The following is a 72,089-nucleotide window of genomic DNA, read 5'->3' as shown; positions in this document are numbered from 1 at the left end:
AATGCACAGATTTATATGAGCCCAACAGCTGTAGGGACCCAACAACAAAAGTCGCCTTGCCACTGGCTGTTGGGCTCACATAAAACTGGCCATTTTTGTGAGCTAGTATCTCAATTTTTACATGTTTTTCATAGCAGTAATGCAGGTCTATGTTCCCATATTCATTGTTACACATATCTTAGCACTACAGAGTGCAGCTGTCTCCTTTTTGTTGCAATGTTTCATGTTCAGTTTGCACCTGTTCACATTAGAAAGTTAAGATGTGCCATCAGTCTTTTTCTTAGGTTATCTGCTGTACACGAGCCTGCACAACTGCAGACCACAAAGCAAGAAAATGCGTGACCGCTGCAGCCACTGAGTGTTCTCATTGCTGTCTCTTCATCCCTGGTGAGGCCAGGGATTGGAGGCAGCGGTCACTTTATCCTGCTTGGACAAGTTCATGTCACCCCTGGGAACAATGGACGAGCCATAAGAATCTATAGTTGGGGAACTCAGATATAACATTCACCATGGAGTTTTGCAGGAACCGAAAAATGTGGATGTTTCCTTCCATAGACAGCGCCACACCTGGCCACAGGCTGTGTGCAGTATTGCAGGATCGGCCTCATTCACAGCAACTGAGCCGGACAATCCCCGGGCAGGGGGTGGGGAAGTTTTTCGGAGTTTATGTACATTGTGTTACCTTAGTCCGCGCTTCCTCCAGGCTGGTGTCTGGACAGATGAGGACGTCTCGGCTGCACTGGACCGGATCCTTGCCCGTCAGACCGGCCACTGTCACAATGATCTGCTCATTAGAAAATAGAAGAAAATGAATACAGGGATAAATAGACCCCAGGAATGATTTATACAACCCCCCAGCAATGCAGGCAGCCCCTCCCCACAGACCCGTCCACTGCGCGCACGCACGCACGCACACACACACCTCTCCCCCTTCATGCCCACGCACAACAAAGTGCACACCCTCCCTCGGACCATCGCACAGCATACCTCTCCCCCCTAGGTTCCCATACAATGCACCCCCCCCCCCCCCTCCCACACACACACACACACACACACACACACACACACACACAGCACCTTGCACACCCCCTTGAACTATGTGCCCCCCACATAGCATTACGCACACACTCTCTCCCCCTCTCAGTACCATGCACCGTACAGGCCTCCCTTGTGCACCCGCACAACCTCCCCCTCCTCCAGGCCCTGTACAGCACTGTGCACACACCCCCACGCATGCCCCCTCGGACCCCCACACCATACATGCCACCCCCGTGCGATAGCACAGTACGCCCGTCTCCTCCTCCACCCACCCCCCTCTGCACAGCATTGGGCACACTTCCGCCCCCTGTACAATGCACACACCACCCACACCCCCTCGGATCCCGACACCATACATGCAATAGCACAATACGCCTGTCCCCCCCCCTCCCTGTAAAGTGCACACACACCACTCCATGCACGCCCCCTCGGACCACCCTTCCAGACCCCCCGCACAGCACTGTGCCCACTCCAGTGCACCCCCTACCAACCCCGCACAGTGCACGCACACCACCACAAAACACCATGTACCCCCCTCGTACCCCTGCTCTGTACAGGCCACATAGTGCACGCTCCCGGACACATGTACTCACCCCGGCTCTCCTCATCACATCAGTGGGGATGACCGTCTCCATCTCCTCCGCCCCCTTGGCCAGGATCACCAGGGCTCTCTTACCGGCCATAGCTCTACAGATCACGGAGCAGGTGTGAACAGTGACAGCAGCAGAGCTCCGGCCGCACACACCTATAACCAATCTACAGGGAGAGACCAGGGCCAAACTTCCAAAACGCGAATTTTTTGCACGTCTGCCGCCATCTAGCGGTTATGTGTGATTATGGCACCTGAGCATGTTACACACCTAGTACCTTGTGAGGCGCACACGTTACACCTCAGGCAGGCTTTGTGTCTGCTTTTTTTGGGGTGTTGCTATGTGCACACAACATTTTTAGGCAGATTCCACCCTAAAAAACTTACAATAAACGAACATTTGTCAGATGATACTGGGACTTGCATTGTAAGGCTGTGTCCGCACTTTGCGTCGAGGTAGTTGCAGTTCAAAAAGCACCCTCTGGCAGAAAGGACAATGCTTTTGGCTTTAAAAATGCTTGTAAAACGCAAAGAAAGTAGCCTATGCGCACCTTGCGGTTTTCATGAGATTTTAGTGCTGTTCTGGTGCTTTTAGAAACGCTGCAGTTTTGTATTAAATTGAATGGATGGGAAACGCAGCCAAAATGGCAAAAACAATTGACATGCTGCTTCTTTGAAAGCTGAGTTTTTGCCCAAATTTCTGCAACAAAAACGCAGCATTTTGAACAGCATTGTGCGCACAAGAAATCCCAAATTCCCATAGACTTTGCTTGAAAAGCAGAACGCAAGCATTTTGTCATTAAAACACTGCAGTTGAAAAAGCAGGTAAAAAAGCAAAGTGCGCACATAGCCTAAAGGCTACTTTACACACTGCGATATCGGTCCCGATATCGCTAGTGTGGGTACCCGCCCCCATCTGTTGCGCGACACGGGCATATCGCTGCCCGTGCCGCACAACATCGCCCACAGCCGTCACACATACTTACCTGTCCGGCGACGTCGCTGTGACCGGCGAACCGCCTCCTTTCTAAGGGGGCGGACCGTGCGGCGTCACAGTGACGTCACTGAAACGTCACTGAACCGCCGCCCAATAGCAGCGGAGGGGCGGAGATGAGCGGGACGTAACATCCCGCCCACCTCCTTCCTTCCGCATAGCGGCCGGGAGGCAGGTAAGGAGAGCTTCCTCGTTCCTGCGGTGTCACACGGAGCGATGTGTGCTGCCGCAGGAACGAGGAACAACCTCGTTACTGCTGCAGTAACGAGATTTGAGAATGGACCCCCGTGTCGCCGATTAGCGATTTTGCACGTTTTTGCAACGATGCAAAATCGCTTATCGGTGTCACACGCAACGGCATCGCTAATGCGGCTGGATGTGCGTCACGAATTCCGTGACCCCAACGAGTTCGCATTAGCGATGTCGTAGCGTGTAAAGCCCGCTTTAGGCCACGTGCACACATTGAGTATTTGGTGAGGTTTTTACTTCAGTATTTGTAGCCAAAATCAGGAGAAGAACAATCAGAGGAAAAGTATAATAGAAACACGGGCACCACTTCTGTATTTATCACCCACTCCTGGTTTTGGCTACAAATAATGAGGTAAAAAAAACCTCACCAAATACTGAAGGTGTGCACGTGGCCTAAATACTGTAAATACTCATCGTGTGCACGTGGCCTTGATACTGAGGTAAAAAACTCACCAAATACTGCAGGTGTGCACGTGACCTAAATACTGAGGTAAAAAAAAACACCAAATACTGAAGGTGTGTGCACGTGGCCCAAATAATGTAAATACTCATCGTGTGCACGTGGTCTAAGTACTGAGGTAAAAACCACACCAAATACTGCAGGTGTGCACATGACCTAAATACTGAGGTAAAAAAAAACCTCACCAAATACTGAAGGTGTGCACGTGACCTAAATACTAAAGGTACAAAACTCACCAAATACTCAATGTGTGCATGTGGCCTTAATACTGAGGTAAAAAACTCACCAAATACGGAAGGTGTGCACGTGGCCTAAGAATATAAAGCAGCAGCAAAGCCGCCTCAGGAATACGACCGCCCATTTTCTCCTGAAGCAGCTTTGTTTAAGAAAACCTCAGTGAAAATTGGCATTTGGTATCAGTATGTTCTCATGCCGCGAGATCGCAGCAGATTTTTCATTGAGAATGAGACTGTTTAGGGCTGCTTCTCACTTGCGAGTTTCTCGCAGTAGAGCAATGCGAGAAAATCTCGCATTGGAATCGGACACGTTAATGAATGATTCAGCTCTCATCTGCGATTTTTTTCTCAGTCCAAATCGGACTGAGGAAAAAAAAAATCGCAGCATGCTGCTTTTTTTGCGAGTTTCTACTGCGAGTCTCTCCAATGCAAGTCTATGGGAGCGTGTAAATAATGGGATGTCACGGGACGGCACTCACACCATCCTAGTGACATCCAATTTTCTAAATACATTTCTCGCATGTTTCCTAAAACACTGGAAACGAGCGATGTCTCATAATGTCTGTCAATCACTATTCTCTGTCAGTCGGTCTCTCCCTCTCGGTCTCTATTCTCTCTCTGTCGGTCCGTCACTATCTCTGTCCCTCTCTCACAGTCTGTCGGTCATTTTCCCCTCCTCTCTCATACTCACCGTTCCCCGATCCCCGGCGCGGCGCTGCACGGCTTTCTCACTGCTGCGGCGGCTTTTACTATTGTGAAAAATGCTGTGATAGGAGAGAAAAAGGCGCAATAGGGTCTTACCCGGTTTACAGGGTGAAAAAAGAAAAACGCAATGCACTCACCTGGCAGCGTTGTGCCAGTCACAACCCCTTTGCAGACGTGGATGAGCGCTTAAGTGGTTCAGCAGCGGCCCCGTTACAGAGCAAATTTTCAGCGTAAAAAAACTGGGGAAAACGGGTTTTATGCCGCGCTAAGAGACCACAAGCATAAATATAATAATTTGTTCTTTACTTTAGGTCATTCCAACGCGTTTCGGAGACTCATCTGCCTCCTTCCTCAGGGAAAAGAATCCCTTCTTTTCCCTGAGGAAGGAGGCAGATGAGTCTCCGAAACGCGTTGGAATGACCTAAATTAAAGAACAAATTATTATATTTATGCTTGTGGTCTCTTAGCGTGGCATAAAACCAGTTTTCCCCAGTTTTTTTACGCTGAACTATTGTGAAAAAGCCGGCCGCTCATTAAACAATCCATTGTTATGGTATATCTGCAGAGTTGTTGCGGTAAACCTGTGGAAACAGTGCGGATTTCGTACGGAATTCCCGCCCTGTATTTCCATAGTGGAGGAGCGGGAATTCCACAGATAATTCCGCATGAATAATTGACATGCAGATACGTGCGGCTGCGGGAAATCCGCAGCATTGATACAGCGCTCCCCAAATCCCATAGGGTAACATGGGGAGGGTCTGTACTTGCGTAAACCCGCGGATTTATCTGGAAAGTCTAGAAAATCCGCGGTTACTTTCTCCCGTGGGCACATGGCCTAAGATTGCATTCACACATCTATGTGTCTTGGATCTTCCACCCAGAACCCACCAGTCTTAGGCTATGTGCCCACGGGAGCTTGTATCTGCAAAAGTATCGCAGGTACGGCCGCAGGTTTACCGCAGCTGTTTTTAGCTGTGGTAATACAGCGGAATAGCTGCGGTAAACCTGCGGACTTTCATGCGATTTACCTGCGGACGTCCCGGCCTCTTATCTCCATAGCGGAGGGCTGGGATATCCGCAGGTAATTCCGCAGGAATAATTGACATGCAGTTTCGTGCGGCTGCGGGATATCCACAGCCGCACATTCCGCAGCGTGGACACAGACACTCTCCATGTCCCATAGGATAACATGGGGAGTGTCTGTACATGCTGAAACCTGCGGATTTATCTGGAAAATCCAGAAAAATCCGCAGGTTTTCCGCGGCAAAATCCGCAGAAGCAAGCTCCCGTGGGCACATAGCCTTATTGTGAGACTTGCGGCCCAGGAAGCCCATGCATCCTGGGAATCTGGTCAAAGGTGTTTTAATTATTTTTTTTATGTTACGTGGTCCCATGTGAACTGGTAGGCAGTTGCATTTGCCAGTAATATTAAGGCCATGCGCCCACGGGACACTCGTACCTGCGGATGTATCCGCAGGTACGGCCGCATGTTTCCCGCATGTTTTTAGCTGCGAGTTTCCAGCGGAATAGCTGCGGGAAACATGCGGAGTTTCACGCGATTTACTTGCGGACGTCCCGGCCTCTATCTCCATAGCAGAGGGCCGGGATCTCCGCAAGTAAATCCGCATGAACAATTGACATGCAGTTAGGTGCGGCTGAGGGATCTCCGCAGGAAATTCCGCAGCCGCACTTTCCGCAGCGTGGACACAGACACTCCCCATGTCCCATAGGGTAACATGGGGAGTGGCTGTACATGCTAGAACCTGCGGATTTATCTGGAAAATCCAGAAAAATCCGCAGGTTTTCCGCGTCAAACTCCGCAGCAAAAAGCTCCCGTGGGCACATGGCCTAACTCTTTAGAGAAAATTACTTGCTTATTATTGAAAAGGTTTTCCAGGCTCTAGACAATGAGCATGGCGTTTGTTTCCCCTGTATTCTCAGTGCAAATGGGCGATCAGGTAGTCGAAGGATGGATTCTCGTGGTCACATGCCGAATTGAGTCCCCTACTGTTCAAATGAGAGAAGCAGCTGAGACTGTAGTTGGCTCGTGACTGCTTTACTCGTACTGGGCATAGAGCGGAATCATTACAGTATGCACATTACACACTACCACAGCTCAGTAATCTGCAGTTAAATACAAAGACTACAGAAAATTGTCTAGAACCTGGAAAATCCTTTAACAGCTTGTCATGATATACTGAACAAAAATATAAACGCAACACTTTGTTTTTGCTCCCATTTTTCATGAGCTGAACTCAAAGATCTAAGGCTTCGTGCCCACAATCAGGGTTCACAGCGTTTTAGAAGCAGTGTTTTCGCTGCGTGTACAGTACAAATACAGTGGATGATTTATAGATATCCCGTGCACACTGTGCTTGTTTTCCTGGAGCGTAAAGTCCAGCAGGACAATGACCCAAAACACACTTCAAAAAGCACTAGAAAATGGTTTGAGAGAAAGCACTGGAGACTAATAAAGTGGCCAGCAATGAGTCCAGACCTGAACCCCATAGAACACCTGTGGAGAGATCTCAAAATGGCAGTTTGGAGAAGGCACCCTTCAAATCTCAGGGACCTGGAGCAGTTTGCCAAAGAAGAATGGTCTAAAATTCCAGCAGAGCATTGTAAGAAACTCATTGATGGTTACCGGAAGCGGTTGTTCACAGTTATTTTGGCTAAAGGTTGTGCAACCAAGTATTAAGGGGGCTTTACACGGTAGCGATATCGCTAGCAATTTCTAGCGATAGCGACCGTGTAAGTACCTTCCCCCGTCGCGCATGCGATTGTTTGTGATTGCTGCCGTAGCGAACATTATTGCTACGCAGCGTCACACATACTTACCTGGTCGGCGGCGTCACTGTGACTGCCGAACAATCCCTCCTTCAAGGGGGAGGGACGCTCGGCATCACAGCGACGTCACCGCAACGTCACTAAGCGGCCGGCCAATCAAAGCAGAGGGGCGGAGATGAGCAGGACGTAACATCCCGCCCACCTCCTTCCTTCCTCATTGGGGCCGGCGGCAGGTAAGGAGACGTTCCTCGCTCATGCGGTGTCACACATAGCGATGTGTGCTGCCGCATGAGCGATGAACCACAACGCTAAACAACCCTTACCGATTTTTTACTTTGGGACGACCTCTCCATGGTGAACGATTTTCAACATTTTTGAGGTCACCTAAGGTCGCTGGTAAGTATTGCACGCTGCGATATCGTTAATGACGCCGGATGTGCGTCACTAACAACTTGACCCCGACGACCAAACATTAACGATATCGTAGCGTGTAAAGCCCCCTTTAGGCTAAGGGTGCCAATACTTTTGTCTGACCCATTTTTGGAGTTTTGTGTGAAATGATCAATGATTTGATTTTTGTTTCATTCTCTTTTGTGTTTTTTCATTGCAAGCAAAATAAATGAAGATAATAATACCAAAGAATTTGTGATTGCAATCATTTTCAAGAAGAAACTGAGTATTATCTGACGGAATTGCAGGGGTGCCAATACTTTTGGCCAGCACTGTATATGTATTTATTGTCTTTAGTACAGGCTTACAGATATAAAAGATAAAAATCACCCCAATACCCCCGTCCCCAGGTCCAGCTTTCCGCCGCTCCGCCGACAGACTGTTTTGGTGATGACATGATTACAACACGAAATATTAATTAAAAAAAAAAAAAGTGGAGATCACAATGAATGAGGCCGAACGCATACAAAATCCTTGACAAAGGGTAACATTTTTGTTGGAGAAATTTATTGTGCTAAATTGTAGTAAAGCCGGGTCCACACACAATCACAGTTCATGACAATATATTTGCTCATGATTGTAGCCGCACGGCTAGTGTACAGCGCAGGACACGAGTGCAATACAAGCACACCCCACTAGATGTCACTATAGAGGTAGATTGCAACATTGTTCCCCATAAAGAAAAGAAAAAAAGAAGGGAATTTTGTTACTTACCGTAAATTCCTTTTCTTCTAGCTCCTATTGGGAGACCCAGACGATTGGGTGTATAGCTACTGCCTCCGGAGGCCACACAAAGCATTACACTAAAAAGTGTAAGGCCCCTCCCCTTCTGGCTATACACCCCCAGTGGGATCACTGGCTCACCAGTTTTAGTGCAAAAGCAAGAAGGAGGAAAGCCAATAACTGGTTAAACAAATTCACTCCGAGTAACATCGGAGAACTGAAAAACCGTTCAACATGAACAACATGTGTACCCGAAAAAACCCAAAAATCCCGAAGGACAACAGGGCGGGTGCTGGGTCTCCCAATAGGAGCTAGAAGAAAAGGAATTTACGGTAAGTAACAAAATTCCCTTCTTCTTCGTCGCTCCATTGGGAGACCCAGACGATTGGGACGTCCAAAAGCTGTCCCTGGGTGGGTAAATTAATACCTCAAGTTAGAGCTGCAAAACAGCTCTCCCCTACGAGGAGGCAACCGCCGCCTGCAGGACTCCTCTACCTAGGCTGGCGTCTGCCGAAGCATAGGTATGCACCTGATAATGTTTGGTGAAAGTGTGCAGACTCGACCAGGTAGCTGCCTGGCACACCTGTTGAGCCGTAGCCTGGTGTCGTAATGCCCAGGACGCACCCACGGCTCTGGTAGAATGGGCCTTCAGCCCTGATGGAACCGGAAGCCCAGCAGAACGGTAGGCTTCAAGAATTGGTTCTTTGATCCATCGAGCCAGGGTGGCTTTGGAAGCCTGCGACCCTTTGCGCTTACCAGCGACAAGGACAAAGAGTGCATCGGAACGGCGCAGGGGCGCCGTGCGGGAAATGTAGATTCTGAGTGCTCTCACCAGATCTAACAAATGTAAATTCATCTCATACCGATGAACTGCATGAGGACAAAAAGAAGGCAAAGAGATATCCTGATTAAGATGAAAAGAGGATACCACCTTCGGGAGAAACTCCTGAATGGGGCGCAGCACTACCTTGTCCTGGTGGAAGACCAGGAAAGGAGCCTTGGATGACAGCGCTGCTAGCTCAGACACTCTCCGAAGAGATGTGATCGCTACCAGTAAAGCCACTTTCTGTGATAGTCTAGAAAGTGAAACCTCCCTCAGAGGCTCGAAGGGCGGCTTCTGGAGGGCAACTAGTACCCTGTTCAGATCCCATGGATCTAACGGCCGCTTGTACGGGGGTACAATATGACAAACCCCCTGCAGGAACGTGCGCACCTTAGGAAGCCGTGCTAGACGCTTTTGAAAAAAGACGGATAGCGCCGAGACTTGCCCTTTAAGGGAGCCGAGCGACAAACCTTTTTCTAACCCAGATTGCAGGAAAGAAAGAAAGGTAGGCAATGCCAAAGGCCAGGGAGACACTCCCTGAGCAGAGCACCAGGATAAGAATATCTTCCACGTTCTGTGGTAGATCTTAGCGGACGTGGGCTTCCTAGCCTGTCTCATGGTGGCAACGACCCCTTGGGATAATCCTGAAGACCCTAGGATCCAGCACTCAATGGCCACACAGTCAGGTTCAGGGCCGCAGAATTCCGATGGAAAAACGGCCCTTGGGACAGTAAGTCCGGTCGGTCTGGTAGTGCCGACGGTTGGCCGACCGTGAGATGCCACAGATCCGGATACCACGCCCTCCTTGGCCAGTCTGGGGCGACGAGTATGACGCGGCTGTAGTCGGATCTGATCTTGCGTAGCACTCTGGGCAAGAGTGCCAGAGGTGGAAACACATATGTGAGCCGGAACTGCGACCAATCTTGCACTAAGGCGTCTGCCGCCAGAGTTCTGTGATCGCGAGACCGTGCTATGAAGGTTGGGACCTTGTTGTTGTGCCTGGACGCCATTAGGACGACGTCCGGCCTTCCCCAGCGGCTACAGATTTCCTGAAACACGTCCGGGTGAAGGGACCATTCCCCTGCGTCCATGCCCTGGCGGCTGAGGAAGTCTGCTTCCCAGTTTTCTACGCCGGGGATGTGAACTGCGGATATGGTGGAGGCCGTGGCTTCCACCCACGTCAGAATCCGCCGGACTTCCTGGAAGGCTTGCCGACTGCGTGTCCCTCCTTGGTGATTGATGTATGTCACCGCTGTGGAGTTGTCCGACTGAATTCGGATCTGCTTTCCTTCCAGCCACTGCTGGAAGGCTAGTAGGGCAAGATACACTGCTCTGATTTCCAGAACATGGATCTGAAGGGTGGACTCCTGCTGAGTCCACGTACCCTGAGCCCTGTGGTGGAGAAAAACTGCTCCCCACCCTGACAGACTCGCGTCTGTCGTGACTACCGCCCAAGACGGTGGTAGGAAGGATCTTCCCTGTGATAATGAGGTGGGAAGAAGCCACCATTGCAGAGAGTCCTTCCGAAAAGGATACTTTCCTGTTCAGGGATGTTGACTTCCCGTCCCATTGGCGGAGAATGTCCCAATAAGAGGACGCAGATGAAACTGCGCAAACGGAACCGCCTCCATTGCCGCCACCATCTTCCCGAGGAAGTGCATGAGGCGTCTTAAGGAGTGCGACTGACCTAGACGGAAAGTCTGCACCCCAGTCTGTAGTGACCGCTGCTTGTCCAGCGGAAGCTTCACTAGCGCTGACAGGGTATGAAAACTCCATGCCAAGCTACGTTAGTGATTGGGTCGGTGACAGGTTTGACTTTGAAAAGTCGATGATCCACCCGAACGTCTGGAGAGTCTCCAGCGCAACATTCAGGCTGAGTTGGCATGCCTCTTGAGAGGGTGCCTTGACAAGTAGATCGTCCAAGTAAGGGATCACAGAGTGTCCCTGTGAGTGCAAGACTGCTACCACTGCCGTCATGACCTTGGCGAACACCCGTGGGGCTGTCGCCAGCCCGAATGGCAGAGCTACGAACTGAAGATGGTCGTTTCCTATCACGAAATGTAGAAAAACATTGGTGCTCTGTAGCAATCGGCACGTGGAGATAAGCATCTTTGATGTCTATTGATGCTAGGAAATTTCCTTGAGACATTGGGGCAATGACGGAGCGGAGGGTATCATCCGGAACCGCCTGGCCTCCACGTGCTTGTTGAGCAGTTCTAGGTCCAGAACGGAACAGAAAGAGCCATCCTTGTTTGGCACCACAACCAGATTGGAGGAAAACCGTGTCTTGTTCCTGAAGAGGAACCGGGATAACCACTCCTTATGCCTGCAGAAGAGCATCGGCTCGGTGGGGAGGTGGGGACGTTCTGAAGAATCGAGTCGGAGGACGAGAACAGAACTCTGTCCTGTGCACGTGGGCACACTGTCCCTCACCCACCGGTCTGTGACCTGTGGCAGCTAAACGTCGCCAAAGGCGAGCGAGTCTGCCATCAACCGCGGATGCGGAAAGATGAGAGAGCTGAGAGTCATGAGGAGACCGCCTTGGTAGCGGTTCCTCCGGCTGCCTTCCTTGGGCGTGATTGAGCCCGGCCGGCAGCTGAGCCCCTCTGAGGCTTTTCAGCCCTTTTGGACGAGGACAATTGGGACCTGCCCGAGCCTGGGAAGGACCGAAACCTCGATTGTCCTTCCAGGACAGCATTAATAGGGTAAGTCGCAATGCAGACATTGCGAGGTTACGGACGCCCCTGCGGCACAGATGTACCTGTGCTCAAGACCAGCTGCGCAAGAACAGCTGAAAAGCTTAGGGTGCCCATACGGCTGTGAATGCCGGAGCAACCGACACGCCGATAGCCTCATAGACAGATTTCAACCAGAGTCCATCTGTCTGTCAATGGCATCTGTAAGTGAAGTCCCATCTCCACTGCAACTATGGCTCTAGCCGCAAGCCTGGAGATTGGAGAATCCACCTTTGGACCCTGGGTCCAACGCCTGACCACGTCAGGGGGAAAGTGATAACGTGTATCCGTAATACGTTTGGAGAAAACGCTTATCTGGGAAGCGTGGTGTTCCTGGACTGCTTCTCTAAAGTCAGCGTGGCCAGAACAATACTCAATATACGTTTGAGCTACTGAAATGGGACTTCTCCTGCTGTGAAGCTGACTCCTCCGCTGGGGGAGCTGAGGGAGAAAGATCCAACATTCCATTGATGGACGCTATAGGATCATGCCTTATGGCGTCACCATCCGGTGTATCCGGAGTGAGAGCGGTGTCAGGATCAAAGTCCTGATGAGCTACGTCTGCCTCATCATACAGAGAGCCTCCTGGGACCCCCCCGGGAGCACCGATTTTATTCCAAGTGAGGGTGGCCAGGGAGCAATGATCCAGATTGCCCATGGCCTGTCCGGACTGCAAGTCTCTATCCCCTTGCAACTCCGTCCCTGTCCTTGGACAGGGTTGAGAGGTGGTTCTTTTGGCCACGTCAAGTAGAGACCCCGGCTGACCAAGTGCTACAGGGGAGCATTGCACCCAATGGGGAGCAGTGCCGTGGAACAGTATCACATGCAGCAAAAACAGCATCGAAAGCCTGTGTTGCTTATATGCTGCTGCCGACTTATAGAGCCAAGAATGGCGACCGTACAGTGCAATGTATAGCATACAAGCATAAAGTACAAATGAACACTGCAGCACATGCAATACAAGCAGCATAGAAAGCCTGCCTTTCTGCTGCTGTAGACTAGCCATCTAGGGGAATATAGCCCAGAATAGCGACCATACAGTGCAATGTATAGCATACAGGCATAAGTACAAATGAACACTGCAACACCTGCAATACAAGCAGCATAGAAAAAAACCTGTGCCTCAGCACCCTTGCTTTTCTGCTGCTGTAGTCTAGCCATTCTGTGGCGAATATAGCCAAGACTAGCGACCGTACAGTGCAGTGTATAGCATACAAGCATAAATACACATGAACACTTCAGTACGTGCAATACAAGCAGCATAGAAAGCCTGTGCCTTAGCACCCATGCTTTCCTGCTGCTGATGTGTCGCCATCTAAGAGGGCATATAGCCCAAAATAGCGACCTATGCAGTGAACTTAAAATACAAATAGACAAACTGCGGTATTTAGTGTCAGCACCCCAGGTGCCGCTTACCGCCCGCCTATAAGCGGGTGTGTGGTCGCCCTAGTCCTGTTGTTTGCCCAGAGTCCATTCTCTCAGCTCGGGCCGCAGGAATGGCTGCCGGCGTCCTTCTCCAGCTCGTATGAGTAGGGGCGGGCCGTGGGCGTGCCCCAAGTCAGAGCGGGAAACCGGCGTCCCACAGTGTCTAGTGAGAGGGCTGGAGCATGTAAATAAGGCTCCAGCCCTCGGCGCTGCTGATTGTACAGCGTCTCTCCCCTACCCTGATTGACAGGGTGGGGGCGGGAACGAAGCTGAGCTAGGCCGCAAAAGCCGGGGACTGGATTTATAAGCGCCGCCGCCGTAAAAGCGCGGTCGGCGCTACGTCCCCGGCGCACTACAAGTCCCAGCCGCGCCGCCGCTCCCGGAGCGTCCGGCGCGGTAGTTCCCAATAAATAAAGTCACTCAGCTAGGCTGCAGTGACTGTAACCCTTTACTGTCCCCGGCGCACTAGCACACCCAGCAAGTCTGGAGTGTGCTGTGCCTGTGTGTACGGGGACACAGAGTACCTGAATGGTGCAGGGCCATGTCCCTGAACGGCACTCCCGCTCCACATCCAGCAGGTTCAATGGGTCTGTGGATGGAGCCCGGCCTCAGGGCTTTGGGGCCGGTAAGATCCCACTTCCTCAGAGCCCCTCAGGGGGATGGGGAAGGAAAACAGCATGTGGGCTCCAGCCGCCGTACCAGCAATAGGTACCTCAACCTTACAAACCACCAGTGGGGTGAGAAGGGAGCATGCTGGGGGCCCTATATGGGCCCTCTTTTCTTCCATCCGATATAGTCAGCAGCTACTGCTGACTAAACAGTGGAGCTATGCGTGGATGTCTGACCTCCTTCGCACAAAGCCGAAAACTGGTGAGCCAGTGATCCCACTGGGGGTGTATAGCCAGAAGGGGAGGGGCCTTACACTTTTTAGTGTAATGCTTTGTGTGGCCTCCGGAGGCAGTAGCTATACACCCAATCGTCTGGGTCTCCCAATGGAGCGACGAAGAAAGTCCGTGTTATAAATCCTGTGCCTGCTCTCCGGACCTGTCCATATTGGTAAATGATAAAGGCCAGATTCATTATCGCATTTGTGTCTTTTTGTTGCGTTTTTGGAACTTTTTATTTGTGCATATATTTTCTTTTAATTTTAAGTTTTGACTTTTCTTTAATTTTACATTCATAGAAAGAATCCTTTTAGAAAGGTTTAGGTTTTCCTGTTTTGGACTGATAGATGACTTGCAACATTTTTAAAAGCTGCACATTTTTTGCGTAAATTCACATCAGCCCACCCTCTCCCCCAGGAGTGATTTTATATGTATGCCCCCCTAGCTAGTTACGCCCAATCAATTTATTCATTATATTCTAGGAGGAACGGCACAACACACATCTTTAATATAAAGTTGCTCCAGGATAGTTATTTCCAGCTTTTTTTTTATTTTTTTTTTTATTAAAAACAGACGTCAGAAGTTATGTGTTCCAGCTTTCCCAAACTCCTGAATGGCACCAAAGATTTGATATGTATAATTGGGAAGTGTAATTTCCAATCCAAGCGGATTCCAATCCCCAGCTGCCTAGTTGTACCTGACTGGACTCAAACATTAGGCGAAGCCCACGTCATTTTTTTTTTTTTTTTAATTATTTCATGAAATTCATGAAATAATTTAAAAAAAAAAAGGACTTCTATATATTTTTGGTTCCCAGCCGGGTGCAAATAGGCAGCTGGGGGTTGGGGGCAGTCCGTACCTGCCTGCTGTACCTGGCTAGCATACAAAAATATGGCGAAGCCCACGTCATTTTTTTTTGGGGGGGGGGGGGGCAAAAAAATCCTGCATACAGTCCTGGATGGAGGATGCTAAGCCTTGTAGTTCGGCAGCTGCTGTCTGCTCTCCTGCATCCACTAGTGGATGGAGGATGCTGAGCCTTGTAGGTCTGCTCCCCCTGCCTCTCCCTCCAGCATACAGTCCTGGATGTAGCATGCTGAGCCTTGTAGTTCTGCAGCTGTCTGCTCTACTGCATACACAAGTGGAGAATGAAGAACATATTGAAGAAGGAAATGACATCAGACCTTTTTTCTTTTTTCAACAATCTTTAACGGCATTGTTCACTGATAAAAACCGCATAAGAACGCAGTGAGCAAAAACGCAGCAAAAAACGCACTAAAACGCGGTAAAAACGCATGCGTTTTTTGCCGCGGGTGCGTTTTTGTGCGTTTTTGCCACAATGTGTGGCAGTGTGTGAACTGAGCCTAAGGATTAGATTGATATCGTTCTACTAGGGGCCTCATTCATCATGTGTTTTATTGAAGTTGCTTTTTTTTTTTATCTTGTGATATTTGAAGACATTTCTTGAATCAAATTATTCATACCGGGAACATGAGGTTCACAAATTTAGTGAAAAATTAAAAATCTTATATTTTTTTTAAAACTTTTCAGCATTAAAAGACCTTTGGAAGGTCGCATAAATGCACTAAATTGAAAAGTTTTGGGAGAAGTGACATTTGGTAAAGAAGGGAATTTTGTTTACTTACCGTAAATTCCTTTTCTTCTAGCTCCAATTGGGAGACCCAGACAATTGGGTGTATAGCTATGCCTCCGGAGGCCACACAAAGTATTACACTTAAAAGTGTAAAGCCCCTCCCCTTCTGCCTATACACCCCCCGTGCATCACGGGCTCCTCAGTTTTGGTGCAAAAGCAAGAAGGAGGAAAAGTTATAAATTGGTTTAAAGTAAATTCAATCCGAAGGAATTTTCGGAGAACTGAAACCATTCAACATGAACAACATGTGTACACAAAAAACAACAGCCCGAAGGGAACAGGGGCGGGTGCTGGGTCTCCCAATTGGAGCTAGAAGAAAAGGAATTTACGCTAAGTAAACAAAATTCCCTTCTTCTTTGTCGCTCCATTGGGAGACCCAGACAATTGGGACGTCCAAAAGCAGTCCCTGGGTGGGTAAAATAATACCTCGTAATACAGCCGTAAAACGGCCCGTTCCTACAGGTGGGCAACCGCCGCCTGAAGAACTTGCCTACCTAGGCTGGCATCCGCCGAAGCATAGGTATGCACCTGATAGTGTTTCGTGAAAGTGTGCAGGCTCGACCAGGTAGCCGCCTGACACACCTGCTGAGCCGTAGCCTGGTGCCGCAAAGCCCAGGACGCACCCACGGCTCTGGTAGAATGGGCTTTCAGCCCTGAGGGAACCGGAAGCCCAGAAGATCGGTAAGCTTCAAGAATAGGTTCCTTGATCCACCGAGCCAGGGTTGATTTGGAAGCCTGAGACCCTTTACGCTGGCCAGCGACAAGGACAAAGAGTGCATCCGAGCGGCGCAGGGGTGCCGTACGAGAAATGTAGACTCTGAGTGCTCTCACCAGATCTAACGAGTGCAAATCCTTTTCACACTGATGAACTGGATGAGGACAAAAAGAGGGTAAGGAGATATCCTGATTGAGATGAAAGGGGGATACCACCTTAGGGAGAAATTCCGGTACCGGACGCAGAACCACCTTGTCCTGGTGAAACACCAGGAAAGGGGCTTTGCATGACAGCGCTGCTAGCTCAGACACTCTCCGAAGTGAAGTGACTGCCACTAGGAAGGTCACTTTCTGCGAAAGGCGTGAGAGAGAAATATCCCTCATTGGCTCGAAAGGTGGCTTCTGAAGAGCCATCAGCACCCTGTTCAGATCCCAGGGTTCTAACGGCCGCTTGTAAGGAGGGACTATGTGACAAACCCCCTGCAGGAACGTGCGTACCTGTGGAAGTCTGGCTAGGCGCTTCTGAAAAAACACAGAGAGCGCTGAGACTTGTCCCTTAAGAGAGCCGAGCGACAACCCTTTTTCCAATCCGGATTGAAGGAAGGAAAGAAAAGTGGGCAGGGCAAATGGCCAGGGAGAAACACCCTGATCAGAGCACCAAGATAGGAATATCCTCCACGTCCTGTGGTAGATCTTGGCGGACGTTGGTTTCCTAGCCTGTCTCATAGTGGCAATGACCTCTTGAGATAATCCTGAAGACGCTAGGATCCAGGACTCAATGGAAACACAGTCAGGTTGAGGGCCGCAGAATTCAGATGGAAAAACGGCCCTTGAGACAGCAAGTCTGGTCGGTCTGGTAGTGCCCACGGTTGGCCCACCGTGAGATGCCACAGATCCGGGTACCACGACCTCCTCGGCCAGTCTGGCGCGACGAGGATGGCGCGGCGGCAGTCGGACCTGATCTTGCGTAACACTCTGGGCAACAGTGCCAGAGGAGGAAACACATAAGGAAGTTGAAACTGCGACCAATCCTGAACTAAGGCGTTGTGCCGCCAAAGCTCTGTGATCTAGAGACCGTGCCATGAATGTTGGGACCTTGTTGTTGTGCCGGGACGCCATTAGGTCGACGTCCGGCATCCCCCAGCGGCAACAGATCTCCTGAAACACGTCCGGGTGAAGGAACCATTCCCCTGCGTCCATGCCCTGGCGACTGAGAAAGCCTGCTTCCCAGTTTTCTACGCCCGGGATGTGAACTGCGGATATGGTGGAGGCCGTGGCTTCCACCCACATCAGAATCCGCCGGACTTCCTGGAAGGCTTGCCGACTGCGTGTTCCCCCTTGGTGGTTGATGTATGCCACCGCTGTGGAGTTGTCCGACTGAATTCGGATCTGCTTGCCTTCCAGCCACGGCTGGAACGCCTTTAGGGCCAGATACACTGCCCTTATCTCCAGGACATTGATCTGAAGAGAGGACTCTGTCGGAGTCCAGGTCCCCTGAGCCCTGTGGTGGAGAAAGACCGCTCCCCACCCTGACAGGCTCGCGTCCGTCGTGACCACAGCCCATGATGGGGGAAGGAAGGATTTCCCCTTCGACAGAGAAGTGGGGAGAAGCCACCACTGAAGGGAAGCCTTGGCTGCCCGTGAAAGGGAGACGTTCCTGTCGAGGGACGTCGATTTCCTGTCCCATTTGCGGAGAATGTCCCATTGAAGTGGACGCAGGTGAAACTGCGCAAAAGGAACTGCCTCCATTGCTGCTACCATCTTCCCTAGGAAGTGCATGAGGCACCTCAGGGGGTGTGACTGGCCTTGAAGGAGAGATTGCACCCCTGTTTGTAGTGAACGCTGCTTGTCTAGTGGAAGCTTCACTATCGCTGAGAGAGTATGAAACTCCATGCCAAGATATGTCAGGGATTGGGCCGGTGTCAGATTTGACTTTGAAAAATTGATGATCCACCCGAAACTCTGGAGAGTCTCCAGAGCGACGTCCAGGCTGCGTTGGCATGCCACTTGAGAGGGTGCCTTGACCAGCAGATCGTCTAAGTAAGGGATCACCGAATGTCCCTGAGAGTGAAGAACTGCTACCACTGCTGCCATGACCTTGGTGAAGACCCGTGGTGCTGTCTCCAGGCCAAAAGGCAGTGCCACGAACTGAAGGTGTTCGTCCCCTATGGCGAAACGCAGGAAGCGCTGATGCTCTGGTGCAATCGGTACGTGGAGATAAGCATCTTTGATGTCGATTGATGCCAGAAAGTCTCCTTGGGACATTGAGGCGATGACGGAGCGGAGGGATTCCATCCGGAACCTCCTGGTTTTTACGTGTTTGTTGAGCAGTTTTAGGTCCAGAACAGGCCGGAAGGATCCGTCCTTTTTCGGTACCACAAACAGGTTGGAGTAAAAACCGTGACCCTGTTGCTGAAGAGGAACAGGGATCACCACTCCTTCCGCCTTCAGAGTGCACACCGCCTGAAGAAGAGCATCGGCTCTCTCGGGGGGCGGAGATGTTCTGAAAAATCGAGTCGGAGGACGAGAGCTGAACTCTATCCTGTAACCGTGAGACAAAATGTCTCTCACCCAACGGTCTTTGACCTGTGGCAGCCAGGTGTCGCAAAAGCGGGAAAGCCTGCCACCGACCGAGGATGCGGTGTGAGGAGGCCGAAAGTCATGAGGAGGCCGCCTTGGGAGCGGTTCCTCCGGCGGTCTTTTTAGGACGTGACTTAGACCGCCATGAATCGGAATTCCTCTGATCCTTTTGAGGCCTTTTGGACGAGGAGAACTGAGACCTTCCCGTGGGCCGAAAGGACCGAAACCTCGATTGTGCCTTCCGTGGTTGAGGTCTGTTTGGTTTGGACTGGGGTAAGGATGAGTCCTTTCCCTTGGATTGTTTAATGATTTCGTCCAATCGTTCACCAAACAGGCGGTCGCCAGAAAATGGCAAACCGGTTAAGAACTTTTTGGAAGCGGAGTCTGCCTTCCATTCACGTAACCACATGGCCCTGCGGACTGCCACCGAATTGGCGGATGCCACCGCCGTACGGCTCGTAGAGTCCAGGACAGCATTAATGGCGTAGGACGCAAACGCCGACGACTGAGAGGTTAAGGACACCACTTGCGGAGCAGATGTACGTGTGACTGCATTAATCTGCGCATGACAAGCTGAGATAGCTTGGAGTGCCCATACGGCTGCGAATGCTGGAGCAAAGGACGCGCCGATAGCTTCATAGATGGATTTCAACCAGAGCTCCATCTGTCTGTCAGTGGCATCCTTGAGTGAAGCACCATCTTCCACTGCAACTATGGATCTAGCCGCCAGTCTGGAGACAGGAGGATCCACCTTAGGACACTGCGCCCAGCCCTTGACAACGTCAGGGGGGAAGGGATAACGTGTATCCTTAAGGCGCTTGGAAAAACGCTTATCTGGACAAGCTCGGTGTTTCTGGACTGCCTCTCTGAAGTCAGAGTGATCCAGAAACATACTCAATGTACGCTTGGGAGACCTGAAACGGAATTTCTCCTGCTGAGAAGCTGACTCCTCAATTGTAGGAGCTGGTGGAGAAATATCCAACACCTGATTGATGGTCGCTATAAGGTCATTCACTATGGCGTCACCATCAGGTGTATCCAGGTTGAGTGCGGTCTCAGGGTCAGAATCCTGATCTGCTACCTCCGCATCATCATCCAGAGAGTCCTCCTGCTGAGACCCTGAACAATGTGAAGAAGTCGAGGGAAATTCCCAGCGCCCCCGCTTAGGTGGCCTGGGACTGCGGTCCACGTCAGAGACCTCACCCTGGGACCCATGGTTCACCCCAGGAGCACTTTGCAGGTCCAAATGCGGGGGGCCTGGGGTCAATGATTGAACAGTGCCCTGGGCCTGAGTTACCGGTCTGGACTGTAAGGCTTCTAGTATCCTAGCAGACCATTTATCCATAGTCTCAGACAGTTTGTCAGCAAATACTGCAAACTCCGTCCCTGTCACCTGGACAGTGGAAGCAGGTGGTTCCACCTGGGCCACCAGTAGCAGAGGCTCCGGCTGAGTAAGTGCCACAGGGGCCGAGCATTGCACACAATGAGGGTCAGTGGAACCTGCCGGTAGTATAGCCGCACATGAGGTACAGGTTGCAAAGTAAGCCTGTGCCTTGGCACCCTTGCTATTTGCGAACGACATGCTGTTGTCTCTGAGTACAATCCAGGAGGGTATATAGCCAGAAATCAACAGTGCGACCGTACAGTGTAGATGTATAGCATATAAGTATATATATATATCTATATGAACACTCCGGCACTCAGTGGGGCCTCAGGTGCTGCTTACCGACCGCTCAAAGCGGTTGTGTGATCACCAGCTTCCCTGCCTGGGTCTCCCAGAGCTTTCTCTCCTCTCCAGCGTCAGAAGAGCTGACAGGAATGGCTGCCGGCGTTCTGTGGGGAGGAGGGGGCCGTGGGCGTGCCCTAGAAAGTGCGGGAAGCTGGAGTCCCACTGAGCTGAATGAGGGGGGAGGAGGATACAGAGTATGCTCCAGCCCTCAGCGCTGACGTTCTGTGGAGCGTCCCGCCCTTCCCCTGACTGACAGGCCTGGGGGCGGGAATCTGCGCTACTAGGCCGCAAAAGCCGGGGACTAAAGTTATAAGCGCGGCCGGCGTATAAGCGCGGCCGGCGCGGTAGTCCCCGGCGCACTAACACACCCAGCCGTGCTGAAGTGTATATGGTACCAGCGCTTCATGTGCGGTCCCCACGGGGACACAGAGTACCTCACAGCGCGGCCTTGCGCGGTCGTCCCCGTCGCACTAATACACCCAGCAGTGCTGCAGTGTAAATGGCACAAGCGCTCCATGCGCGGTCCCCCAGGGGGACACAGAGTACCTTACAGTAGCAGGGCCTTGTCCCTGACGATACTCGGCTCCTGTCCAGCAGATTCCCCAGGGGCTGCGGAGGGAGCACGGCCTCAGTGCCTGGAGACCGAATAGCATCCCACTTCGCCCAGAGCCCATTAAGGGATGGGGAAGGAAAACAGCATGTGGCTCCTGCCTGTGTACCCGCAATGGGTACCTCAACCTTAACAGCACCGCCGACCAGAGTGGGGTGAGAAGGGAGCATGCTGGGGGCCCTATATGGGCCCTCTTTTCTTCCATCCGACCTAGTCAGCAGCTGCTGCTGACTAAATTGTGGAGCTATGCGTGCATGTGTGACTCCTTCGCACAAAGCATAAAAACTGAGGAGCCCGTGATGCACGGGGGGTGTATAGGCAGAAGGGGAGGGGCATTACACTTTTAAGTGTAATACTTTGTGTGGCCTCCGGAGGCAGAAGCTATACACCCAATTGTCTGGGTCTCCCAATGGAGCGACAAAGAAAGTTGCATTTCATGAAATCGGTCTGGATGAGCAAAGCTGTCACGTAAGAAAAAAAAAAAAAGGCAACATAAAAAGTGGTGCAAAAATTAGTATAAGGTGACAATACAGAGGTCAGTAAAAAGAATGAAAATTACTCCAGAGAAGTAGAGAAACAATCAATTGGGGCACGAGTCCAGAACCTGCTAACTTCACCTTAGCACACGACTTTTTCGGGCAAATTATGTTCTAAAAATCAGCTGAAAATGCGCTAAGGCTATGTGCGCACGTTGCGTAAATTCATGCAGTTACGCTGCGCTTTGCAGCGCAGCGTAACTGCATGCGTCCTGCGTCCCCTGCACAGTCTATGGAGATTGTGCAGGGGCCGTGCGCACGTGGCGTCTCAGAGCGCAGCGCTTCGGCTACTGCCGAAGCGCTGCGCAAAAAGAAGTGACATGTCACTTCTTTCCTGCGCTTTGCCGGCAGCTCCTGCTCTGTCTATGGCAGGAGCTGCAGGCAGAGCGCATGGAATCGGCGCTCACTACGGACATTTCTGCAGCGATCTAAAGCGCACATGTGCTCTTCAGATCGCTGCAGAAATATCTGCAGGGCTAGTACGCAACGTGCGCACATAGCCTAACTCTGCAAATATAAGCATTTCTTTGCAAAAAACAACCACTTCCTGTTTTATATGTTTAGGTTTTCATGCTTCGTTTAACAGATTTAGCTTTGAAAAGACACCAAACAGTTAAAAGAAGTGACCGGTACAACCCGCTAAGAAGGCGCTTTGTACCTTACAAGTCAATGGGAAGCCTCAAAACGCACCAGTTTCCTTTGGATCATTTTGACAGTGCTGTTGCTTCAACAGCCGCTAGCGGTTTCTTCATTGTTGAGTGGAGTTGGAAAAAAAAGTCCATGAATTGACAGTTAAAAGAAAGCAAAATACAAAAATGATGTAACAATGCCAAAAAACAAACAACCAAAACGCCTGCAGTCAAAAACAGGCTCAGGAAATTACCATAATTAACACTGAAAAAGACACTTTGGGGGGAAAAAAGCAAAGTGTGCATCTTGAAAAGACTGCCCAATTTGCCCACCACACAGCGTGTGTGTCCCCCATATCCTGTCCACCGCCATTAACTTGAGAACGGCGGCAGCTATAGGCGTAGAAGTGGTGTCTAGGTATAGTAAAGTAGCCATGCGCTACGCAATGAAAGCACCTATATCGCCACCTGGTGGAAAACAACGGAGTTAGCATTTCTGTCTCGAAAACGGAACGAGATAGAGAAAAGTGCATTACAAAGTTGCAGGACATCATCAATTCAATACGAATCGACACCTTGGATACAGAAATGCTATGATATGAAACCCATGACCCCCCCCCCTCCCCCCAAAACATTGAATGCTGGTCACGCATATGGCGCTCATTTAACTTTGATGCTCAAAGTGGCCCCCGTCAGCTGCAATGCACAGCTGGACTCTGCAAAGCATACTGTATCTTGCTGCACGTTGTGCAATATGGTAGGTGACACGTTTGCACAAGCATCTGTGATACGTCGTTGTAGGTTGGTGGAGGGGTCACATACACCTGCTGTTTGATGTGACCTCACAGAAAGAAGTCCAATGTGGTCAGGTCAGGTGAGCGTGGAGGCCACTCCACACAGCCACCATACCCAATGACTTGTAGGAAGGTCTCCATGAGGTATCGCTTCACGTCTGCAGCCTTGTGAGTTTTACACGTTCTAATCATAGCATTTCTGTATGCAAGGTGTTGATTCGTATTGAATTGATGATGCCCTACAACTTTGTAATTCACTTTTTTTCTCTTTCTCGTTCCATTTTCAAGATAAAAATGCTAACTCCGTTGTTTTCCACCAGGTGGCGCTATAGGTGGTTTCATTGTGTATCGCATGGCTACTTTACTATACCTAGACACCACTTCTATGCCTATAGCTGCCGCCGTTCTCAAGTTAATGGCGGTGGACAGAATATGGGTGGACACACTGTATATGTGAAGTGTCTGGGATTTCAGCTCAGTCCTATTCACTTCACTGGACATAAGCTGCAATACCAGGCACAACCCAAGAGCAGGTGTGGCACTGTTTCAGGAAAAAGCAACCAGTTTATTTAGTTAGAATGGATTTAGATGGGATAGAATAAAGCCGTGTAGGGTGATGACTCACGCTGCATCTTGCTGCATGCGTCCGAAATTGCAACTGCTGTGATGCCCAATGGCTGCGTGATTTGGATCCAGGTTGGATTTTCAGATGCAGAGCGTGTGATCACCCCTGAGGTTAGTAGCAATGCTCGCTTTTATCAGACCCCAATGTCCTTACCTCAATGTTGTCCTTTTTCATATGAAACTTGAGAAAAGAATTGATAATATCTATTCGGTCTTTAAACTTTATCCAAGCAAACATCCTGATATCAGTGGATGAGCTCCATCTATTGCCCATCGTTACTCATTACATCAGGGCTCTAATCTACCTTCCTCTTCAGCCTCGAGCGCAGCTCCTGCTACTCCCCCTAGTGGCAGTCACCAGACTTCTGCTCCTGGACTATATTACTGAATGCTGCACAATACAGGAACCTAGGGGGAGGAGCTTGACACAGGGATCATCTCATTGGTGGTGTTGAGCTCCGCCTCCAGTCTCTGCTCTAGGCATAACATTGTGGAGCAGATTTATCAATCTGATCCTTAACGAAGCAAAACAGAAACTAGACCCGAGGGGCAAAAACTGCACCAGATTCATCACTGGTTCACGCCCTTTATTAAAAGGGGTTGTCCTATAAATAATAGGTGATAAATATATCATCTCTGCCTACACACACCCCTGCCGATCATGAGAATTGGGGTCTCAAATAGAGTTGAGCGAGTAACTAACCAGAATGCTGCACTATTTGTTACTCGCACGAATAGTACAGCATTCGGGTTACTCGTTACATTGCCCGTTTTTCCCCAGTGACTTGCATTGCACACGTTATTTGGAACGAATACGCGAGTATTAGACAGTACTCGTTATGAGTATAGTGAGTACAAATAGTTAGGTACTCGCTCAACCTCAGTCCCAGTCTCTTGCTGGCATGGAGTAAGTGAGCATGTGCAACCCCTGCTCCATTCACTACATAAAGTAGAAGTGGTCGCACATGCTCACGGATGCTCATAAAATCATAGAATGGTAGAGTTGGAAGGGACCTCAAGGGCCATCGGGTCCAACCCCCTGTGAGTGCAGGTTTTTCTAAATCATCCCAGCTATATGTTTAATAGAATTATAGAATGGTAGAGTTAGAAGGGACCTCAAGGGCCATCGGGTAAAAAGGGGTTGTCCCATAAATCATTCTTATACCAAGGTTTATACCAATTAAAGGCTTTAATAGTGGTTTATAACGTTATCTGAAAATATGTATATTTTTTGTTTCCATCTGTCATCCTTGGTGCTGCGAAGGGTACTTTCTAGATAGAATCAGTCTCTTCCCCCTCTAGCACCTGATAGTATTTTTCTGTACCAAATCAGTCTCCTTCCCCCTCTGGCAGCTGACAGTATTTTTTTTATACAGAATCAGTCTCCTCTCCCCTCTGGCAGCTGGCAGTATTTTTCTATACAGAATCAGTCTCCTTCCCCCTCTAGCAGCTGACAGTATTTTTCTACAGGTGGCGCCCTATTACGCCATTAATGTCATGTCTTTTCACTGGATATTAATTTTTTTTTTATACCATAAATGGCAAATATTACTACTTTATTAATAATGACTTCTCTTTTGTTATGATCTATATATTGAATGGCAGATGTAATGTTGGGACAGCCCATGCGAAACTCCAAAGCAGCATCAGCAATGACCTGGAGGAGCAGGTAACGGGTCTCCATCTCAATATTCCTGTGAAGATGTAGTAAACTTAATGGCGGGAGGAGGTCATTTTCCTGCATAAACGTTGACTTAAGATAATTAAATGAACTCATAAAAAAAAGGTAAAGACAATAGCATCATCAGACCCGTCAGTGTGGAGCATCTGAGGAGGACTTGTTCCCAGACTTGAAGAGCTTTTGCCCTGGAATGAACATTTTTCTCTAAAACGTGGAAGTGTACCGTGTTTGGGTTACACTGTATTAAGTGTCTCTAGTGATGACTATTTCTTTGCTTCGGACGGACGTGACCGGAAATAAAACCGCCAGAAGTGCTATAAATAAAACAGACGCGTTCAGCTTCGTGTGCACTAGAGTTCATCGTGGTAGAAGTGCTCGTCCTGGAGCTGCCGCCCGTAATCCGTGGCTTCGCTGGTTAAGAAAATGTCTCTGTTCTGTAGAATCTCCGCTTCGGAAAGTCGCCCATCGCCGTCGTTATCGATGGACTCGATCAGGTGATTCGCCTGCGGAAAAGGAGGAGAAGATCAGAAAACGCAAAACTCTGACAAAGAGGCTTACAGCTACCGCTAGTCGTGCCGGATCCCCTCCATCCAGGCTCCTGGCGGCCATACTCCTTGTTTCTAAATAAAGGGACTAGAAGTGTGAGGGATACAGAGGACTACACCTCTCCGGAGAGTGACTGTGTCCAGGACCAGCAGAGGAGATTCACTATAACACAGGGGAAAACAAAACAGCGGGTACCCCTCTCCTCTAACGATGGCTACAGCAGGGGTGGTCATCTCCCATGCACACAGTATGAGGATCCAAAGCTCTACACATATTATGATGCCCCTATTCCTCCCCCCTCCCAAAACAGTATGATACCTCTACCCTAGTGTGATCCCCCACAGCCCCCCAACACAGTATGTCTCACACAGCCCCCCAGAAAGTATAATCCCAAGCATAGAATTATGACACCCATTTAGTATGATCCCATCCAGATTCTTATATACAGAAAAATTACCCTCACTGTGTGACCCTCATAGCCCCTCAATACATTATGATCATCCCCACAGCCCCCTATACACAGTATGATCCCCGACAGCCCCCCAACACAGTATGATATCTCAAAGAGCCCCCCAAAAAGCATGATCCCACATACAGGATGATGACACCCACTCAGTTTGATCCCATCTAGCTCCCTACATACAGAAAGATGACCCTCACAGTATGATCCCCATAGCCCCCAACACATTATGATGGTCCCCCGCAGCCCCCTATACACAGCATGATGATCACTACGGTCCTCTGTGCAGTATGATCCCTCACTGCCCTCATACGCAGAATGAGGACCACCCACTGTACTCACAAAACAATAGGCTCCACCACAGCCACCAACACAGTATGATGGCCCCCACAACACCCCCACTCAGTATGACTCACCACACACAGCCTCCCAACACAGAATGATGACCCCAACAATACGATTCCTCATAGATCCCCAACACATAATGATGGTTCCACAAGGGAATGACACAAAAACCTACTAATCTCACCCCCATTACCCCTTCACGCTGCTCCTGTCTTTGCTCTGCACATTGAGGCTCCACTACAGGGGCAACCTAATGACGTCACTGCGCCTGCCGTGCTTGCTCAGGCTGACTGGTGGAAGACGGAGCCAACAGCTCCTTCCTCCACCATTATAGTCACCTGTATCTGTATGTTGAGGAATCTGGATGGAGGTGGGGAGCGCAGATGTCACTGTTTTTAGCCCTTTTGCTGTCCCAGTCTGTTGGCCAAACCGGTACAGACAAAGGACCGGATGTTGCTTGCGGGTCGTGCTTTGCCCAGGTCTGGGTTACAAGGTTATTATTGTCATGATAAATGGTTAAAATTCAAAGTCAGTCAGAGGTGGATCCCAAGGCAAGGAGAGCAGTGTTTACAAGCTTCTCACGAGTGCTGCTCTGAAGCTTCAGTGCCCTGCGCTCTTCCAATGCTGCAGAACCTAGGCTGTCTCTGCTTGCAGCATAAGAGGGTGCCATATTTTGGCCAGTGGGGTAACCATTCTGCCAGCCCGACCTATGACTCCTCAGGTCTGCACCATCTGCACCATGGAACAGCGCAGTCGCCTTCTTTCCACCAGACCTGATAATACTTTAATTGCCGCAACACTTGCATATGATTATAAAGCCTCTTACCTCTTCCTGTGACACCCCAAGATTGTTGGGGACAATCCAGGAAAGTAGTTCTGTAGGGTTCAGCTTTCCATCACCGTCCTTGTCATAGTCGTTCTCAAACCGGTCTCTTTCAATGATTAACCACTGCGGATCTTCAGTAGCTTCTTAGGGAAAGGGTAAAGCCATTACTTACTGCTCAGTATCCATCCACATACAATAACACGTAAGACTGAATTCTGACTTACGGGTTCCATGGTCCAATGCATTTTCTGAACTCGCAGCAGGGCTCCTGACCAAGAATCAACAACCTGGTATATGTCTATGGGGCTGTGGAGTTGGGTTCAGGTCAGGAGACCTGTCTTGGACATCACAGTCCATACTTGGATGTCTGAATTGACCGGGTCCCATTATTTTGCTTTACTAAACTGCCCCCATTGATGTATAGGACATGTAATGTGCGTCCCTAACAGGTTGCCATGAAGCTAAATGCCCAAGCTTATAAGTAAAAAAAACAAACATTCCCATGAGTGACTCCCTATCGTGTGTTTGGTGGTGGCTATCGGATAAGTGCTGCTCGTCTGCTTGGTAGTGACACCCACCACAGTTTGATGGCTTGGACTGCCCGACAGTCCACTGCTCCCCAAAGAAATCCCATACTGCGACCTGACTTGACCATGTGCACTGAGGCTGGGGGTACGCCACAGCTTCTTTTTCGATCTGCGCACGCTCCGGACTCTGTACACCCACAGTGTCAATGCACATGCCCGAGTAACCAGCCATCAATGTCATGCCCGAGTAACCAGCCATCAATGTACAGGTTCTTGATGGAGAGCGCCTTGACATCTGGGCAGTCCAGGCCATCAGTAACACTACCGGAAGAAGGAGCGTTACTGAGCAAATATCCAGTGACACCTACGCGATAGGAAGTCAGGGATTTACATAGAAGTGGTGTCAGCGGCGGGTCAGTGGTGTCAGCAGCGGGTGACAGCGGCGGCTCAATGGTGGAGCAGGCCAGTGCGGTGAGTGTCCCAATTTCAAATGATGGCGCCCGGAGCGGTGCGTGCGCAGATGGAGCTCTCGTTCAAGAGGTCCATCTGCACACGCACTGACTCCCGGCGCCATCCTTAGAAACCGGGAGCGCGGACAGACTGACATTCACCGCACAGCCATCGCAATTTGCACAGCCAGCAACCCGCCCGAAAGCCCGCCTGCACAGAGTGGGCCACCCACCCGCACAGGGAGGCAGCTGGGACAGCGAGGCACCCAGCCGCCGGCACCAACAGGCACCCGGCACCAACAAGCACCCGGCAGCAACAGGCACCCAGCCGCCGGCACCAACAGGCACTCGCCCGCACAAAGCGACCCGCACCTCGCCACCCGCACACAGAGCTGCACAGACAGCCCCCCCGGTAAGCTATATTCGGATTTTAAGACGCACCCCTCATTTTCCTCCCAAATTTTTGGGAGGAAAAGTGCGTTTTATAATCCGAAAAATATGGTAATTATAATTTCACGTTTTGATTGTGAATAATTGCTTGTAAGAGCTATTACGGGGATGATGATCACCAGGGGTCCATCCGTAACGTTTCCCATTCCCGGCAGGGTGTGCTAGGCCTTCTACACACATCTCTGCTATCCCAGTATATGGCATCACATGCTGAACACAATATACCTGGATCCTGTGAATATTCTCCGAGATATTCATCTAAACTAACAAATCCATCCCCATCCTTGTCGTGTTCTTCTAAGGCTCCTTCGATGACAAATTCCTAAAGGAAAATGGGACAGAAATCGAGGACAATGATTCCAAATATACTTGATCTTAACAGATCATTTCTATTTTGCAATGTACCGTAGACAATGTGCTGTACTATAGTGCCTGGGATTTAGAGGCAGATATCTATGACTGAGGCTCAGGAAAAAGTCTCTACTGCAGGTGTGAACAGGAGCTAGTAGTTAAAGCGTCAGTTGAGACCACAGATCACAGCCCAGACTTACCGGTAATTTGTTTTCACTTATGGCATCTTGATAAATAAGTGATTTATTAATTATCTGATCCCTAACGTATGTCCAACTTATAAACACACATACGATCGCTTCCACCATGGACGACCCCGAGTGTTTATTTTACTCGGGAGAGAAGAATAAGGCCCAGTGCCCACCCTGTGCATTTTGACGCGGATTTTGATGCAGATTTTCAGAAATCTGCATGTCCATTGTGAAGCCAGCAAAGTCTATGAGAATTCAGAAGTGCTGTGTCCATGTTGCTTATTTTTCCCTTGCGTAATTGGTGCAGATTTGGTGCAGAAAAAAAGAAACCTGCACCAAATACGCAAGGGAAAAATACTCAGCACTTCTGAATTCTCATAGACTTTGCTGGCTTCACAATGGACATGCAGATTTCTGAAAATCTGCATCAAAATCCACGTCAAAATACGCGTCAAAATACGCAGCGTGGGCACAGGGCCTAAGCGTCTGCCTGGTGTATGAGGAGTGTCATGTCCAACCCTACATCCCTCATCAATCATCAGTCATATTGTATAGCCTAAGTGCATTACTGCAGAATATTTCCCGACCATTCATATAATACACTGCTATGACGCTGAGGTTCTTCACTCCTCATCTTCGTCTTACCAGCATATAATCTGTTTCTTCCGGATGTTCAAAGTCTGTAAACTCTTGTAAATTTAATCCAGAATTGTTATCCTGATCTGCGCGCTCAAAACGCTTCTTGTCCTTCAAGTGGATCTTCAGAAAGAAAACATTTATAAGATTAAGATGGCATCCAACAACTCCTGTAAAATGACAGCGCTAATTAGAAGAGCTGCGCCCCCTCTGTTTTTGGATACAATCAATATGGGCTGCCAAGTTTCGCTGAAGTACAGGAGCCAGAAAGTTAAATGGGATCAATACGTGAAAAAAAATATTAAGAATAGTTTGTGGAGTGAAATATTCTTTTGATCTGTAGAAAAGATAATCATTCTCGGCAGCCCATTGTCCTAATTAAACAGAAGTGCTGCCGAGAACAATGGCAGCCTAGGTGCTCTGAACATTACATATTGTTCAGCCAAACCCAGGCAGCATGAATCTGTGCCTGGAAGCATGAGTGAGAAAATATAGTTTGAAGATCCAAATTTAGGCTGGTGTCCCACTTGCGATTGCCTCACGTGTATCTCGCGCGAGTTTCGCGGTGCATCACCCGGGACAAACTCACACTCTGCTCACAGAAGCAGGTCGGCTGCATAGAGATACATGCAACCAACCTGCTTCTGTGAGCAGAGTGTGAGTGCGTGCCGGGTGATGCAACGCGAGACTCGCGTGAGATACACATGAGGCACTCGCAAGTGGGACACCAGCCAGAGACCATACTAGTCCAATTCCGCACACGGCTGGCTCTTCACAACACTGCTAGAGGTGACTGACCGGTCTCTTGATAGAGGGGAGGCCTGGCATACAGCAGGGCTGGGAGAAGACGGCTGAGGGCAGTGCAATCATACAGCCAGGCTTGTGGTGCCCATCAGCCACGTTCCTGTTGCTCTTCTAGGGGATGCAGTGCCGAACCCACAAGATCATGTTGACGTGCTTATCCATCACAGAGCAGTAACTAGCATTAATCTGTGACAGGTTTGCAGATTTCACAGTGTTAGGCCGGTGTCACACTTGCGATTGACTTGCACGAGTACAATGTGAGAAAATCTCGCATTGCACTCGGACCCATGTTAATCAATGAGGCAGCTCTCATCTGCTTTTTTTCCTTAGTCCAAATCGGACTGAAGAAAAAAAAAACTGCGATTTGTAGAGTTTCTCGCGCAAGACTTTCCAATGCAAGTCTATGGGTGCGAGAGAAAAACGGATGTCACATGGACGGCACACGGACCATCCTACTAACATCTGTTTTTCTCAATACATTTCTATCATGTAGCAGAGAACACTGTAAATGCTCCTGTACATGACTGTAAATGAGTAACAGCAACTAAGGGAAAAAAAAAAAAAAGATTGCACACTGAAAGCACACGGATGAAAAGTGAGAAAAAAATCGTCCTACTCTCCGGCATGAGAATCTGACCGATTTTTCAATCGCAAGTGTGATGCCGTCCTTAAAGAGTAACTAAACCTTGAAAGTGTTGTTCTTTTGTGCATATTTGGCAGGCACTTGAATTGGCTGCAGATTGGTGCGGTCCAGATCCTGAGACCCTCAGCGATTGCGCAATAGACCATCAAACAGTGCACAGCTGCAGACACAAGTGCACAGACACAGATTACAAATTCAATAGAAAGCATAAGCTACAATTCCTACGCTTTCTATTAAAGGGAGCCAAGCATCGGATTTTCGTATATAAGCTAAAGCCCGTGCTATACTGGCACTATCAGGCTGATTCTATACATACAGTGCTATACTGGCACTATCAGGCTGATTCTATACATACAGTGCTATACTGGCACTATCAGGCTGATTCTATACATACAGTGCTATACTGGCACTATCAGGCTGATTCTATACATACAGTGCTATACTGGCACTATCAGGCTGATTCTATACATACAGTGCTATACTGGCGCTATCAGGCTGATTCTATACATACAGTGCTATACTGGCACTATCAGGCTGATTCTATACATACAGTGCTATACTGGCACTATCAGGCTGATTCTATACATACAGTGCTATACTGGCACTATCAGGCTGATTCTATACATACAGTGCTATACTGGCATTATCAGGCTGTTTTTATACATACAGTGCTATACTGGCACTATCAGGCTGATTCTATATATACAGTGCTATACTGGCACTATCAGGCTGTTTTTATACATACAGTGCTATACTGGCAGGGCTGTGGAGTCGGAGTCGTGGAGTCGGAATCGGAGTCGGAGCTCATTTTGGTGGAGTCGGAGTCGGAGTCGGAGTCGGTATAAAATGCACCGACTCCGACTCCTAAAATATATAATAAATTGGGGACAGGAGTGCAATGCAGAATGTGCTGAATATTTTACTAAATAACAACATTTAGTATAATGCTTATATTTAAGTGAAAAATTTATTGTAGTACAATGTGAACATCAGACATTTAATCATTTTTATGATACAATAATCAAGATATTTGGATAGAACATAAAATATTTATTGGAATACAACTTTAGAACACAAAAAAACTAATAAATTGTAAATATGTAATATATATAATATATATATATATACAGTGTATATACACACACACACAAGATATATATGTAATCTACTGTATATTACATAGTGTATTACATATTTACAATTTATTACAGTTTTTTGTGTTCTAAAGTTGTATTCCAATAAATATATTTTATGTTCTATCCAAATATCTTGATTATTGTATCATAAAAATTATTAAATGTCTGATGTTCACATACACATATTCATGTACTACAATAAATTTTTCACCTAACTATAAGCAATATATGTAGGAGTCGGAGTCGGAGCCGGAGTCTGAGTCGGAGCCGGAGTCGGAGTCGGTGCAAGAGAATTTGAGGAGTCGGAGTCAGAGTCGAAGGTTTGGCTTACCGACTCCACAGCCCTGTATACTGGCACTATCAGGCTGATCCTATACATACAGTGCTATACTGGCACTATCAGGCTGATCCTATACATACAGTGCTATACTGGCACTATCAGGCTGATTCTATACATACAGTGCTATACTGGCACTATCAGGCTGATTCTATACATACAGTGCTATACTGGCACTATCAGGCTGATTCTATACATACAGTGCTATACTGGCACTATCAGGCTGATTCTATACATACAGTGCTATACTGGCACTATCAGGCTGTTTTTATACATACAGTGCTATACTGGCACTATCAGGCTGATCCTATACATACAGTGCTATACTGGCACTATCAGGCTGATTCTATACATACAGTGCTATACTGGCACTATCAGGCTGATTCTATACATACAGTGCTATACTGGCGCTATCAGGCTGATTCTATACATACAGTGCTATACTGGCACTATCAGGCTGATCCTATACATACAGTGCTATACTGGCACTATCAGGCTGATTCTATATATACAGTGCTATACTGGCACTATCAGGCTGTTTTTATACATACAGTGCTATACTGGCACTATCAGGCTGATCCTATACATACAGTGCTATACTGGCACTATCAGGCTGATTCTATACATACAGTGCTATACTGGCACTATCAGGCTGTTTTTATACATACAGTGCTATACTGGCACTATCTGGCTGATCCTATACATACAGTGCTATACTGGCACTATCAGGCTGATTCTATACATACAGTGCTATACTGGCACTATCAGGCTGATCCTATACATACAGTGCTATACTGGCACTATCAGGCTGATTCTATACATACAGTGCTATACTGGCACTATCAGGCTGTTTTTATACATACAGTGCTATACTGGCACTATCAGGCTGATTCTATACATACAATGCTATACTGGCACTATCAGGCTGTTTTTATACATACAGTGCTATACTGGCACTATCAGGCTGATTCTATACATACTTTTAGTGGTCAGCTCGGATGTTTAGGTTTTGAAATCCAAGAAAGTGAAGTTTATAAATTCAGAAGCTTCTTGAGTGGCATTTGCAACGGAGCAGATAGTAACTAGGTGTGTATTGATATAGATTCCCACCCCTCTGCCGCCTGTTCCGCCCTCTCTCTGGTCTCTATACTAATTTTACTATTCACTAAGACGGTGTCGAAGTTGGCGCCTGCGCATAGCGCTCATCTCCGGCGCCATCTTTGTGAATATCGTGTTACCCTCTGCTATTCTATTCTTGAGGATGAGAGGGCGGCGCATGCGCCCTTGCTTCTTCTGCTCTCGTTTAAAACCTCCGAGCTGACCGCTAAAGGTATGTATAGAATCAGCCTGATAGCGCCAGTATAGCACTGGCTTTAGTTTATATAGGAAAATCCTGATGATTGGTTCCCTTTAAATCCATCCCATGCAATCTTAGGTAGGAGCTGAGCTGCACTCCCGTCTGCAGAGGTGCACTTTTCGGGGATCCATTCAGCAATCAGTGGGGATCTCAGAACCTGGACCCCACCAATCTGCAGCCAATTAAAGTGCTTACCAAACAAGAAAAAAAAAAACATGTTCAAAGTTTAGTTGCTCTTTAAAAGTTTGATACACCTTAAAGAGGACTAACCACCAGGATTTTCCTATAGAAACTAAAGCCAGTGCTATACTGGTGCTATCATGCTGATTCTATACATACCTTTAGTTGTGAGATCGGATGTAAAGTTTCTGAAATATAGGCAAGTAAAGTTTGTGAAATGCACTGTTATTTGATTGATAGCAGCTACAGAATATCTAATAGGTGGGTCGTGTTTTGCTAGTTATTCCCACCCCTGTCTGTTGCCTGCCCGTCTCTATTATTACAGAAAGAGGAGGGAGGGAGGAAAATCCGGGGGAGGGATGGGGGGGGTGGGACAGGCAGGCAGACAGGAGCGGGAATAACTAGCGAAACCTAACCCACCTATTAGATATTCCGTTGCACCTATCAATCAAATAACAGTGCATTTCACAAACTTTAGGCTGCTTTCAGACTACGTTTTTTTAACATCCGTCATGAACGTTTTGTTAACCAAAAACGGATCCAGTGCAAATGCGTTTTAATTTCAATGCATTTGCAATGGACTCTCGTCAACATGCGTTCACATGCGTTTGCGTGCGTTATAGCGAGGATCCAGCGAGTTGCAGTTTTTTAACTTTTTTCAAAAACACTACTTGTAGCGTTTTTGAGCTGTGTCCAAATACTGTTTTTCACTGGATCCTGACTATACTGCACGCAAACGCATGTGAACGCTGGCATGCTGATAGACAGGATCCTGATTGCTCTACTGAGCATGCCCAGAAACCAACCTCGGGTGATCAGTCTCCCCCCCCCCCCTCTCACCCCCGCCTGAGAGCGGAGGACGCTCGTAACCAAGGTAAATATCGGGTAACCAAGCAAAGCGCTTCGCTTAGTTACCCGATGTTTACCTTGGTTGTCAGCGTCCGCAGCTGTCAGATGCCGGCTCCCAGTCTATCACGTTCAGTTCCCCTCACTCCCGATCACATGACTCCAATGCCCGCCCATAAACTTCAAGTGACAGGATCCTGTAAAATAACACTTGCGTTTGCATGCGTTTCTCTTTGTAAAAATAAGATCCACTTTTACAGCAAAAAACGTTCATGACGCATGTTAAAAAAACGTAGTGTGAAAGCAACCTTACTTGCCTATATTTCAAAAACTATACATCCGAAATCACAACTAAAGGTATGTATAGAATCAGCATGATAGCGCCAGTATAGCACTGGCTTCAGTTTATATAGGAAGATCCTGGTGGTTGGTCCTCTTTAAGAATAAAGGCACAGTAAACTTGCCCATAAAAATACTAATATAGGAGCATACAACCTGCTTATCATTACTGGATAGAAGGATTGCAAAGTTTCTCACCAGACGGAAAGACTCTTCCTCATCGTCTTCAAGAATAGTGTCTTCAGAATAGTCGATGATGCGGTCGTACATGTGGATGTTGTATTCCTCCCAGGTCACGGTGCCGTCCTTATCCAAGTCCACTTCTGCAAACTGCTCCTTGGTGTCTTCTAAAATGTAATGCTTAAAGGCTTTCTGGATCCACAAGCTCAGCTCATCTTCAGGAACAAGAGACGAAAAAAGTGTTAATAAAGACATGTATGAGAAAGTTAAAAGAAACATCCTTGTACTCCATATCTTCTTCTCTTTTGGCAGGATCGGCATGTGACCGCTGCAGCCAAACAGTGATCACAGCTATTCAAATGGAGACCATGTTAAAAGATAAGGAGAGAAAACCACAGGAAACACGGCCGACGGGGCAGAGAAGCTACGGGCCATTGAGAGACGATTGTATCCCACTTCTTGTACTTTGCCATACAGGACACCAGGACCAGATGGAGACTTAAAAATAGGGACAGAAATCCCTTTAGGATCTCTTAGGGGCCCTTTGCACACTAAGACATCACAAGCCGATGCTGCGATGCCGCGCGATAGTCCCCGCCCCCGTCGCACATTATCGCTACGGCAGCTTCACATGCACTCACCTGCCCTGCGACGTCGCTCTGGCCGGTGACCCACCTCCTTACTAAGGGGGCGGGTCGTGCGGCGTCATAGCGACGTCACACGCCAGGCGGCCAATAGAAGCGGGAGGGCGGAGCTGAGCGGGATGTAAACATCCCGCCCACCTCCTTCCTTCCACATAGCCAGCGTGAGCCGCAGGACGCAGGTAGGAGATGTTCCTCGCTCCTGCGGCTTCTCACACAGCGATGTGTGCTGCCGCAGGGGAACTAGGAACAACATCGGTCCTTCCCAAATTATGGAAATGACCGACGCTACACCGATCATACGATAACGACGCTTTTGCGCTCGTTAATCGTATCAAAAAGGATTTGCACACTACGATATCGCCTGCGACGCCGGATGTGCGTCACTCTCGATTTGACCCCACTGACATCGCACCTGCGATATCGTAGTGTGCAAAGTGCCCCTTACAATCCTTACAGAACAGGCTTGTCTCCAGCACACCGCTAACCCCCATTGCCATTACCAGGTGTTGCTTTGTATGAGTTTATAATGCTTCTATTAACCTCAATGGGCATAGTATAACTATGTATGTAGAGACCCCTCTCCACATAAGTAGGCATGGTTTTATCACTGACCTTTATATTACTATGCTGGCAATGCTTGCTTGGAGCCACTCTATGCACAGTATTGTATATTGGGGGGGGCTATTTCTGTAATGTTTGTTAGGGGGCACTCTAACGAGAGTACTACTTCAGGGCACTGCTGATAGTATTGTAAATGAGGGGGCTATATTGGCACTAACGGTGCACTCTGCTAAGGGGCCATTCACATTGTGATTTGGCACTCCATCGGGCGTTCCATCTGAATTCCCAAAATCCGGGATTCAGACCGAGCCATAGAGCACAATGAGACACACAGCAATCTAATGGACTCTGGGCTTTTTATTGGCGCAATCCATCTTTTTAGACAACTGTGATAATTGAATCTACTTTTTTGGGTGCTGTACACTGTAACAAAGCACAGAGTCTATTAGAGCTCCTTTTGTCTCACCTGACGGCTCTGCCAGAGGTTTCATCTGCACCATGTTGTTTGGGGGTTCAGCAGGAGAAACCAACAAAAGGACCATATTGCACTGTTAATTGTCCCTAACTGTATTGTTTATTGTGGGGGCTCAGTTGGCATGGTTTCTGAGGGACACTCTGACAGTCTAGTATATGAGGGGTGGTGGGTGCACATGCAAGACAGCTGCTGCATTCATTCCCTATAGGTCTGCTGGAAAAAAAACAAGCACAGCAATCAGCAGTGTTAGGGATGTAAACACTCTCATACATGGGTAACGGAAAAGGGGAGACACTGCCCCCCAACTCAACTGGTCCCTGTACAGACTAAAAAGTAACACAACTCAAAACACCACCATAGACCCGACTCCCTAAGGCCCTGTGCGCACGCTACAGATTTACCGCAGATTTGCTGCAGAAAATGTGTCTAAAGGGTGCTTTACACACAATATCACTAACGATATATCGTCGGGGTCACGGTGTTAGTGACGCACTTTCCGGCGCCATTAGCGATATCGTTGTGTGTGACACCAAGGAGCGACGATCAATGATCGCAAAAATGTAAAAAATCGTTGATCGTTGACATGTCACTCCTTTTCATAATAACGTTGGTGGTGCATGCCGCTGGTTGTTCCTCGTTCCTGCGGCATCACACATCGCTGTGTGTGACACCGCAGGAGCGACGAACATCTCCTTACCTGCATCCACCAGAAATGAGGAAGGAAGGAGGTGGGCGGGATGTTATGTCCTGCTCATCTCCGCCCCTCCTCTGCTATTGGGCGGCCGCTTAGTGACGCCGCTGTGACGCCGAACGAACCTCGCCCTTCTTTAAGGGATTGTTCAGTGTCTCCAGCGACATCGCTAAGCAGGTATGTGCGTGTGACGCTGCCGTAGCGGTATTGTTCGCTACGGCAGCGATCACCCCCATTACGAAACAAACAGCAACGTGGGCGGGTGCTATCGCTAGCGATGTCGCAGCGTGTAAAGCACCCTTAAGGCTAGGTTCACATTTCCGTTGTTTTGCATCAGTCACAAGCGTTGCTTGACACTTGTGACTGATGCGTTGTACAACGGATGACAATAATTGGAATTAGAAAGCGGATTCCGATGTAAAACGAGAGAGAGAACGATCAGCTGATCGTTCACATTAGCCGGCCGCCAGCTTCTGAGAGCGATCAGATGATCTCCCGGCTGCCGGCTTCTGTGAGCGATCAGATGATCTCTCGGCGGCCGGCTAATGAGAGCGATCAGCTGATCTCCCGGCCGCCGGCTTCTGAGAGCGATCAGCTGATCTCCCGGCCGCCGGCTTCTGAGAGCGATCAGCTGATCTCCCGGCCGCCGGCTTCTGAGAGCGATTAGATGATCTCCCGGCCGCCGGCTTCTGAGAGCGATCAGATGATCTCCCGGCCGCCGGCTTCTGAGAGCGATCAGATGATCTCCCGGCCGCCGGCTTCTGAGAGCGATCAGATGATCTCCCGGCCGCCGGCTTCTGAGAGTGATCACATGATCTCCCGGCCGCCGGCTTCTGAGAGCGATCACATGATCTCCCAGCCGCCGGCTTATGAGAGCGATCAGATGATCTCCCGGCAACTGGCTATTGTGAACGATCAGCTGATCGCTCTCATTAGCCGGCCGCCGGGAGATCAGCTGATCGCTCACAGAAGCCGGCGGCCGGGAGATCAGCTGATCGTTCGGCCGCCGAGAGAGAGCATGCGCAGCGAAATCATAAGGATTCCGCTGCTCAAAAAATGCTACATGCTGCGTTCCTGCCGCCCGACGGTCAGTCGTTCCACAACTGATCAGTCGGGCGGAGGATGCAACTGCAGCAATGTTAGGCTAGGTTCACATTTCTGTTGTTTATGTTCAGTCACAATCCGCCGCTCATACAAGTCTATGGGAAACAACGGAATCCGCCAAACGGATTGCGCTGTTTATCAGAGCGGCGGATTGTGACTGATCATAAACAACGGAAATGTGAACCTAGCCTAACATTGCTGCAGTCATTCCCCAGCAAATCCTATGGGTATAAAAAAAAAAGAGAATTTTGTTACTTACCGTAAATTCTTTTTCTTATAGTTCCGTATTGGGAGACCCAGACCATGGGTGTTTAGCTTCTGCCTCCGTAGGACACACAAAGTACTACACTTAAAAGTGTAGCTCCTCCCTCTGAGCTTATACACCCCCTGGTAGCCAGTCCTAGCCAGTTTAGTGCAAAAGCTGAAGGAGAATAGCCACCCACAAGTAGAACCGAGTAAGAACCGGAACAACCGGAGACTCTGTCCACGACAACAGCCGGTGATAACACACGGAACAAGAAAATTGCCAAAAGGCAACAGGGAGGGAGCTGGGTCTCCCAATACGGAACTATAAGAAAAAGAATTTACGGTAAGTAACAAAATTCTCTTTTTCTTCATCGTTCCTTTGGGAGACCCAGACCATGGGACGTTCCAAAGCTGTCCCTGGGTGGGAATAAACAGAAAAAACTAAGAAGTAGGCGGAGCCTAACTTCACAAGTGGGCGACAGCCACCTGAAGGATGCGTCTGCCCAAACTCACATCTGCCGAAGCATGAGCATGCACTTGGTAGTGCTTCGAAAAGGTATGCAGGCTAGTCCAAGTGGCAGCCTGACAGACTTGTTGAGCCGTAGCCTGGTGCCTGAAAGCCCAAGAGGCACCGACAGCTCTGGTCGAGTGTGCTTTGATCCCCGGCGGGGGAGGCACCTGAGTACTCTGGTAGGCGTCCGAAATGGTCGATCTAATCCAACGGGCCAAGGTCGGCTTAGAAGCAGAGAGACCCTTGCGCCGCCCTGTGGTTAGCACAAAAAGAGAGGTGCACCGCCTAAGCGCAGCGGTGCGAGACACATAAATCCGGAGAGCACGCACCAGATCTAGAGTATGCAGCGCTTTCTCAAAGCGATGAACAGGGGCCGGACAGAAGGAAGGCAAGGAAATATCCTGGTTAAGGTGGAAGGGAGAGACCACCTGAGGAAGAAAGTCCGGGGTCGGACGGAGAACCACTTTGTCTTGGTGAAAAACCAAAAAAGGTGACTCCGAGGAGAGCGCAGCCAAATCAGAGACTCTCCTGAGAGAAGTTATGGCAACTAGAAAGGCCACCTTTTGAGAAAGACGATACAAAGAAACCTCCCTAAGGGGCTCGAAAGGGGGTTTCTGCAATACCGTGAGGACCAAGTTAAGGTCCCAGGGATCCAAGAGCCGCCGATAAGGCGGAATGATGTGAGACGCACCTTGCATGAAGGTGCGGACCTGAGCCAGCCGGGCGAGACGCCGCTGGAACAGCACTGATAGAGCTGAGACTTGTCCCTTGAGAGAGTTGAGGGACAGTCCTAGCTGCAGACCGGACTGTAAAAAAGACAGAAGGGTCGGCAACGAGAATGGCCAAGGAGAATGGCCGGAAGAGCGACACCAGGACAGGAAAATTTTCCAAGTCCTGTGATAGATCTTGACGGAGGAAGACTTACGGGCCCGAGTCATAGTGGAGATGACTTCCGGAGGAATACCAGAAGCCGTCAAAATCCAGGACTCAAGAGCCACGTCGTCAATTTGAGTGCCGCAGAATTCGGGCGGAAAAACGGACCTTGCGAGAGTAGGTCTGGACGGTCCGGAAGATGCCACGGCATCTCCACGGGCAGTTGGAGCAGGTCCGGATACCAAGCTCGCCTGGGCCAGTCCGGTGCAATGAGGATGACTCGACGGCCCTCCATTCTGATCTTGCGCAGGACTCTGGGCAAGAGAGCTAGAGGGGGAAACACGTAGGACAGACGAAACTGGGACCAGTCTTGAACCAGAGCGTCCGCGGCGAAGGCCTGAGGATCGTGGGAGCGAGCCACATAAACCGGAACCTTGTTGTTGTGACGGGATGCCATTAGGTGCACGTCCGGAGTGCCCCACTTGCGGCAGATTGACTGAAACACTGCCGGGTGCAGGGACCACTCGCCACCGTCCACGGCTTGACGGCTGAGATAATCTGCCTCCCAGTTTTCTACGCCAGGGATGTGGACTGCGGATATGGTGGACTTGGAGTCCTCCGCCCATTGAAGAATGCGTTGGACCTCCAACATTGCCAGGCGGCTGCGTGTCCCGCCTTGGTGATTGATGTAGGCAACCGCTGTCGCGTTGTCTGACTGGACTTGAATGTGCCTGCCCGCCAACAGGTGGTGAAAGGCTAGGAGAGCTAGAAGCACAGCTCTGGTTTCCAGCACATTGATTGAAAGGGCTGACTCGGACGGAGTCCAAGTGCCCTGTGCTCTGTGGTGGAGATGTACCGCTCCCCAGCCGGATAGGCTGGCATCCGTGGTGAGAATCACCTAGGACGGAGTCAGGAAGGAGCGCCCTTGGGACAGGGAGAGGGGTCGAAGCCACCACTGAAGAGAGCTCCTGGTCCGTGGCGACAGAGCAACTAACCTCTGTAAGGAGCAAGGCCGCTTGTCCCAACAGCGGAGAATGTCCAGCTGCAGAGGACGCAGATGGAACTGGGCAAAGGGAACCACCTCCATGGAGGCCACCATTTGACCCAGCACCTGCATCAGGTGCCTGAGGGAATAACGGCGGGGCCTCAGGAGAGAGCGCACCGCTAGCCGGAGAGACTGCTGTTTGATTAAGGGCAACTTCACAAGTGCCGGCAAAGTCTCGAACTGCATCCCTAGGTACGTGAGACTCTGGGTCGGAGTCAGAGTGGATTTGGGAAGATTGACAATCCACCCGAATTGGGCTAGGGTGGCGAGAGTGAGCGAAACACTCCGCTGACAGTCTGCGCTGGATGTACCCTTGACCAGAAGGTCGTCCAGATAAGGAAGCACTGCTAACCCCTGGAGGTGCAGGACCGCAATCACTGCCGCCATGACCTTGGTGAATACCCGAGGGGCCGTGGCTAACCCAAAGGGGAGAGCCACGAATTGGAAATGATCCTCTCCTATCGCAAAACGTAACCAACGCTGATGTGACACTGCGATTGGCACATGTAGATAGGCATCTCTGATGTCGATGGACGCCAGGAACTCCCCTTGGGTCATAGAGGCAATGACTGATCGCAGAGACTCGATGCGAAAATGCCGCACCCGGACATGCTTGTTGAGAAGCTTGAGATCCAGGATGGGCCGGAAGGTACCGTCCTTTTTTGGAACTAGGAAGAGATTTGAGTAAAAACCTCTGAACCGTTCCTGAGCGGGAACTGGGACAATCACTCCGTTTGCCTGCAAGGACGCCACGGCCTGCGAGAAGGCGGCGGCCTTGGAGCAGGGGGGAGTTGAGAGAAAAAATCTGTTTGGCGGGCTGGAAGAAAATTCTATCCTGTAGCCGTGAGATATGATGTCTCTCACCCACTGATCGGAGACTTGCTTTAACCAAGCGTCGCCAAAGTGGGAGAGCCTGCCACCGACTAAGGACGTGGCTGGAGCGGGCAGAGAGTCATGAGGAAGCTGCCTTAGTGGCAGAACCTCCTGCGGTCTTCTGCGGACGCGCTTTTGGGCGCCAGTTGGATTTCTGATCCTTGGCTGAGTTAGCGGACAAGGCGGAAGGCTTAGAGGATGACCAGTTGGAGGAACGAAAGGAACGAAACCTCGATTGATTCCTACCCTGGGCGGGTTTCCTGGTCTTGGTTTGTGGCATGGAAGTACTCTTCCCGCCACTAGCTTCTTTGGTGAACAGCTGGATGAAATCATTAAACAGCCGTGAACCAGCAAAAGGGAGCCCAGCAAGAAACTTCTTGGAAGAAGCATCTGCCTTCCACTCTCGAAGCCACAAAATCCTGCGGATAACAAGAGAATTAGCTGAAGCCACCGCAGTGCGTTGAGCAGCCTCTAGCATGGCAGACATGGCATAGGATGAAAAAGCTGAAGCCTGAGCAGTTAAGGCAACCATCTCAGGCATAGATTCCTTGGTGAGGGAATGCATCTCCTCTAGAGAAGCAGAGATGGCTTTGAGAGCCCACACTGCTGCAAAAGACGGGGAAAACGCGGCCCCCGCAGCTTCATACACAGATTTGGCCAGAAGGTCAATCTGACGGTCAGTGGAATCCTTAAGTGAGGTGCCGTCAGCCACCGACACAACGGTCCGGGCTGATAGCCTAGACACCGGAGGGTCTACCTTTGGGGAGTGAGACCACTCCTTGACCACCTCAGGTGGAAATGGAAACCGGTCATCAGAACCACGCTTTGGAAAGCGTTTGTCAGGGCAGGCCCTGGGTTTGGTCACAGCGGTCTGAAAACTAGAGTGGTTAAAGAACACACTCTTCACTCTCTTAGGCGAGGTAAACTGATGTTTTTCTGCCAAAGAGAGTTGCTCCTCTGATACTGGCGGATTGAGATCCAGCACAGAATTAATAGAAGAAATCAAATCACTAAGATCTGAGTCACCCTCAGAGAAATCAATGGGATACATAGCCTTCGAGCCCCCAGTGAGGGCATCCTCCTCATCTTGAGAGTCAGCTCTTGAGACAGAGCCGTGGGATGGGGAGGGGGAGGAAACCCTGCGCCTTCTCTTAGAAGGACGGGGTCTGGGATCAGATGATGAATCCTCCGTGAGCTCTGATGGACGGAGGTCAGAGGATAGGAGTCCTCTGTCAAGAGTATAAGAGGCACCCTGTGAGGGGGGCTGATGCATATTCATCAAAGTCCTGGACAAAAGTCCCATGGACTCAGCAAATGACTGGGATATGGACCTAGAAAAAGACTCTACGCAGGCCGGGGGTTCAATCACAGGTGCAGCAGCAGCCTGAGAGACCACTGGGGGTGAGACTCCAGGCTGTGGCACTGCCAAGTTAGAGCAGACATCACAATGTGGATAGGTGCTCGGCACAGGCAGCAGGAGCTTACATGCAGTGCATGCAGAATAAAGCTTTGGAGCCTTGCTCCTTGTGTGAGACATGCTGCTGGTATACAGAGGTCCACAACCGGAGACCGGCTGTGGCTTACCAGACCGCTGAGCGCGGTGTTGTGTGCCCTCCAGATCCCGAAGCCCGGTCCCCCAGTCGCAGCACCTCAGCAGAGATGCAGAATGCAGGATGTCCCAGAGCAGAGTGAACTCTGCCTGAGAAATGACTAGGGGGCGTTCCTATAAAAGAGCGGGAACTGGAGGGCTATAGAGACCTGCAGGGAAGGAGGGATGCCCCAGCAGTGGGGAGTGTCCCTCCCCTGTGTAGAAGGGCCGCCGGGAGGAGCCGAACCTGTCCCTCTGCATGAGTGACATGCGAGGGCAGGAAAATGAAACTAGGCCTCCGGCGAAGCCGGGGCCTAAATTTAAGCGGCGAGGCCGACAAGCAGGCACCATCGGCGCGGTTCTCAGGCAAAAGCTAGAGAATCCGCCGGAAAAGTTAAAACAATCACATACAGCATACTCTCCCCTTACAATAAAGAACCGGGACCCCCAACATAAACGTCTCAGGTACTTAGCTGCTGAGACGCAGGGCCATGTCCCTGGGGATGAGTGCTCCGGTCCAACAGAATCCTCAAGGGGCTGTGGATGTAGACCGGACTCCTGCCAGGCATGGAGACCGTGCTGGCTCCCACTTCAAGCCAGAGCCCAGAAGGGATGGTGAAGGAGTGCGGCATGTAAGGCTGCAGCCTTGTAAATCAACCTTAACAACACCGCCGACACAGTGGGGTGAGAAGGGACATGCCGGGAGTCCAGACATGGACCCGCTTTTCTTCCAACTCTTTCCAAAAGTCAAACAAATCAGATGAGAATGCATGTGTGGATGTATGCCTCCTGACACAAAGCAATAAAACTGGCTAGGACTGGCTACCAGGGGGTGTATAAGCTCAGAGGGAGGAGCTACACTTTTAAGTGTAGTACTTTGTGTGTCCTCAGGAGGCAGAAGCTAAACACCCATGGTATGGGTCTCCCAAAGGAACGATAAAGAAAAATGCTGTGTGCACACTTGCGATTTTTTTTTATACCTGCGGATTTAACCGCGGGGTTTCCGCTGCGAAATTAATAAGCATGTAACTTCTTTTCCACAGGTACCTGCGGTTTTTGCCATAGATAATGGTAAAAACCTGCAGGGACCAACCTGTGGAAAATCCACAGCAAATCCACACCAAACCGTGGCAAAACTGCATGCGGATTTCATTATGGCCTTGGTGCGTTTTTTTACCGCAGGTGTGGAATTCTTTCAGAGGGTCCAGTTTTTCCTTAAGAAAAAAGTCAATTTCTAGTGCGCACATGGCCTAAAAGGCAATCGAGGAATTTCTTGCACCACCCGAAGGACCAGAGGAGAGGACGCAACACACTGCCAACAAGGGGGGAGGAAGGTGTACAGGAAGACACAAAAACCCACAGCAAGAAAGCTAAAACACGTTCATGTAAGCTAGAGGGGAAGCTACAAATAAGCGGATCAAGAAAAACCTCCCAGAAACCTAAAAGACGTGAAAGGAATAGGTGCTGGGAAGGAAAACAAACCGACTCACTGCAGGAACGAAAATGGTGTTTACCCAATACCCTACACTGAAGGGTTAGATCTCCTAAACACAAGTTCACCTAGAGGTGTAGCCAGCAAGGGAGTGCAGTGGAAGGTGAAGATATAAAACCCAACCCGGAATGTGATAGGGGAGACCAAAAAATGGATTTTTGTGTACTCACCGTAAAATCGTTTTCTCTTAGCCATCATTGGGGGACCACTGAGGTTGCCTGGCCCGGCCAGGGGGTGTATACTGCAGAGGAGGAGCTATGCTTTTGCATCCACTTAGTGTCCTCCTATGGATAGGCAGCAAAACACCCATGGTTCTGTGTCCCCCAATGAGGCATCTGAGAAAGTGAGAAACACCTGGAGAGGAGTGAACCAAGAAGGGAGAACAAAGACAATAAGAACCATCAGCATTAGGACAGGGAAGAAAAGGCAATAGCCCAGAAGATAGAGAAAACGACCGTGCAACAAGAGGTCACCACTGGACAACTCCTTTAAGGACTAAAAAAATAAAGTGTATCAGAAAGGTGCAGAATTATTCAGTGGTGAAATGTTGCCTTATGTACAACAACAATTTTCTGCATAAAATATTATATAAAATAAGCAAGTAAGACCATTCCTAAAGGAAAAGCCACATGCAATGCTAAAGCGAAGGCCAGCGGACTCCCCTACCTACTGTCAGGTATCCATTGGCATCGATGTCAATCTTTTTAATGATGGATTTCAGTCTTTTCTGCTGCTCTTCTGGACTCAGCTCTGCAAAGTCTTCTGCTTCTTCCTTACAGGAAAACAAATGGCACAAGATTGCTTTAAGCAAACAGCGACCACATTTCCTAAAATAACCAAAATGTGCACGTCTGCAGCTAAGTCATTTTATGGGTAAAGACATAACAGCAGGTGACCAAGAAGAAAGGGCAGAAGGATTGGGTCAACGCTGACGAGCAGAATCGGATTAGACAGGGATTAGTTGTATTTGCCAGTAACTGTGGAGACGCATAGGTATGCATAGAAGCTGTATACACAAAACGGGAAAGTCTAAGTGCAGCTGTACACAAGGAGTGCTATGTCTGGAGGGACAACTCCTCCGTCATAAAGCAAGGTCTGACACTAAAAACCATAGTAAAGCTATGGAGACAAAGGGGACAAGCAAATACTTTTTTTTCTGGTCTGGTCTGGGGTATGCTAAACTTCTAAGATCTTGTCTGATGTACGATATAAGGGTCTGGCACTAAAGCCGATTAATTTAGAGGTCTGGTGTGTGGGGTTGAAATACTTTAGGGGTCTGAATTAAAGGATTATTCCCAATATTGTGACGTACACTCTGTACTCCACTATCTCCGGTACTCCCATGGAAAACTAGACCACCGCAACAGTCCAAGGGGGGACTATAAAATGGACCGTGATCAATGGAGTCCCACTGGTCTCACCCCCCACCCCCACCAAAACATTATCTCCTACCTATGGATCACTTATCTCTTTCAATGTTGGGGACGACCATTTATTTTAGGAGTGGTGTCTGAATTTATTTAAAGGGAATCTGTCAGCAGGTTTTTGCTATGTAATTTGAGAGCTGCATGGTGTAGGGACTGAGACCCTGATCCAGTGATGTGTCACTTACTGGGCTGTGTTGTTGTTGTTTCAATAAAATCAGTGTTTTATCAGCTGGAGATTATCACTACAGGACTAGGTGTCCTGTGCCTTTTTGTCCTGCCATTCTGAGTAACTCCACCCTGCCACTGATTAGTAGCTTTCGTCAATATACAGTGTACACAGACAGCTGCCAATCAGTGTTGTGAGCGGGGTTATACATGGCTCAGCATTCAGAGCACTGTCAGGTCTACAGCAGATAATGTGTGTATTTCATTTCCTCCCCTATATGAGTTGCTTCCAGCTAAGCATAGGTCACTTATGATTAAGGACTCCGTTGTTTTTACTTTCCCAGTCCGAAACGCGTAAAGTTTTGCCTATGCGCCTGTTGTAAATATGTTTCCTACTCCCGGTCTCTGATGATCTTTTAAATTTTTGAAATAAAGGATGGTTTTTTACTTTTAATCACGAGGATTTGTGCTGGATCCCTCCTTCCTTCGTCCTATTTCCTACAGCAGATAAAACTGTGATTCTATCAAAACTGCTGCACCCACTAAACTAAGTGACATCGCTGGAGTCAGGGTCACTGCACCTTCATCAGATGAGGTAGGAAAAATGGTAGACACTTTTCCTTCAAGTGGTGGGGTCTGTTCTCAGTATGTGACAGTTTTAAGCTGGGTCCACACAGTGATTTTGGCTGAGACACACATCGCACGGTCAAAAACACCCTACATTGCACTATAAGCGAATGAGACCACGTTGCGAGCAAGCATGAAAAAAAAAAAAGAAAAAAAAAAAATCAGCAAAAGTCCTGCAGATATCGATTTCTTCCAACGCACGTTTCGCAGTAACTTGACGATCACATTCCCTTACATTATAGTGAAATAACATGTGACAGTGCAATGTGTGTTGCCTCCAGCTTTAGGCGATTGCATTGATTTAGGGATCAAGATTAATTTGGGGGTCTGATTTGAGGTCTGGATTCATTTGGGGACCCTCATGTCTGAATTCATAAGTTTGGAGATGTAATTTCCCTTCTGGATCTGTAGATCCCATTCATTGAGGATTGGAGTCCGCTCTTGGGTTGGGCGCCTCACATCCCCGGATCCCTCTGCTGCTTCTGATCGCGGTGTTGTCCCAGGACACTTTGGTCATTTATGAGGTTATGCTGGAAGCTTTCACAGAAACCTATCCTCACCTTAAAGGGAACCTGTCAGCAGAAATTTCGTAATAAACCTAAAAGCTTCCACCTCTGCAGCTCCTAGGCTGCATTCTGGAAAGGTTCCTGTTGCTATTCTGCCCCCTTTGAGAACTAAATAGTTTATAAAGTCTTACTTTTTGTATGCAAATCTTTTTTTATGGTCACGGGGGCGGGCTGTCTTGCGTCCGTTAGTCGCCCTCCTGCCGCTTTACGCCGTCCCCCATTGCTCATTTCCATACTGAGGACACGCACAGTGCTCCCAAGGTCTCGCGCATGCGCCGTGCCACTCTCGCGGTACCGTGCACTGTGCACAGTGTGACCACTGGTGACGTGATTGCGCAGGTGTGAGATTATGGGCGGCGCTGTGATTGTCATCAGCAAGTACCCGCCCATAATCTCGTGCCCGCGCTTTCTCCCTCTGCCTCCACCGTTCTGCGCAAGCGCTGGCCAGATGAACCCACGTCACCTCTTACCCATGTTTCCCTGGAGCAGGAAGTAGATGGGAGGAGCGGAGCACACCACCGATCAACAGGGTTCATCTGGCCACCGCTTGCGCAGAACGGTGGAGGCAGAGGGGAAAGCGCGGGCACGAGATTATGGGTGGGTACTTGCTGATGACAATCACAGCTCTGCCCATAATCTCACGCCTGCCCAATCACGTCACCACCAGTAACACTGTGCACAGTACCACGAGAGTGGCACGGCGCATGCGCGAGACCTCGGGAGCACTGGGCGGCGTCCTCAGTATGGAAATGAGAGATGGGGGACGGCGTAAAGCGTCAGGAGGCGAATAACGGACGCAAGACAGCCCGCCCCAGTGTACAGGAAAAAATATTTGCATACAAAAAGTAAGACTTTATAAACTATTTATCTCAAAAGGGGCAGAATAGCAACAGGAACCTTTCCAGAATGCAGCCCAGGAGCTGCAGAGGGGGAAGCTTTTAGCTTTATTACGAAATTTCTGCTGACAGGTTCCCTTTAATCTATACGCTGAGCGCTTGGAGAAAGCGTGCAATGTGTACCTGATGAGAGCTGCTTTATCTCTCACTTACCTCTCCTCCCAGGAACATCTTCTGGTCATAGTCCGTGTTGTGCTCCCCGTTCTCATAGTGGCCATCATCGGGATTATTGGGGGATACGTGCAGGTGGGATGCACCGAGGGTCAGGCACACAGACAGGAGCAGCAGTAACGCCTCCATCTTCATCACTGATCAATGGAAAAACAGGAGCTTCATTATTAGAAATCTGCATCTACACACGAGGATCATTAACTATTTCCCTGCATCAACTTAGATGGATATTACCATGACTATCGCACAGCCTCGATGATTCCCTACAGGGGGAGAGATGCCAGACCACTCTTTAGTCCCCCTAGGGGACCTGAAGCTGTGATCACTGGTTTTATATACTGCAATGCCAGCGTATTATAAATCAACAATAGTCTTAATATACCGGACCTACTTGATTAAATTACCAGGAATGCATCACTCCTTATATATGATTCCAACAACCCCAACTAAGGGGACAAGATGCACAACAATTCCCATGTAAAAAATTATTTTATTAATGAAGCTTTAAAATACAATTTTAGGATTCCTCTAGAATACACAAAACGCACCCAATGCAGCAATGGTAATACAATGCGTTTTACATGGCGTATCAAATAATAAACTGTGCATGCAAGTTTATAGTATAAATTGCAATTATATCAACATGAATTATCTAATGGATAAGTTAAATAAATTCATTGAATATTAAATGTGTTACAGTTATCGTCACAATTTAATTAATTCCGCACTTGTTCCAGTTAAATGTCTATTATCTATAAACCTTTATTTTCTGGCTGCCAAAACGCGCGTCGGGACTAGGACACACACACCGATTTATGGGTTAGTAAACTTTATATACCAGTATATTTACAATAGTCGCTACTATCATCTAAGATCACTTGGATCTATTATACGTCTTCTAATTTTTATTGAGTCCACACAAACAGTGAATATCATCTTATGGTTATTATATACTGTTTCAGATAATATGATTCCAGTGATATTAAATATTCTATAGTTGACAATAAGGCTATTGTATTAGAAATTGAATATTTACTAACCATTATATAGCAGCTTTATTGAATAAAATTGAATATCTGGTTTTGGCAGACAGAAATTAAAGGTTTATAGATAATAGACATTTAACTGGTACCAGTACGGAATTAATTAAATTGTCAATAAAAATTAGAAGACCTATAATAGATCCAAGTGATCTTAGATGATAGTAGCGACTATTGTGAATATACTGGTATATAAAGTTTACTAGCCCATAAATCGGTGTGTGTGTCTTAGTCCCGACGCGCGTTTTGGCAGCCAGAAAATAAAGGTTTATAGATAATAGACATTTAACTGGAACGAGTATGGAATTAATTAAATTGTGATGATAACTATAACACATTTAATATTCAATGAATTTATTTAACTTATCCATTAGATAATAATTCATGTTGATATAATTGCAATTTATACTATAAACTCGCATACACAGTTTATTATTTGATATGCCATGTAGAACTCATTGTATTACCATTGCTGCATTGGGTGTGTTTTGTGTATTCTAGAGGGTTCCTTGTTTTTTATAAAATTGTATTTTAAAGCTTCATTAATAAAATATTTTTTTACATATATGGGAATTGTTGTGCATCTTGTCCCCTTAGTTGGGGTTGTTGGAATCAATGCCAGCATATTGCAGGATATCAGTAAAATCAGGCTATAGCAACCCAACAGCACACCGCAATTGTGTAATGCCTAAAGTGGCATCTAACGGGTAAACAGCAGAGATCGGAGCTCAGCTCTTGTCGCTGCTGTTTGACACAGATGTCAGCTCTATAACACAGCCGACATCCGCCGGGGATGTTGCGAACTCAGCTCTTGAGCCTGCATCCTGCAAGTGATGTACATGTCCACAAAATGTTGGAAAGTAGATAAATATTAAAAAATAAAATCTCAAATACTCTAGATTGAAAATAATCCTACTGTTGTGTGTACAGCTCCAATACAGAGTGACATATTGTACTGCATGCTACAGTAGCATGAAGGAAAATCATCCAGTAAACCGCTGGAGTTTCCCATTGACGTCCATTATACTCGGTACATGAGTCGAACCTGTCCGAGCGTCCGACTGCTCGTTACGAGTACAAAGCGCCCGAGCATGTTAGTGCCTGCTCATCATTACTGTTAATCTGACAGATGTAAGTGGCGCGTTAGGTTCTGCTCAAGGCACCTGGGTGACTCCGCAGCCATTATTTTGGCCCGGGGTCAGCACAGAGACCATCGGCACAACGCGACCGCTATAGCTCCCTCTTATAAGCAGATTGACGCGGCTGTTGCTTTTCACAGCGCCATCAGAGGGGTTAAATGTCTGCAATCTGTGCAAGCAACAATCGTGGGCATTACAGCAGGGCGTCAGCTGGCACAATCATAGCACTGAACATCTATGGTGGATGTCGTGAAAGGGGTTAATGACATGTCCTTCAAACTGTGCAATATACACTCCTCAACTTTGAAGATGCCACCATGGCCTGCAGCGTCTCCGGACTGGTCTCCCATCACATCTGGGACGTCATTGGTCGGCAATTGCAAAGGAAGCCGCCAGCAGCGGATCTTGATGATTTTGGGGCCCAAGTGCATTCAGCAGCAGAACCTCTCACACAACCAGTAATGACTAGTGATGAGCGAGTACTAAAAAGCTCGGGTGCTTGAGGCTCGGGCCGAGCATCCCAAGATACTCGTGTACTCGGCCCGAGCACCGAGCCCAATGTTATCCTATGGGAGACCCAAGTATTTTTGTGAAATGACCACCGGCAGCATGTAGAAACCATAAAACTGTAAATTAAAAAAAAAAAAGTGCGTGTGTGTGTAAGCGTGCATATATATATACACGCGGAGTGGAGTGCGGGAGGGGCCGTAGCCGAGCGGGGAAGTGTCGGGCTAAAGGCACGGTCATTCTGTGAGGGCCGGCCAATCACTGCAATTCCACAAGTAACAGGGCTGTGGCATTGCGGTCTGCCAGCCAATCCCTGCATGAGGGCTGGCTCTCAAAAGAGCGCCAACATGAAGACCACGAGTACAGCACGAGTATCGCGAAATTACTCGGTACCCGCCGAGTAGCCCGAGTACAGTGATACTCGTGCGAGTACCGAGTAGTGACAAGCATACTCGCTCATCACTAGTAATGACCTCATTGATAGCAGTCCATACTGGAGCAATCACAACGTTGTGAAAATGTTGTTTCCCTTTCTTCATCATTTGCAGCTCATTATCAGGGCTGTCCAACCTGTGATTTCCAGAATTCCACAACATTTCCTTCCTGGTGCTGCGATATCAATGTTGAGAAATTAATTTTCTCTTTACATTTTCACATTTCAAAATCGATGCTTGTGAATGGAATAAAATTCTCAGGATGCCAACCACTTCTTACCAAGCACGGCAGAGGAGCGGAGATAATGCACAATACTTTATACATTGCATGGAATTATTAATGGCCAGCACCGGGGATGAACGGGGGACCGCCCCGGCACCCGGGGGAGGCACGTGGGGCCTCCTTGACACCCAGGGGAGGCACATGGGGCCGCCCCGACACCCGGGGATGAACGGGAGGCAGCCCCGACACCCGGGGATGAACGAGGAGCCGCCCCGACACCCGGGGATGAACGAGGAGCCGCCCCGACACCCGGGGATGAACGAGGAGCCGCCCCGACACCCGGGGATGCACGTGGGGCCGCCCTGACACCTAGGGACGCAAAAAAAAAAAAATGGAAAGCGAGAGCTGCTGGGATTATAGGAGGAGAGGGTAAAAGTACAGCAAGAAGCCCGTGCACAAGGGGCGGACGAGCCATCACTGCACATATACACTTGGCGCACCAGGTAGGAGGGTCCCCCCTGATCCCTGGCCAGGGGTCCCCTGTGAGGTCACCTGTCCACGGAGGGGGCGCCAAGTCCGACCTCTTCTGTAATCATCATATAGATGAGGGACCACTACTCTCCTGTGCATGCAGCGTGTGCCCCCCTGGTGGAAACTACAAGTCCCAGCAGACCTCTGCTGTGCAGGTAGAATCACAGGCCTGAGATCATGGGAGACTGGAAGGCATAAGAACTGAGGAAACGAGTCGTTACCTATGGCAACCAATGAAATGAAAGGAAACTGACTGGTTCCCATGGACAACAACTCCCCTTCAGCAATCTGAGGCTCTCCAGTTAATGTGACACTACAAGTCCCAGCAGGGGGCCGCTATAGGTAAATAACAACAGAATGATGTAAGACTACAACTCCCAGGATGCCCCACGCTGCAGACACCACTGCATACAGTGCAGAGGAAACCGCCACACGTGACGCAACACTTATAGGATGGCGCTGCTCGGTGTCCCTACCGTCAGCCATAGCTCAGAAGACGGCAGACTCCCACTAATGCCCCCACATCAGGCTCCGGGCCACAGGCGCCATTACGCGCTACGTCACACGCCACGCCCACCTGTTTGCCACGGTGACGTCACGCTTGGTCGTGATTGGAAGGCGTAGTGTTGACGTAAAGCGCGTAGTGGGCGGGGTCTGACGTGCGGGCGCCTTTGCTTTCTTTGAGGGCAGTGTGTGGGCAGCGCGGTGTGGTCGGGGCTGACATTTCTCAGGGGACACCGGAGGCGTTTCCGTTTGATCTCCTCAGGTCTTTTAATTCGGTTTATAATGCCTTAAAGGAGTAAGAGCTGCCCTTTGATTGGATGAAATAAGCATGGGGAAATTCACACATAGCGGAAATGCTGCGGCTTTTTCTTTCAGATTTTTAAAAGATGTATGAATAGGTGTGCCAAAACCGAGGCAAAGCTAAACACATGAGTGTATACGCACTGCATAGGTGCACGTTCACACTGAGGCTCTGCACAGTATCAATTCTCCTGTCCCGTGTACTGGGTGTAATCCTCAGTACCGGTATTATTCTGTATATGGTAGATCACAAAGTAAGTACACCCCACACATTTTTATAAATACATCTTTTCATAGGACAAGCCCAGTTAGCCATTTTCCCTCCCAAGTGTCATGTGACTCATTAGTGTTAGAAGGTCTAAGGTGTGAATGGGGAGCAGGGGTGTTACATTTGGTGTTATCGCTCACACTCTCTCATACTGGTCACTGGACGTTCAACATGGCTCCTCATGGCAAAGAATTATCTGAGGATCTGAAAAAAGAATTGCTGCTCTATATAATGATAGCCGAGGTTTTTAGAAGATTGCCAGTACCCTGATAATGAGCTGCAGCTCGGTGGCCAAGACCATATAGCGGTATAACAAGACAGGATTCACTCAGACCAGATCTCGTCATGTTCGACCAAAAGAGTTGAGTGCATGTGATCAGCTTCATATCCAGAAAATAGATGTATGAGTGTTGCTAGCATTGCGCAGAGGTTACAGGGGTGTGGAGCCCACCTGTCAAGGCACAGACCATACAACATGCGCTACATCAAATTGGTCTGCATGGCTGTTGTCCCAGAAGGAAGCCTCTTAAAAGATGATGCACAAGAAAGCTGCAGTTTGCTAAAGACAAGCAGATTAAGGGCCTTGATTACTGGAATTGTGTCCTGGGGTCTGATGAGACCAAGGTAAACTTACTTGGTTGAGATGGTGTCAAGCGTGTGTGGCAGCAACCAGGTGAGGAGGACAAATACAAGTGTGTCCTGCCTACAGTTAGGCATGGTGGAGTAAGTGTCATAGTTTGGGGCTGCATGAGCACTGCCGTGCTTGGGGGGGGGGCTACAGTTCATTGAGGGAACCATGAATGTTAACATGATCTTTTCCCTTTGGAAACTGTGCCACAGGGCAGCATTCCAAAATGATAATGACACCAAACACCTCCAAGACGACCACCATCTTGGTAAAAAAAAACTGAGGGTAAAGCTGCTTGACTGGCCAATCGTCTACGGACCTAAACCCTATTGAGCCTCTGTGGGGCCTCCTCAAACAGTAGGTGGAGGAGCGCAAAGTCTCTAACATCCACCAGCTCCGTGGTGTCATCATGGAGGATGGAAGAGGATCCAGCAGCTCCTGTGAAGCTCTGGTGAACTCCATGCCAAAGGGAATTAAGGCAGTGCTTGGGTTGAATCTGGGCATTTTCACTTAGGGGTGTACTCAGTTTTGTTGCCAGCAGTTTAGACATTAATGTGTGTTGAGTTATTTGAGGGCACCAAATTTCCCCTGTTATACAAGCTGCACACTGACACTGTACATTGTATCACAGGGTCAGATCTTCAGTGTTGACCCATGAAAAGATATATTTACAGAACTGTGAGGAGTGGAGTGTAATGTATACACTGCACAGTACCACGTCTCCTGTGCTGTATACTGGGTGTGATCCTCAGTACCTAATTTATTCTGTATATACACTGCACAGAACACTTTGAGGATTCAGAACTCGTTTATTGAGTTATTTACACAGGCCAACAAAAAATAAGAGGAGCAGAACACTAAGGCAGCTTTCACATCAGCATTTTTCTGACAGACGTAAAAAAACCGCATCTGAGCGGATCCTTTCCAAATGCGTTGTAATTTCAATGCATTTTCTATGGAACTGCAGTAAGATGCGCTTCCATACATCATATAGCGGATCCGTTGATTTACATTTTTTTTTTACCTTGTTTCAAAAACGCTACTTGTTGCGTTTTTGAAGTACGTCCAAATACTGTGTAGCACCCCTGCGGTATCAGGTGCCACAAATGTAGCCCGTGGAAACCCAAACGCCAGAATATCCGTGCCAGTAAGTACACCAGCACCTTCAGGCCACATTCACAACCCCGACACTAACCTGGGAGACTGCCTAGCAACAGGTAAAAGGGGAGGGCACTGATTGGATAGTAGCCACCCAACCTGTAGGGAGAGGCCCAGTGAGGGGGAGGGGCCAGCTGTCAGTTGGGAAGCTGGCAGGAAGTGGTGTGCGGTCAGTTGAGGAGTAGTAGGAGTGTAGTGAGGAGTGAGTGAAGTGAAGGAGAGAGTAAAGTACAGAAACAGACCTGCAGGGACACCGGAGAGCTGTAAAAGGAGTGAGGGACTGTGGAGTACGGAACCAGGACTCAAGGCACCGTGGGTTACTTGTGGAAGCGTCAGATTCCAGGAACCACGGGACGCCTGTGGAAGTCCGGAACCAAGGCTTACAGGACTCAGCACAAGGCGGGGTGCAGATCCTAGGACAGCGGGACACTTTATGGTCAACTGTTAACTCTGCCGGGCGAGAAGATTTCCAGGGTCCATCGCCAACCCAAAAAGTCTGAAGCACAAGCAGCAAAGATGGCACCGGGGACTGAACCCCTTAAATAGTCCAGGGTGCCTGCATTAGAACCCAGACTGAAGAGAAGGGACTTCCAAGTAGCTCCAGGCCACGGAAGCCCAACCACAACAATTGTGCACGGAGGACAGCCGTGCCAGCTGGACCTGGGATTGAACAAGGGGAGCGGGTACACCTGGAACCGGCACCCGTGGGTCCAGTACCAAAAGTAAACCAGGCAGGTTAAACTGCAACACTGGTGTGGACTGTTTCCTTGACGGCATGCACTCACATATACTGTTTCCCCACTACAACCACCATCATTCACTGCTGCGGCCTGTCCCTGCTTTCGGAGGGCTCTAACCATCCAGGCTGCATCACTCCATCAGCTCGAGCAGAAACCTGCAGCGGCGGCCCTACATAACTTGGCCGCACACCACAAGTGGCGTAGTCAACAAACACTTTTATTATTTTCTTTTATTTTTACCAAAAAAAACCCCCTTTTTCTTTCCTGAGGGACGGCACCCCAAGGGCCACGGTACCGGACCGCTACCACGACTGACCCCACCGAGCACTACAGAGCCCTGGACCGAGTACCCCACAGCCCTGGGGTGTCACAACTGCATGTCACTGAATCCTGTCTGTAGCGCACGCAACCGCATGTGAACGATGGTATGAGGATCGACAGGATCCTGTTCTACTGAGCATGCCCAGAAACCAGCCTGGCGTCATCACAGAGAGTCTATCTCTCTCGCAAGTGAAAGGATCCGGTAAAATGACACTTGCGCCTGCATGCATTCAACACTAAATCAACAGGATCCAGTCACATGCGGTTTCGTGTTTTTTAACGTCCATCAAAAAAAACGCTGATGTGAAATCAGCTAAGGCCCACTTCAGAAGTCTGTGCAAAAAACAAATGTTTTGTATGGTCCATTGTGGAGCTCCATGGGCCATCCATGTATGTGTCATCAGTATGCTCTCTGTGTGACATTTGGATAGCACATGGACAGCATGAGCTGGCATCCTTACTTGTCTCCGATGCTGCTGTCACATTTGTTTCCGAGTCCACAGTCAGAACACAGAACAGGGCAATATCAGATCCATGCTCCACCATTCAGTCTGGGTAGGAACTTCAGTCCTAGAAAGGACCTTCAAGTCACATGGCATACTCAGCACAAACCGTGTGCGCTGCCTTTCTGGCCACCAAGAGTCTAAATTAGTTTTTTGGGTCTTTATGACTGAAGGCCATTTAGAGTGTGTGGGGTGGAGAACAAGGTAAATGTCTATCAATTTTGGACCATTTGTCAGTTGTTCAAGTAGGCAAAATATCCAGCGGATCTGTTATGATTCAGGGACCAAGGAGGATCAAAAAATGCGGAATCCCAAATGGTAACAGAGTGGCTGGAACCTTAACGGATTGCAGACCTAATCCTGACACACAACTAGAAGTAGCCGTAGGACGAGCCTACGATGACCTAGTCAACTCGACACAGCCGGAGAACTAAATATTATTCTCACAGATAGAGATATAAGAAAGCTAATCTGCCTCGGAGCAGTCCCCAAAGATAGATAGATATCCCTCCACATGTAAAGGCTACTGTGATATAGAAAAACACAATACAAAGCTAGAAAAGACAGATTCAGCAAAGTTGAGTGTTATGATCCGGAACCATGGAAGACCACCACAAATCATTGGCAAAAAGGTGACAAGAGCATTGGCAACTAATCTGGCCGCCATCCCCTTACTAACCAACACAACTAGAAGTAGCCGAGGGGTGAACTAACATCCTGTGCACCGCGAACCCAGCCGGAGAACTAACTATCCTAAAGGTAGGAAAGATGAATAACTCTCTGCCTCAGAAAATAGACAAGAATAGCAAGCCCCCCACATTCAAAGACTGCGGTGATATAGGAAAAACACAATACACAGGTAGATGACAGGATTAGCAAAAGGTGAGACCCCGCTGACTAAAATAGGAAAGGACAGGAAAGGGACTGATGGTAGCCAGAGAAAAACCCTGCAAAATACCAACTTCCTGATAGTACAAAAAAGGCCCTCAGATCGCTCGATCTGAACTCCGTCCTATACCAGGTGCCCTTGTCATACCAATGAACAGAAAACAAGAATTATAACAAATTCAACAAGCCATAAACACATGGACCCAAAGGAGCAATACTGCACACAGAACTGCAGGGAGTTCCTCAACAATCCACTGAGGGGGAAAATCCCTGGAAGGAAATAAACTGAAACCAACCACAACAAATGACAAACCCAGATAAGCAAAGAACCAGACAATAAATAAAGAGCAAGAACTTATCTGGAGTGGATGTGGTGTAGAGCAGGATTAAGCAGGTTAGAGATACAAAGAACAACTGACATCCGGCAACAGCCTGCAATCAGACCAGGACTTAAATAAGCAGAGCGTTAGGAAAGGAAACACCCACTGCACAACACAACTGGTCTCTGTCCAAACCCTTCCTGGCCACCAGAGGGAGCCTCCCAGCAGCCAAGACACAACTAACATTCACAACAGTACCCCACCCTTGAGGAGGGGTCACCGAACCCTCACCTACGCCACCGGGTCGCTCGGGATGAGCATGATGGAAGGCGCGAACCAACCTGTCCGCATGAATGTCAGAAGCCACAACCCAAGAGTTATCCTCCTGCCCATAGCCCTTCCATTTCACAAGGTACTGAAGCTGACGCCTACTGCGACGGGAATCCAGAATTTTTTCAACCTCATACTCCAGATCCCCTTGTACCAAAACAGGGTCAGGAGGCGCTGCTGCAGGAACTGCCGGCTCCACATGTTTCTTCAACAAGGACTTATGGAAGACATTGTGAATCTTAAATGATGCAGGCAGAGTCAAACGGAAAGATACAGGATTAATAATCTCCGAAATCTTATAAGGTCCAATAAATCTGGTCTTAAATTTAGGAGACGGAACTCTCATAGGAATATTTTTAGAGGACAACCACACCATGTCCCCTACTTTAAACCGGGGACCAACAGTCCGACGCCGGTTGGCAAACTTTTGGGCACATTCTTGGGACTGAAACAATTTATCCACTACCTGCCCCCAAATCTGCTGCATTCTGTTGACCACCGAATCCACCCCCGGACAGTCAGACGCCTCAAGCTGCCCTGAAAGGAACCTAGGGTGATACCCAATATTGCAGAAAAAGGGGGACACCAACGTGGTAGAGCTAGCTCTATTGTTAAGGGCAAATTCAGCCAAAGGCAAAAACGAAACCCAGTCATCCTGATCCGCAGAAACAAAACACCGTAAATAGGTCTCCAGGGTCTGGTTAGCCCTTTCAATACAAATAGAAATGCCTGGCTCACTAAAAAAGGGGAGGTTTTTAGGTGCTCGGAAAAAATAAGTCCAGAAATTGCAAACAATCCGGCACACTCAATAAAGTAATTTCCAAAGGGAATATTTCGTTTGAATGATTTTATTGTTCTTGTGAGGATATCAAGAAAAGGTATATGTACAAGTCCGACGTTTCGACCAAAACATATGGTCTTTTTCAAGGACTATGAAATAGAAAATAATGTGTCAATCAAGACAATTTACATACAATGAAATACAATTGAAACATCTAGTTACATAAAGAACTAGCACAAGAAAAAATAAATAATTATCCCAAAGCCACTTAGCCTTCCACTTCACATGCCGAGTGTGGCGCCTGATGCGCATGCGCCGCCTGTCAGGGGCGGCGCGTGCGCACTATGCGCTCCACTTGGCATACACCTCCCTGAGGTGACGCTTGGTCCTGCCTGCCGCGCATGCGCCCTCTGGATACCACGGAGGTCGCGTGCGCGTCATGCGCTCCAAGCCTCGCTTCTGACACCGGTCAGTATCACACATGCTGCACGCCGGCTGCCTCATTAGCTCCAGTATATATAACTCACATGCGGCGGATCACCAGTCACCTCCTGACACCTTTGGGCATCACATTCACCAGGACAGATACAAGGTATGTTTTTTTAGGCCAGGTTTCCCCGTTTCTTGTGTATTCTTACACACTAAACCCCTATTAATTTATTTATATAACAGGCCTCACCCTACATCTAGGATTTTTCCTATTATCTCACTCTGTGGGTAAGCATTTTAATACTCTTACCTGTGTTGAATTGTCTGATTCATGCCCTAATACTATGTCCTATTTACATTTAAGGTGCCCTATTGTACCTATACAATTGAATATCATTCAGCCCTTAACAGGTGCCGTATATATGCAAGCATTTTACAGGTGATCATTTTTTACCCATGCCAGTTATGCAAATACTATTACCTACTGATGTGTCTTTTGGTAATATGACAGCTATTTATGTTGTAATCTCTCCTTATACGTTCCAGACCATGAGCTATAGGCATGTTTGACCTGTTGATCTGATGCAATTAAGTTGCTGTTTACTTTTGGCATACACTGTAAAGCTGTGAGGAATATTATTTTCTTCCGTCCTGGATGGTCAGACGACCATGTACGTACATTGCTGCACTTTATATGACAACACTTAGCGTATTGCTCATGTTGCCCATACATATATATGCCTCATAGCTAATCTCTATGTCATTGATTACACAGCTTCTTGTTAGAATTCAAACCCAGTAAAGAGGACGCTAGTCATCTTATCTACCTATGTGAGGGTATTAAGGTAACTACAATTATTCCCCATAGTGACGTTCTCACTTGATGACTTATATGAATTGATTTCCTCTTTCATATATTTAATCATATTCTCATATGATCACTGACTTATCCTTCTTTTGGTCTTAGGCTATAAGAATAACATATTAAATACATGCCAGTGAATATTCTATGTGATACTCATCATACCATTAACCTCTGAGGTTTGTGTTACCTAAAAAAATTTTTCCTCTGTCAATTCTTCTGTTTTATCTTTTTCTTATTTCCCTTTATTGGAAATTTGATGTACATTGTTGTAATGAAATATTACCACTATTTTCACATGAGCAATTAGTTCTTGTGGAGAAACTCACATGTAATCCCTGTTTTCTTTTGGGATAATTATTTATTTTTTCTTGTGTTAGTTCTTTATGTAACTAGATGTTTCAATTGTATTTCATTGTATGTAAATTGTCTTGATTGACACATTGTTTTCTATTTCATAGTCCTTGAAAAAGACCATATGTTTTGGTCGAAACGTCGGACTTGTACATATACCTTTTCTTGATATCCTCACAAGAACAATAAAATCATTCAAACGAAATATTCCCTTTGGAAATTACTTTATTGAGTGTGCCGGATTGTTTGCAATTTCTGGACTTATTTTTTCCGAGCACCTAAAAACCTCCCCTTTTTTAGTGAGCCAGGCATTTCTATTTGTATTGGACTATTTTTTTGTCCTGGGCTCCTACCCTTCATCAATTTTTACCAATGTCATTTACCACGTTCTCATATAATACAGAGGAAGTCACGAATATTCTTTCGAAAGTCAACATACCCAACACATTTCTATCTGTACCATCTGAAGAGATCAGATCACGTGACTACGAGAAAGAACTTAGAAAACATAAGGCATTGAGCCTACACTGCACAACCCTCGCAGAATATCATAAAGTTCAAAGAATCCCTAGAGGACTAAGAGTGCAACTGCGACCAACCCTATTTGTGGATAATCAAGAGTATTGCCAGAAGTATGAAAGTATCCTTAATAAATGTTCCATGGATGTTATTATACTGACCATAGAATATTTACATAAAGAAATAGAGGATAGCAATTTCAAAATTGCTTCCATAGAGGAACAATTAACAAATACGCTTTCTAGCACAGAGTGGGACAAGATTAGGACCAAGACCAAAGAAACCATTGAGGAGTTTCAGAAAACTCTCCAAACAAGAAAGAGAACAAAATTTATTAGAGATCAAGAGGACTATAACAACAACCGTGTGTACAGATGGCGCTCTACAGAGGACTCATCCAGATACCGTACCAGATCAAACCGCTTTTCCAATTCATCTGGTTCAGATTCAGAACAATATCAAGCTCACTCAAGTCATTTTTTAGGACCCAGACAAGGCCCAAAAGGAAGACGAGGCGCAGTAAGAGGAGGCACCACGGGGACATCAACACCCTATCAAGTTCAGACACGTTCTCAGGTACGATGAGTTTAGTTTACAACATATCATCGTGTAATTTATCACCTTTGGAAATTAGGGTATTACAAAAGGGTTTGTCATTTTGTCCAACTCCCAGATTTGACACATTCTCATTAGACCAGGAATTACAACGGTTCTTCAGAACCTTGCGACTTAGGGCACATTTCATGAATAAAGAGAATACACTATTGTCACAAACCACCACTACACAAGGTTTTACATTACATGGTCTGAATTTAAGAATCCCGAGTTCGTTCAATCCACCAAAAACGTATCATCCTATCGAAACATACATCTCCCTTGTCTCCAATGATATTCAAAAAACATTGAAATCCGTAGAACAGGGCGATCTTAGAGTTAAAAACAATATGACAGCTGATGAAAATAGGGCCTTACAGAATTTGAAAAATAATAAAAACATTGTAATTAAACCGGCCGATAAAGGTGGGGCAGTTGTCGTCATGGATAAAACATATTATATGTATGAAATTAACAGACAACTGGGTGATCTGTCCACATACCAACCAATTCCTAGAGATCCCACATCCCGTATCATGACCCTAATTAGAGAAACAGTGGACTTTCATTCTAAACAACAAACTATCGATAATAAATTGGCAGAATTTTTGATCAAAACTCATCCCATTGTTCCGGTCTTTTACATACTACCAAAAATTCATAAAAACTTAAACACACCTCCTGGCCGCCCAATAGTCGCCTCAACTGACTCGATTCTATCTCCATTAGCCATCACCGTAGAAAAAATCTTGACGCCCCTCATCCCACAGATCCCAGCTTACATCAAGGATACTTCCGACTTCTTGTTTCATTTACGTGAATTAGGCACAATTCCACCTGACACACTTCTGGCAACAATCGACGTAAATAGTCTATACACAAGCATAGAGCACCAAGATGGACTGTTGGCAACCACTTGGTTACTTGATAAATATAGCTCATATTCCCCCACGCAAAAGTCCTTGTGTATTGACTTGTTAAGATTGGTACTGGAGAATAATTTTTTTATGTTTCAAGATAAGTTTTTTCTCCAGAAACGGGGAACAGCTATGGGGTCTAATTTGGCACCACCCTATGCTAATGCTTACATGGCTCATTTTGAGGAGTCACATGTGTTCTGCCATCCACTTTGGGTTGCAAACATCATCTCATGGAAAAGATACATAGATGACGTTTTTATCCTATGGGGAGGGGATCTAGAGTCCTTTAATCTTTTCTTCAGAGATTTGAATACCATTAGACCTGGATTAACCTTCACGATGCATCATGATAGAGATAAGATCAATTTTCTGGACACGATGGTGTCAGTATCCCAGGATGGCCACATTAGTACAGACCTATACGTAAAACCAACGGATAGGAATAATCTTTTACATTTTTCTAGTTGCCATCCTCCACACACCAAGAAGTCATTACCAGTTTCACAACATACACGGGTACATAGAATTGTATCGGACCCACGACAACGTGAAATAAGGCAGCATGACATGGCCCAGAAATTTATGGATAGGGGATACCCAAGTGATGTAGCTAACAACCGTATGACCCTTAGGCCAGCCAGTAGTCAGGATCTGTCCCCTAGGGTGGCTTGTGTAAGCACTTACCATCCATATTCACCTTTGATCAGAAACACCATTCTTAAACACTGGCCCCTGTTGGAAAAAGCCTACCCTTTGATTAAGGAATTTTCCATACCACCTTTGTTCTGCAATAAAAGGCCAAGGAATTTAAGGGACAACCTGGTACGGGCAGATTTGGGATCAGAAAAGATCCTCCCCCGTCAAACCTTTCTTGCAACCCCCAAAAAAGGCAATTTCCCTTGCCTTAGATGCTTACAATGTAACAATATGACACGTGGTGATTCCTTCACTCATCCCCTTTCTGGAAAGAGTTTTCCCATTCATGATTTTTTCACATGCGATTCATCCTTTGTAGTATATCTGATCAAATGCCCGTGCGGTCTCGGATATGTTGGAGAGACGACCCAGCATATCCGAGACCGCATTAGCAAACACAAATCGACTATTCGTTGCCAACAGACCTTACTCCCTATTCCCTTTCATTTTGTCACACATAATCATTCTGTAGCCCAACTCCGTTATCAGATTATAGAGCATATCCCCCCTTTAAGACGTGGGGGCAATAGGATACAAAAACTTAAACACAGGGAAGCATACTGGATTCACACTTTACAGACTCTAGGGCCTAGAGGATTAAATAGGGAATATGAGACCTTTCATTGAAACATGATATATTATTTGTTCATGTTATATTATTTGTTCATGTTATATGGCGTTGCTTGATTTGTCCTCACTTACCTTGTTCCATTTTTCAGATTAATGACTTCCTCCTCTAATAGATGCCTTTCATGACCAGTAATTATTATATTACCTATATCATTTGCATTATGTCAAGCTGATATATTGCCAAACACATATCATGAACGTATGCATAATATTATGTTTTCATTTATCTTATTTCTCCTTCCCTAGGCACATCCCTCCTGATCCCACCTCTTCATGCTACGCATCACAAGCACGCGGTTTCTCCTGTCCCTGATGTCGCATGTAATGGCTACATAATTTCTTGTAATGTTTCACATTGGTCTACTTACAATGATGGTTTACTTTTGCGCATGCGCTACCAAATATCTGGTGACGCATGCATGAGACTTATTCCATTCACTTCTCTCATTCACTGTTCCTATCTACACACACGCCGGGGGTGAGTTGCCTTCTGCGCACGCGCCGCCCGACAATAGGACTGGGCCTGCGCGTGACGCACTCATCCCCTTCCTTCCACTTAGCCTTCCACTTCACATGCCGAGTGTGGCGCCTGATGCGCATGCGCCGCCTGTCAGGGGCGGCGCGTGCGCACTATGCGCTCCACTTGGCATACACCTCCCTGAGGTGACGCTTGGTCCTGCCTGCCGCGCATGCGCCCTCTGGATACCACGGAGGTCGCGTGCGCGTCATGCGCTCCAAGCCTCGCTTCTGACACCGGTCAGTATCACACATGCTGCACGCCGGCTGCCTCATTAGCTCCAGTATATATAACTCACATGCGGCGGATCACCAGTCACCTCCTGACACCTTTGGGCATCACATTCACCAGGACAGATACAAGGTATGTTTTTTTAGGCCAGGTTTCCCCGTTTCTTGTGTATTCTTACACACTAAACCCCTATTAATTTATTTATATAACAGGCCTCACCCTACATCTAGGATTTTTCCTATTATCTCACTCTGTGGGTAAGCATTTTAACACTCTTACCTGTGTTGAATTGTCTGATTCATGCCCTAATACTATGTCCTATTTACATTTAAGGTGCCCTATTGTACCTATACAATTGAATATCATTCAGCCCTTAACAGGTGCCGTATATATGCAAGCATTTTACAGGTGATCATTTTTTACCCATGCCAGTTATGCAAATACTATTACCTACTGATGTGTCTTTTGGTAATATGACAGCTATTTATGTTGTAATCTCTCCTTATACGTTCCAGACCATGAGCTATAGGCATGTTTGACCTGTGGATCTGATGCAATTAAGTTGCTGTTTACTTTTGGCATACACTGTAAAGCTGTGAGGAATATTATTTTCTTCCGTCCTGGATGGTCAGACGACCATGTACGTACATTGCTGCACTTTATATGACAACACTTAGCGTATTGCTCATGTTGCCCATACATATATATGCCTCATAGCTAATCTCTATGTCATTGATTACACAGCTTCTTGTTAGAATTCAAACCCAGTAAAGAGGACGCTAGTCATCTTATCTACCTATGTGAGGGTATTAAGGTAACTACAATTATTCCCCATAGTGACGTTCTCACTTGATGACTTATATGAATTGATTTCCTCTTTCATATATTTAATCATATTCTCATATGATCACTGACTTATCCTTCTTTTGGTCTTAGGCTATAAGAATAACATATTAAATACATGCCAGTGAATATTCTATGTGATACTCATCATACCATTAACCTCTGAGGTTTGTGTTACCTAAAAAAATTTTTCCTCTGTCAATTCTTCTGTTTTATCTTTTTCTTATTTCCCTTTATTGGAAATTTGATGTACATTGTTGTAATGAAATATTACCACTATTTTCACATGAGCAATTAGTTCTTGTGGAGAAACTCACATGTAATCCCTGTTTTCTTTTGGGATAATTATTTATTTTTTCTTGTGCTAGTTCTTTATGTAACTAGATGTTTCAATTGTATTTCATTGTATGTAAATTGTCTTGATTGACACATTGTTTTCTATTTCATAGTCCTTGAAAAAGACCATATGTTTTGGTCGAAACGTCGGACTTGTACATATACCTTTTCTTGATATCCTCACAAGAACAATAAAATCATTCAAACGAAATATTCCCTTTGGAAATCACTTTATTGAGTGTGCCGGATTGTTTGCAATTTCTGGTTAGCTCTTTCAGTCTGACCGTTGGTCTGAGGATGAAACGCCGAGGAGAAAGACAGCTGAACACCCAATTTGGAGCAAAAAATCCTCCAAAACCTGGATACAAACTGCACCCCTCTGTCAGAAACAATGTTTTCGGGAATACCATGCAAACTGACAACATGTTGCAAAAACAAAGGCACCAACTCTGATGAAGACGGCAACTTAGATAGGGGAACCAAGTGGACCATCTTGGAGAATCTGTCACAGATCACCCAAATCACAGTCATTTTCTGAGAGACGGGAAGCTCTCAAATAAAATCCATAGAGATGTGCATCCAAGGTTTCTTAGGTACAGGCAAAGGCAATAATAGCCCACTAGAACGTGAACAACAGGGCTTGGACCTAGAACAAACTCCACACGACTGCACAAAACGACGGACATCTCGGGACAGGGAAGGCCACCAAAAAGAGCGTCTCACAAGATCCCGAGTACCAAAAATGCCAGGATGACCCGCCAAAACAGAGCAATGAACCTCAGAGACAACTCGGTCTCTCCATTGGTCTGGGACAAACAGTTTCCCTGTAGGACATCTCTCAGGTTTATCCCCCTGAAATTCCGCTAGTGCTAACCGCAGATTAGGTGAAATAGCCGAGAAAACTACACCATCATTCAGGATAGTAGACGATTCTACAACCTTCAAAGAGTCAGTGCAGAAACTCCTGGAAAGGGCATCGGCCTTAACATTCTTGGTGCCTGGCAAAAAAGAGACCACAAAATTAAACCGGGTAAAAAACAAAGCCCACCTGGCCTGCAGAGGATTCAACCTCTTGGCCGATTCCAGATAGATGATATTCTTGTGGTCCGTAAGCACCACAACTTGATGCCTAGCCCCCTCCAACCAATGCCTCCACTCTTCAAATGCCCACTTCATAGCCAATAATTCCCGGTTCCCCACATCATAATTCCGTTCAGAAGGAGCAAATTTCCGAGAGAAAAAGGCACAGGGCTTTACCCGAAGTAGCGTCTCGTTGAGACAGAACAGCACCTGCTCCGATCTCTGAGGCATCGATCTCAACTTGAAATGGGCGAGACACATCAGGTTGCTGCAGAACTGGGAGAGAAGTGAATCGCCTTTTAAGCTCCTGGAAGGCCACAATAGCCTCAGGTGTCCAATGCTCAGCATCAGCTCCCTTCTTTGTCAAATCTGTCAGAGGTTTGACAATGGCAAAAAAATTGGCTATAAATTTACGGTAAAAATTAGCAAACCCCAAAAACCGCTGCAGGGATTTTAGAGAAGTCGGTTGCACCCAGTCGTAAATAGCCTGAACCTTAACCGGGTCCATTTCAATAGCGGAGGGAGACAGGATGAAGCCCAAAAAGGAAATCCTTTGCACCCCAAAGAGGCACTTTGACCCCTTAACGTACAGTGCATTATCCTTAAGTATCTGAAAAACATCCCGTACTTGCCCCACATGAGAGTCCCAATCATCAGAAAAAATCAAGATGTCATCCAAATACACAATCAAAAATTTACCAATAAGGTCCCGAAAAATATCATTCATGAAGGCCTGGAAGACGGAGGGTGCATTAGTGAGCCCAAAAGGCATCACTAGGTACTCAAAATGCCCCTCAGGAGCATTAGAAGCCGTCTTCCATTCATCACCCTCCTTAATACGGATGAGATTATACACACCCTTGAGATCCAGTTTCGTAAACCATTTGGCACTCTGCACTCTAGAGAACAGATCAGACATCAGAGGCAAAGGGTACTGATATTTGACCGTAATTTTATTAAGAAGACGGTAATCAATACAAGGCCTCAACGAACCATCTTTCTTAGCAACAAAGAAGAAGCCAGCACCCAAAGGAGAAGATGAGGGCCGAATGTGCCCCTTCTCCAATGATTCTCTGATGTATGACCGCATGGCATCATGTTCGGGCACAGACAAGTTGAAAATCCGCCCCTTGGGAAATTTACAACCGGGCACCAACTCAATGGCACAGTCACAGTCCCGGTGTGGGGGCAGAGAATCAGATTCCTGGTCATTAAATACATCACGGAAATCAGACAAGAAAGGCGGAACATCAACTGCCTGAGCAGACGTGGACGACACGGAAAGGTCCTGATGCAAACCTTGACAACCCCAACTAGCTACCGACAAGGATCTCCAGTCAAGAACCGGATTATGGGTCTGCAACCACGGAAATCCCAGAAGCAAGGTATCCTGTAGATTATGCAATACTAAAAATGTACAAGTTTCCTGATGCGCTGGTGCAACTCTCATAGGCACCTGGGTCCAAAATTGGGGTTTATGCTCTGCCAAAGGGGTAGCATCAATGCCTTTTAACCCCTTCAGCCCCAAGCCTATTTTGACCCTAAAGACCAGGCCATTTTTTGCAATTTTGACCAGTGTCACTTTATGAGGTTATAACTCTGGAACGCTTCAATGGATCCTGGTGATTCTGAGTTTGTTTTCTCGTGACATATTGGGCTTCATGTTAGTGGTAAATTTAGGCCGTTATTTTTTGCGTTTCTTTGTGAAAAAAACGGAAATTTTGCGAAAATTTTGAAAATTTTGTAATTTTCAAACTTTTAATTTTTATGCTCTGAAACCAACGAGACATATGACACAAAATAATTAATAAATAACATTTCCCACATGTCTACTTTACATCAGAACAATTTTGGGGAAAAAAAAAAATTTCATAAGGAAGTTATAGGGGTTCAAAGTTTATGAGAAATTTCTCATTTTTACAACAAAATTTACAAAGCCACTTTTTTTAGGGACCACATCACATTTGATTTGATTTTGAGGGGCCTACATGAAAGAAAACACCCAAAAGTGACACCATTCCAAAAACGGCACCCCTCAGGCTACTCAAAACCACATTCCATAAGGTCATTAACCCTTCAGGTGCTTCACAGGAACTAAAGCAATGTGAAAGGAAAAAATGAACATTTTAGTTTTTGCTACAAAAATGCAAATTTAGACTCAAATATTGCATTTTCCCAATGCGAGGAGGATGAAATGGACCCTGACATTTGTTGTGCAATTTCTTCCGAGCACACAGATACCTCATATGTGGCAGAAAACCACTCTTTGGGCGCATGGCAGGGCTCCGAAGGGAAGGTGCGTCATATGACTTTTTGAACGGAAAATTAGATGAAATTGTTAGACGCACCATGTTGTGTTTGGAGAGCCCCTGATGTGCCGAAACAGTGGAAAATCCCCACATGTGACCCCATTTTGGAAACTAGACCCCCCAAGGCATAAATATAGATGGGTAGTGAACACTTATAACCCTTATGTGCTTCATACATTGAGCCGAAAAAACAAAAAAGTACTTTTTTTTGCACAAAAATGTTATTTTGGGCTCAATTTTTTAATTTTTACAGGGGAAACAGGATAAAATGGACCCCAAAATTTGTTGGGAATTTTGTCCTGAGTAAGCCAATACATCATATGTGGCGGAAAACCACTCTTTGGGCGTATGGCAGGGCTCCGAAGGGAAGGTGCGTCATTTGACTTTTTGAACGGAAAATTAGATGAAATTGTTAGACGCACCATGTTGTGTTTGGAGAGCCCCTGATGTGCCGAAACAGTGGACAATCCCCACATGTGACCCCGTTTTGGAAACTAGACCCCCCAAGGCATAAATATAGATGGGTAGTGAGCACTAATAACCCTTATGTGCTTCATACATTGAGCCGAAAAAACAAAAAAGTACTTTTTTTTTTGCACAAAAATGTTATTTTGGGCTCAATATTTTAATTTTTATAGGGGGAACAGGATAAAATGGACCCCAAAATTTGTTGGGAATTTTGTCCTGAGTAAGCCGATACTTCGCATATGGTGAAAAACCACTGTATAGGCTCACAGCAGGGCTCCAAAGGGAATGAGCGATGTATTCTCAGGGACATGGTATGTCATTTTTATATTTGTGTTGTGTAGGGTTTGTCAAGTCACTGTCTTTGTCGTGTAGTGTGCGTTAGGTCACCGTTTTTGTCGCATACTGTGCGTCAGGTCACCGTCTTTGTCGTGTAGTGCGTCAGGTCACCGTCTTTGTTGTGTAGTGTGCGTCACGTCTCCATC

General features: G+C 47.6%; 2 protein-coding genes across 4 annotated transcripts in view; both read right to left on the bottom strand.

Moving 5' to 3' along the window:
* PARK7 (Parkinsonism associated deglycase) overlaps positions 1–1,807 on the bottom strand; it is a 14,506-nt gene extending 12,699 nt beyond the window's left edge. Inside the window, exons 1-2 of the mRNA XM_075327464.1 lie at positions 1,632–1,807; positions 683–784 (exon numbers count right to left, since the gene is read on the bottom strand). Coding sequence (XP_075183579.1) covers positions 683–784; positions 1,632–1,721 — 192 coding nt within the window. The 5' untranslated portion in view covers positions 1,722–1,807. The remainder of the gene's footprint in view (positions 1–682; positions 785–1,631) is intronic.
* A 23,328-nt stretch (positions 1,808–25,135) lies between these two features.
* Positions 25,136–54,697, bottom strand: RCN2 (reticulocalbin 2). Of its 3 annotated transcripts, none has more exons than XM_075327164.1 (8): positions 54,656–54,697; positions 50,187–50,341; positions 47,019–47,124; positions 36,268–36,464; positions 30,437–30,550; positions 29,475–29,571; positions 27,824–27,966; positions 25,136–26,149 (listed from the first exon to the last, which is right to left on the bottom strand). In XM_075327164.1, the coding sequence occupies exons 2-8, from the start codon at positions 50,337–50,339 to the stop codon at positions 25,997–25,999; spliced, it is 963 nt and encodes a 320-aa protein (XP_075183279.1). In that variant the 5' UTR covers positions 50,340–50,341; positions 54,656–54,697; the 3' UTR covers positions 25,136–25,996. The 3 variants fall into 3 exon arrangements, with proteins under 3 accessions (XP_075183279.1, XP_075183277.1, XP_075183278.1); XM_075327162.1 differs by lacking the exon at positions 54,656–54,697 and adding an exon at positions 54,555–54,649; XM_075327163.1 differs by lacking the exon at positions 54,656–54,697 and adding an exon at positions 54,555–54,649 and having other exon boundaries at positions 27,824–27,963.
* Positions 54,698–72,089: the final 17,392 nt, after the last annotated feature.

Source organism: Anomaloglossus baeobatrachus, chromosome 11 (genome assembly GCF_048569485.1).
Source record: "Anomaloglossus baeobatrachus isolate aAnoBae1 chromosome 11, aAnoBae1.hap1, whole genome shotgun sequence".
Lineage (NCBI taxonomy): Eukaryota > Metazoa > Chordata > Amphibia > Anura > Aromobatidae > Anomaloglossus > Anomaloglossus baeobatrachus.
The sequence above is the reverse complement of the archived record's forward strand: the minus strand, read 5'-3'. Positions and strand labels throughout refer to the sequence as shown.

What these genes read in the sequence shown, in the direction of transcription:
- RCN2 (XM_075327162.1), bottom strand. An exon ending in CAATGGATACCTGACAGTAG is followed by an intron (nt 36,465 to 47,018) that starts GTAGGGGAGTCC and finishes TTGTTCCTGAAG; the next exon opens with ATGAGCTGAGCTTGTGGATC. An exon ending in TTGGGGTGTCACAGGAAGAG is followed by an intron (nt 26,150 to 27,823) that starts GTAAGAGGCTTT and finishes CCTTTTCCGCAG; the next exon opens with GCGAATCACCTGATCGAGTC.